This window comes from Prunus avium, chromosome 8 (genome assembly GCF_965620075.1).
Source record: "Prunus avium chromosome 8, drPruAviu1.hap1.1, whole genome shotgun sequence".
Lineage (NCBI taxonomy): Eukaryota > Viridiplantae > Streptophyta > Magnoliopsida > Rosales > Rosaceae > Prunus > Prunus avium.
The window spans coordinates 22,359,419-22,431,213 of record NC_142291.1 but is presented as its reverse complement, the minus strand read 5'-3'; the positions used below and the strand labels follow the sequence as shown (position 1 = coordinate 22,431,213).

Genomic DNA, 71,795 nt, shown 5'->3' with positions numbered 1-71,795 from the left:
GCAAATGTTACAAAAAGTCATTTTCACAAATTAGACAAACCAGTCCTGTCACCGGTTTGTCCAATTTTGGAGGAGCTGGACTATTTTAATATTTTGCCTTCCTATTTGTCCTTTTATGGTAAAACCCCTAAATACATTTCCTCATCTGGCTTTTTTTTTTTCTGGCCATGCTTCTGGAGCCAAACTCCTCTTAAAGAATCCATCATCCAAAATCACTTCTTTTTCTTTTTTCCTTTTAATGGACAGTCACAACTTCATAGAATGGCATTCAAAACTAATGGAATAACAAATTGCCGATCATAATTTGTAAATGCAGCCCACTTTATCAATTTTACAGCAAACATGAAATGGTAAAACTTTGAACTCAATATTCTGTTTCCAACACGCCATCAATAAGCCCAAATTCCATTGCCTGCAATAGAAAGCAACAGAAAGCTCACGGTTAATACACCAAGCTGAGTAGATATGTAGTGGAGTATTAGATGCTAGAAAAGTAGAGTTTAATTTGGTTAAAAGCTGTTTATGATAATTCTGTAATTGCTCTTTGTCATAATAGATTATATTATGCGCCGAGTACACTGAGCATGAAATTTTCTTACACAACCTTTTATAAACATACCGATTTAATTGACCACTGAAATTTCAGCATGGAAAACAACTTACAAAAACATTAGATAAGTTACCAGACTTTCCTTCTGTTTTCTCTCTTCTCTGATATAATTTCTTGTTCCCCCTTTTCCTTCCCTTCCAATTCGAATGAAGCTCGGAAAAGTTGGGAGAGGGGAACCAAACATTTCTCCTCATATTTAACAATTTATGTCATTACCAATTTACAAAACTCTTTAATTAAAGACATGAGATAGCAATATTACCTCAGAAACGGATAAGAAACGATCCCTCTCAGTGTACTGTTGCACTTTCTCTAGAGATTGGCCAGTAAAAGCAACGTACATATTGTCGACTTTCTGCATCAAATACATCTAAAAGGCTTAATATGAAGCAGACAACTCTGCACTCAAATTTGACTAAATAAAGCACAGAGAAATAGCTGCTATGGAAACTGAGGACATGTTGAGTACAGTATTGAAAAGCAATAATCACGGATGCATAGCCTTTCAAGCATTAAAAGGGGATGTCCAGTGCATGAGGCTCACACCAATGCACGGTCTGACTGCGTACATAATTTTTCGAAAGCCCCAAGAATGATTTTGAGCTTCCAACCTATTTCTTTCCTATGTGACTTTTTGGACCAGTAAGCATAGGAAAAATAGCTTAGCAAGAATAGAGACACCCCTTCATCGTAGGTGCTTCTGCTGACAATATATCCATGCTTCTTCAAAATGGTGATCATGGCATTATTATCGAAAATTATTTGAATAAATATCGACCACCAAATGCCCTGGATAACCAAAGGTTTGTCTGTCACTAAATGAAGACAAACTAATGGCACACTGAATTTGTTTCTAACAACCCAGCATTGAACAGGGATGAACCTAATTTTCATTTTCCCTAATAGCCCTGTGAGGCAACAGTTCTCAGCATCCACATCCAAATTGTAAAATTCTAAAAGATTCCAATTTTTTCAAATACTAACCAAAAAGAGATGCCCTGAATAACCAAGGTTTGTAACAGGGCTGAACCTAAATTTCAATTACCCTAATAGCCCTGTAAGGCAGCAGTTCTCAACACTCAAATTCAACTTGAAGAAGTCTACAACATTTCAATTTTGAATCAATTAGTAAAAGTTCATGCAGAACTGGTTCATTCTGCTTCAGCTTGATTGAAGTCAATTAGGCTGAAAAATAAATATATAAGAGTTAAGAAATTGTCTGAAGAATGAAACTAAGAAGGCAGAAAACACTGACATGGCGAGTTTGAACTGCTTCATTCACTTGGCGCCTCACATCTTCTACATGACCCTACAATCAGCAAATGCAAAATCAAATTATGGATTTTAAACAAAACAGATTGTGTAATATATAAGAAATCCTTTTTTATTTTAGGCACAAAGAATTCATGAATTTGAAACAAATCGATAACATAAGGTCTCAGACAACCATTTCAATTTGTTGACTGTACATGCCAAACTCAACTACAAATATGTGAAGCTAATGTATTACTATACCATTTCATGCAATTATGGTTACAGGATAAAAGGGGACAACAAACAAAAATTGGTATTTTAAATAATACATTTATATCTTCTTCCCACTTGTAAATAATACATTTATATTTTAATACAAAAATTGGTAATAGATTAAGAGATCTTCTCACTCATAACTCTCCTTTTTTTTTTTTGGTGTTAAAAAAAACACTCCAGGGGAGAGGGTGGTATCCACCAAGGAGCTGTGAAAGGGTGCCCCCCCACGTGAGCCAGACGAAAGGGCCAGGTCAAGCTGGATCCCCGGGCCACCCTCATGATGTCACGCACGTACACGCTTTCATCTCCAGGGAATTGGCCTGCCCACCCCAACCTGTTGGTGGGAATCGAACTCAAAACCTCTTGGTGAGCAGCTCGACCCCAATTCCACCCCAACGTTTGATGGTTGGTGCTCATAACCCTCCTTGAGTATGAAATAATAGTACTTAACCACTCTTGGTAGAACCAATAAAGAGACTAGAGAATCTGGCATTTCTGTCATCATGCAAGGCATACTGAAGCTACCAATAAAGTGATTTATATCCTCTCAAGCATATGCAAGGCTTCAAAAGAACATTTAGGAATTAGGCATTAGTACAAGAATTAATAAATATTGTGCTTTGAGCTGTTCTTTAATAGTATTAATCAGAATAAAGAACATAAGAAAAAAAATGGAAACTATCTTATAATATGAAATTTTTTCCCACTACTTCTATTGTGAAACAAAATTACAATCATTTTGTTTCTGGTAGCATAAAACAAAAAATAATTATACTGAACTTTCAGATCTTCGCACCTTGCTAAATTAGTGGAATCATATGTGAACAATATAACTAAGTTATTTCCATGTCAAGCATGCATGAAAATCGGTTAGAAAAGCCCTCTAATTGCTCGTTGAGATTTGAGATTTTATATATGCACACCAAATTTTTATTATGTATAATCCTAATTATACTACGAACTAATCTTAATATGGTACAAAAACTGATAACAGCATAAAAGAGGAAGGGATTTAGTGTTACCTACGACAACAGAACATCAAACACCAATTCACATTTACTTCTTGTAATGTAGCCAATATAAACCATTTACTTTAATTTGGAAATTTTTGCATTATACAGAAACATTTGTCACAACCACTATAAATCCATCCAAGTTCGAGAAGAAAAAGATAATGGTTAATTCGAAGCTTCCTATCCTCTTATACTAAATTGGGTAAGATATACCAAGAGGGGATTCATACCCCACATCCACTCTGTGGTTGGTGTATCATGATTCGCGCATTTGGCATCGCATAGCGCATTCCCTTTTCTCCACCAGCAAGAAGAAGTGCTCCTTGGCTTGCCGCTACTCCAAAACACACTGTTCCCACCTTAGGTTTGATCTGATAAAGTATGGAACCATTTAGTCCAAACAGAAAATAATTTTTAAAATACAAAATCATTTCTTCATTGGTGCAGTCAGGTTGTGTTTATAATCTTCTGTATGGTTTAGAAAACCTAGCAGATACCCTTTAAGCTGTGAACTATTGGACTGAACTACCTCTATATTTCACTGGTTGCTTCATTTACCAGTGAGAATATAATGGTGGTTCAATCTATTCCCAGATTAAAAGGTCTACATTAGCTAGGTTTTCTAAACACTACAGAAGAATATAACCATAGCTTGAGCTTGGAAGGTGTCGAGGATGAAAAGCTAGAAGAGAGTCATGGGGCTTGCATAAGACCGTTGGGTGAGTCTTGTATAGTGCTTATTCTCATAGTGGATTTACTTGTGCACTAGGTCTTGTGGTTTTTCCCTTTTGGGGTCTCCATGTAAAATCTTGGTTTTGAAAGATTGGTGATTTATTCACCAAACCACAATATCACAGTTCGACAATTTCATAATGTCAACAAAAAAGAATATTTAAAAATGGAATAAAGAGGAGAGCAAGGAAATGTGAGCAAAACTAGAAAAGAAAAACGGATGAGAAAGAAACTTCATGACATTACCCAAGACATGCAGTCATAAATTGCCAACACAGAGTATGTACTCCCACCAGGGCAGTTCAAATACACCTGACATGTTACAGGACAAAGTCACAATCTGTAAAAGAAACGGACTTCGACATATTAACTTAGCCAAGGCAAATCAATTGCAAGAGGGGCGAGGGTAGAGAGCAACATAAAAGTATAAGCACACCAGAATATCCGCATTCTCATCAACAGTAGCCAAAGTAACAAGTTGGGATATGACTCGTTGAGCCACCAATGAGTTGACTGGCTGCCCAATGAAGATTATGCGATTCCTGAACAATACAGATGAGAGGTCCAAAGGTCCGCCAGGGGTCATCACAGATGGAAGTATGGGTGGATTCCCTTTTCTGGCTTCTATTGCACCATAACTAAAAATACAAATCAAAAGATTCACAAATTTATAACCCAACAGAATAATGGACATCATAGAACATATTAGCCATAAATACAATTAAAGATTCTTGACCTAAGTAATAGAACATACACTAATTTTCTGATTGTATTTTTAATGAGTTTTAAAATTATCATTGCCCAGCTAAAATGCTTTACTCTCTATCCAGTTTTCATCAATCATTCATCAGTGAACCAATATGTGCATTTGTTTTCAAGAGTTTTACATAATTTCCGACCTACTCAAAAGAATTGAAAAGAAACTTGAAAAAACAATGAAAAGTAGATGAAACCCATTAAGCAAAAGGGCACGAGCTATACACCTTGTGCTAGTGTCACCAAAATCCTTCACGTCAAGCTTTAGAGGTGACCCACAAGTTCTACTAGATAATCCTGAACACAGCAATACGTTTACAATTAATTACTCTGCAAAAATTGTAGTGGGCAAAAATAATTTATTAACTCTGAATTATTAGCACAGATATATAGCCATAGATATGTAATTACATACGCACAAGCACACACACATATTTGTGAACTGAAATTAAACTGGTTCAGGAGAAATAAGCAGAGAAGGACAGCTGGGTATACATGAAATTGTAATTTGGGAAGAGAAATTTAGTAGTTCTAAGAATATCTAATTAAAGATTAATTAGTAAAATGGGAAAGAAAAAAAAAGGGTTACCAGTTGTTAACGAATCTCCGTACGGACTCTGCAAGGCAGAGACTGTGGACTTCGACGATGGGTTTCTGCATAACACCAGAAAAATTAATGAACAAATAATAAGCAATTATGTGTGTGTATATATATATATACCCGAAATTTAAAAATTGGTTGTATGAGTTTGTGTTGTGTGGTTTGTACCTGAGAGAAAACAAATGAAGAGAAGAGGTTCTGTGGCAAGAAGCGAATGAGAAGCTCAGTGGCGCTGAGAAAGCTGATGCTACCACCATTTCTCGTAGCTAGCGAGAGAGAGAGAGAGAGAGAGAGAGAGAGAGAGAGAGGGCTTAGGAGAGTGGGAGCGAGCGAGAGTTGGGAACAAAAATCCTCTCTTGCGGGCTCTTATTTGCGTGCAATAAATGCGGAAAGAAAATTAAACCGTTAGATCTATATGGATGGTTGAGATTAAAACTTGGGTTAAAAAGGTTACATGTGGAATCGGGTAAAAGAAAACACAAATGGTGATTTTATTTGAACCCACAATTTGCTCTTTTGAACCAACACTAATTTTAAATATAAATAACCTATTTTATCTTTGTACATAATTATTGTTAATGACAAAATATTTAAAACAAAAATTAAATTGCTCACTACTCCCTACATATGTTCTTACCCACTAGCGTACCCAGAAAGGTGTAATTTTCAAAGGCTAAAAGCTCAACAAACAAAAAAATATTGATAACTAAATATCCTTATAGTTTAAACAATACTAATGCTATTCATAATTAATTGAAAAAAATAACATTACAATTAATACAATTGTTGCCGATTGGGATTGATATCAAGAAAACGTTGATTACTTTCCCCTATAAGTGTTTCGGGCATGTCATTTTGGCTTTTAGGCTAACAAGGACCCCTTTGTAGATAGGCTTTTTGAATTTGTTTTCAAAAATTTGGATTATAATAAGTCATTGAAGGTCTAAGTCGATGGTCTGCAGGAAGATTAGCCAATATTTGAAGGAGGATTTGAACTAGCCAGATTATTTGAAAGAGGGTTGGAACTAGCCATATTATTTGAAGGAGGATTTGACCTACCCGAATTATTTGAAGGAAGATTTAAACTTTTTCTATACCGTTCCATAACTAAATAATTAAAACAAAATAAGGGTTTTTATTCTATAACTATGACTTATTGACTATAGTTTATCAATTAAATAAACAAATCAATATCAAATTATCAATTAAATAAATAAATAAAATTAATTATACCTCGAATTGTGTGTCGCACAATCTCTTCCTCCTTGAGTTTGCTACTCATCTTCCTAATACAAAGAGAGCTAAATAAGAAAAAAAAATATTTAAAAAAAATGATAAACAAAATTGGCATTTAAGAAGAAAAAAATATGCATCCGACTTACTTTGGACACATTAAATAAGGAATTATGGAGGCCCTATTAAAAGCCCAAGAAATGGCATCAGGTTTCCTTTTTTTTTCATTTTTTTTTCTTTACAACTTGGTCCAAAACAACGTCGTTTTGGCCAGGATTAAAAAAAAAAGCGCGTGTTTTAAAAGCCTAGTCCAAAATGGCGTCGTTTTGGCCAGGCTTTTAAAAAGAAGCGAGATGCGTGCAATGCACAAAAGCGCCCAAAAACACAAAGTTCTCTTAGGCATTTCGACAAACACCTACAATGCAACTCCAAGGTTGAGTAGAGGTGCAATATGCAGCACATCTTATGGCTTTTCCAACAAGGGGAGGTGCAGCTGCACCTCCTTGCGCCTTAATAGGTCCGCCACTGGTTCCTGCAACCCTAGTCAGAGTTATTTATCAAGTCATTATGTTCCTACAACCCTAACAAGGTTTATTCGTTTATATTAGTGAAAACATACCCAGTATTTATTCATGAAGGGTTAGACTAAAGTTAGGGAGACTTCGAATGAGGTATGAGTTAATTTGTTTTGGCTTTTTTTTGGGTGTTGAGTTGCATGGTGGTCGCTACTTACGTTCGGCAGACTAGTACCTAACGCGATAGGAAAATTCAGTGGCCTTCCATTGAAAAATTGTACCTATTTCGATTGTATGGGACTGAAAACTTAGGATACGGTGGAGTTCCACCGTAAAATGGGAATGGGTTCGGTATCATATGACTGAACTGTACCTATTATTCAGTGGTGAAACACCAAAGTATATTTGGTTTTTCAATAACTTGTTGTCGACCTTAAATTTAATGTAAGCTATTTTGACTTTACTCTTATTGTCGACCCTTACTCCTATTGAATGAACAAAAACAAGGTAACGATGCTACTAAAGGAAGCAATGTTGGAACATAATGTGTAATGGACTATAGTGATCAATTCACAACTTACGAGGTAATCATTTTGAGTATCTTCTTTTTGTTTGAAATCCTTTTTAGCATCGTTAACATGGCAGAAATGTTTCAAATTTTAACTTAAAATAACATTATTGTTATGTGTATATATTCAAAAGTAGAGATGCATTAATTAGATGAGCTTGTGCACAAGGAAAGATGAATAATATCGTAATTACAATTAGGTCTTATTTGACATTGTCAACAAACAAAGAGCAACCTAAGAGATATAACAAATATACTCTCACCAAAGACATGTTGCGATCTTTTGAATCTATGTCTGAACATCGGAGAATCGTGTCTGTAACCATGGCAAACTTACATAATCATCATTGTATTTGTGCAATTGTTTAGTAGCCTCTTTATCAGTCACTCCTATGTAATTAACTAGCAACTCATAATTTGTGTCTTTATCATCTTCAAGTAGAGAGATCGCTACACCAGACACAGGAATACCTAAAACATATGACAAATCATCCAATGTGATGGTCTTCTCACGAAAAGGCAAGTGAAAGGAGTTCATTTCAGGATGTCACCTCTCAACGAAGGCAGATACAACAATCTTATAGACATTTTGATAGAAACACATAACAAGTTGCTTTAAGCCAGATCTTTGAATGTACCATTTGAATATGACATTATTAGGTTTAGCCAACCAATTTCACTCACAAAGGGTATATGTCTTCGACATACACTTAAGGGGCTCACGTTCCTGTAGTCAAATCCAAAAAAAAAAAAAAGTTAATTAGCATGAACCATACATATATTGTGTCTTCTTATGTTACAGTAAAACGACTTACCTAGTTATTCCAAATTGTAGCTGCTATGTGAGTTTTGAAACTCGTAAGTAAATAAGGATCAATGGGACCTACTCGAGATGGCTTAGTAGGCTCGACATCTGCCTCAACATTAGTATCATGAGTAGTATCCTCGGAATGGTCTGGGGGACCATGTTGGGCTGGTCCTTTGAGGGGCTAACCTCATCTCTCTATGTCTCCTCGCTGAGATTGTGAGACCATGTATATCAAGTCGAGATGATGTAGCCTCAGTAGTACTTCTACGAGTCCTCTTCATATCTTAAAAACAATATTAAATACAAAGTCAGTAACGAATTGGGTAGACTACTACTGAAAAATTAAAACTTATTAGGTAGACTACTATTGAAAAACAGAAACGAATTCGGTAAACTACCATTTAAAAACTTAAACTAATTCAGTGGAAACCCACAGAAAGTTATGGCTATTTTCATAAGACCATGTTCGAACTTATACAACCACTAGAATCCTACCAAACTAAGGAGGGTGTATTCACTTGAGATTTTAATAAATTGTAATTACATTATTTTAATGTGATGGATTTTAACAGGATTTTAATTCACTTAAGACTTTTTTGTATTCCCCAAAAGAATTAAAAGATTTGCTATATGATTTCATATGAAGCAAAATTATGTAACATGGATTCCATAAGAATGAAACACCAGCTAGCCTGCTACGAAACACAAGCATTAGTAAAATGTACAAACCAGTATAAATACAATGCTAAAAAATGACCCAAATTAGTATGGAGTCTGCCTCCAATGTTTATATAGGATAGGTTGTTTGACTTTCTTTTGTGCAATTATATTTTGTTTTACTCTACAATTGCACATAGTTATCCTATATCCCGAATATAATACTGGTTTTGTTTGTTTAGATATAAAGGATAGAAAATAAACGAAAAAAACCTAATTATAGATATTGGAGATGGGATCAACTAACTCATCCTGCAATGCACCTCTTATGTAGATATTTCAAGATAACCCATCAACATCATCCATAATTTCTTTGCTTGCCCTTGTAAATTCATACTCTTTTTTTTAAAGGTTTTTTTCTTAGTGCAGACTTTGTTTTCTTTAGTGGTTTTATTTATGGGTTTCTATGAAGTCTAGACAACCGTCATCATCCTCAATCAATCCCCTAATGCTAAGTTCCACCTCCAGCTCATCATCATTTCAAACATGCATCCTGCTCGTCTCTCTTCTTTTTCTTCTGCCATATCTTGAACAAGAACACACATAAGCATAATAAACATCTGTCACATCCAACAATCAATCTCCTTTTGAAGAAGAAGAGGGGTGATGTCATCTTCTCCCAAAAGAGAAACTGAACAAATGTTAGAATCATGCATATGATGGTGGGATTTTTATGGGGTTCAGTATTTATATCACCCACTCAAAAGTCCCACACAATATACCATTTAATGAAATACCTCAAAATCGGTAAGCTTTTGAATACCGTTGTACTTTTTCTAATCTTTTAAAAATCCTAATGGAATACCACCGGACTTGTATTGATTACTTATAAATTCTAATTGAATACCACCCGACTTTTAGTGATTACTTAAAAATCATAATTGAATACCGATGGACTTTTAAACTTCAAAACAATCAATTAAAATTCCAATTGGATACACCCCTAAAACCACACCACAGTACAAAAGATAAAAATGGAGACATTAAGTTAATCGAATCTGGGAAGTGCAGGGGGGTGTATTCAATTGTGATTTTAAGTACATCTCCAACCGATATGTCAAATTGCCACATGGACATGAAATGACAAAAATTGAAGGTTAAAATTGCTCCAACTGAATATTCAAATCCTACATGAATTTGAAGGCTGTAAGGGATATGTCAAAAATAACATAAAAAAAATCTTGATGTCAAATATTATTTTAATATTTTTTTAGTCATGGATCCCACTATCATTTACTCTCTTTTAAAACATTGTGCATCATATGAGCCCCATTTGTGTCAAAATAATAATAAAATAATATAATATTTTGCATTTCTGGTGGAGTCAATTTTTTTTCGAAGTGTCAAATTGCCAAATAAGACATCAAATTCAAATTTAATATTTTGCATGCTCTTAGTCTCATATATGGATGTTGGGTTTTATTTTGATCTCAAGAAGAAAACAACCTTTTCTTCCCTAATAAAAGTTTTGAGAAAAAATGACATCGTTTGTCTTATGCTTTTAAATGTTTTGCACCCCCTAAATGGTGTGTTTGATTTCATACCACATATACACAACAATGTTCCATCTTGTTTACTTTTTTGGGAAATGAGTAATGCTATTTGGACACACAACATTGACACACTTAGTGACACCCGCTGATGTGTCAATGTATCATTTGATCTTCTTTTCTCCTCGTTTTCTGTTCAGGGAATGATACATTGACACATCAGCGGGTGTCAACTAAGTGTGTCAATGTTGTGTGTCCAAATAGCATTACTCTTTGGGAAATAGCTCAAAATGCTACCCATTTTATAATTTTTTTTAAAAATACCACCCCTTCCTTAAAATTTTAAAACTACCACATATAAATACATTTTTATTGTCGACTGATTGCACCCATATCTTTTTTTTTCAGAAATTGTGCTCTCTCTCAACTCTTTTGGCTCCATCTCTCTCTATCACTCAGCTCTCTTGCGTAGCTGTCTCTCTCGTGTAACTCTCTCTCTTTGTGCAACGCAATGGTCTTCCTCCCTCAGCAGTGTCTGTTCATCTAAGATTAACTTCACGGTTCACATTCACAAGGTACTGTTCATCGTCCTTTTCTTAGAAATTTGGGGTTTTTGTGAATTTGATTTAGGGTGTATGGATTTGTATGAAATTGGTTTAGGGGTTTCTTCGAAATTGGTTTAGGGTTTTAGGGTTTAGGGGTTGCTCTGAAATTGGTTTAGGGTTTGTGGGTTTTTATGAAATTGGTTTAGGGGTTTCTTCGAAATTGGTTTAGGGTTTAGGGTTTCCTTGGTACACCACATCTTTTTTACCCTTTAATTTTGCTGAGCGTTGGTTTTTAGATGCTTGTATTAACTACAAACTTGCATTCTCTTTCGTTAAGTGGAATGAATTTGAGACGTGTGCTATATTTTAACCCAATCAATGATATTCTCAGCCTATATAACTATATAATAATATCTATTATATTATAGCATGGGTTCGTCCGAGTTTTTAACGGTGTTTATCATGTTTGCATCTCATGCCTTAACTCCCTCAGTTCTCTCGAGCAGCTGTCAAATTGTTTGAAAATAATTGTCCACTTATAATTTGTTGAAGACTCACTTTGTTATATGTTCATTTTACAATACAGACTTATGTTTTATGCATACATAATAAATTATTTTGATTAATTATATTACACTAGGTTGATTCTCATTTGTTTGTTTGTGGAGACATTCTTTTGGTTTTTCTTGAACTTTATCCCCCATATACGTTAAACGAGGTTTCTTTCCACTAAATATAAACCTCAATGAACCTCTTTTCTATTTGGATCCGATATAAGTTTTTTTTTCTTTCTTAGAAATAAAAAAACTCTTGATTTTCAGGGCTACAGACATTCAAGGCATCTAATGAATAATCCTTAAATCTCAGTGTTAGTGCTGTTGTAGGAAAAACTTCTTATCTTTTCAAAATTGCATCTTGTGCTGTCTGTAACACCTCAACCTAGGAATGCATGTTAATTGCTTCACTCATACATACTGTGTGCAGCATGGGAACTATTTTTTTTCCTTTTTCAGAAAAGATTATTAAAAACTATGCACAATACGCTCATGAGAAAGCCACAACCAAATTACAATAAGAAAGAGCTGGACCAAACACTCTAATCCAATAGGACGCAGCTTATGAAGTTACCTGATTTGGAATTTTGTTATTGTAGTCTTCTCAAAATTTAAATTTTGACAGAAATATTGCTTCTTTTTACTTCATCTCATGTGTTTTGCTGCTTATTTTTTCTTTTTTCTTGTTTCCCTATCCATCAATGATTATTGCACCTTCCTAAGTTCATTCTTTCAAATTTCTTCAAGATTAAGTACAGTATAAGCATTGTTGCTGACAAGGGTTTGAAGAAAACTCTTTATACTTCTGTGCGTTTGAAGAAGGGAGAAGTTCTTTATTTACAAACACATTCAGGCAAGTATAATGCTAACTATATATTGTATTGTGTATCTGGGATTTGAACATGATCTGTTTTAAGGACTAATATTTGATTATCACATATTTTTCTTCATTTATTTTGGCTATTGAATGTTACGTAACATAGGAGATGAGTTACTTGTAAATGAGGGAACATTGACATTTTCCTTCCTATTTCTAGTTTGTTTAGCTAAACAATATAACCGAGGAGAGTTTGCTTGCTTATAAAATACGGACTTCTGTCTTTATTCTTTGTCTTTCGCTCTTTGTACGTTTCTTCTTATTTTTCCTGATCTTGTTTGGTTTCATGATCATATGTTCCTTTGGGATTTGGCAATATGTATCTGTGATATGGTTCTCTCTTTTGTTAATATTTGTGATATGGTTCCATCTTTTGTCTATATTGTACGTTTGTCACTGATATGTCTCCTGCCTATTGCCTTCATATGCCTGTGTATTGCGTGTTTATTGCTTGTTATTGTGTAGATTTCAACAGCTTTAAATTATTTGTATAATATTGGCGTGCAGGGAAATATGGTTTCTCCAATTAAGTTGATGATTGCTGAGGAAGAAAAGTTCTAGGGAAATGCGTTGTCCCTTTCCCATACAAAGACCGCAATCAGTACCATAAAGGAGAAATTCAGTCCGCAACAGCTACGAAGGTTTGAAGAGAGTTGTTTTGGTCATCTCTTACTGATTGAGGACCTTAAGTGGACTTCACCAATTGTCCACGGCTTGTTGTTGAGGAAGGCTGATTCGAAGATAGTTTCCCAAGTGAACGGGATAAAATTCATCGTTGGCAATAAGGTGATCCAATTCACGGCGCAACAATTTTGCATCGTCACAGGGCTAAGGTTTGGAAACCTTCCTTTCATTCCGATTGCAACTAATTAGAATTGCTCATTGAAAAGGAAGTACTTTTGCAACGATAAAACTGTCAGCCTTTTGGAACTAGAAAAAGCCTTCCTCGACTGCTCTAATGAGGATGATGTATTCAAGCTTGGATTTGTATACTTTGCTATTTTTGTGTTGTTGAGTACCTCCAGATGAAGTACTAAAACTTTCAAATATAGCTAAAAACTCACTTAAATTATCTCAAATACCCTCAACACCAAAAACCAAATAAACAAAGGAATTCCGACCAACAGCAGTTAGAAAACCTAGAGAGCGAGAGAAAAAAAGAGAGAGAACTCAGCCGTCACCCCCTTGGGCTTCGTGGCTTCCCTACTTCATCCCCTCATCCCCCTCCCTTCTCCTCTACCTCCTCATTCTATTTTTCTTCTTCCGCCTGTTGATGATACTTTAATGTATGTGTTTGGTTGTTTAGTTTGTTTCTTTTTGCATATTTGAGTTTCCTGTTGTAGATCTACTTTAGATCTGAGGTTCATTTCTATTTGTGATTTGAAGACATACGAGGTGACTGAACGGCTTGTGTTTGCAGTTGTTTGAGTCGCAATAATTCTATCAACTCTTTGTGAGTTGGGTGTTAATTTGTATTTTAATCTCTACTTGTATTCTACTTGTGAGAGTTAGTTGTAGTTGTATTTATAATTTTGGGCGTTGTATTTCATATATGATTTTCTTAAGAGTGTGACTGTTACGTTGAAATGTATTTGGTCTTCAAAGACTATTAGTGGAGATACAAGTTATGCGTTGTCGCCAGTGTATCCTCTGTTGAAGTTGGCTCGCCTTTGATGCAAAATTGGAATCGTGAGGTAGGTGCCGAGAAGAAGATTGCCATGAGTTATTGAAAACAACTGGTCACTTAGAAGCTGAAAGGAAGTCTGAAGGTTATGCATAAAGCGACCAGCCATTGCATGTTTTGGAGTTCAACGTGTTTCAGTTTTCCTACGGATTTTAGGCATGTTTTGGGCCTAATTTGACTATGGTTAAGTCTCCTACTCCTAATACAAGTGTACTGATCGGTTCATAATTGTATATTATTTCTTACCCTTTTAGCTTATGATTTGGTTATGTTTTTGAGTTAAACTTGTGCTTTTAATCCTTTTTGTGTTTATCTTTCAGTTAATTGAGCTTTAGGTAATAATGATGGCTTTAGAGAGCATAATTCATGCAATTCAAGCATGTTAAGGCCTAATTTGGATGAATGGATGAAGAGCTTAAAGACAAACTCATTTTGGCTACAGCCCCATGCCAGCCCAGTTTCGTAGGTCATATTGCAAGCTTTGTTTCAGCAACCTACATAGCTCGGATGAGGCCACATTCTTCATGAAAGTTGTTCCAATTGGTGTGTACTATAACATATCCAAAATTCAGCCCCATTGGATAAATCTGGAGTCCGTTACCTAGCAAACACAGAACCATGTATGGACATTCGACAACAGGGATTAGATACATACTTGGTTGTTTAAAATGTTCTTCTATGCTTAATGGGTTCCTAATGCTTAATTTTAGGTTAGACAACAAATGATCAAATTAGGGAATTAGGAACACAAGGTTATGACCACACACCATGGCTTAATCATACATTAGCTAGAATCAATCCGTTAATCAAATTGAACTTGGGAACTTATCTGCTTGAGTTAGTTATTTTCTTTCTTCCTTGTTTTATTTATTTCCTTTCTTTTTCATTTCTGTTTTGTGTAGGAAAAATGAATTGGATCATTCAATCACCAATCCTCGTGGGATCGACCTCGCACTTACATATGCTATACTACCAAACGGCTCGTGCACTTGCGAGTATCACAAGTTGAGGATGCAGCTTAATCCATTTTGGTGCAGCTGAATCTACACAACAAGTTTTTGGCGCCGTTGCCGGGGATCGGTAACATTGTTTGATTCTATTTGGCTTTCCTACTTTATTTTTTTTTTCTTAACTGGACAATTTCAAGTTTTAAAGTTAATGGACAAGTTGTGTTTGTAGTCCAACAGAAAAGGACAATTGCCCAACAAGCAAGAGAACTGGGTTTAAGTCCCAGCTTACACAACCCATTGGTGCTTGTTGCTTTGAAGCATGGAATTGGACGTGTGTTGATTTTTCCTTTTCATTTTTAGTTTTTTTTTTTTATATATTTCGTAATCCTTTAATTCTGTTTCAAGTTTTTCGTGTTCGTTTTAGCAATTTATGATAGCTTAATAAAAATGGAGAGAGATGGCAACCTCAATCATAAGAATGGGGAGTGTGGAGCAGTGGGAGAAGTCGCGACCTCCAAATGCATCCATGCTCGACCTAATCGCTTCAAGGGGGAGTATTCCAATCTTTTCTCTTTAGTTGTTTTGTTATTATTTTAGTAATTTTAATTTTCTATTTCTTTTATTAAAAAAAAAAAAAAAAAGATTTTTTATATTAGCTGACTCGTGGTAACTCCAGTGAGCGTCTCCGTCAATACAGTGTCTAGGAGTTCTTTAGGCGACACCTTCGGTGTCTAAGAAGTTTGGGTTTTAAGTGGGACCTTTGTGACCCCTCCAACCTTCCCGGATCCCCTGGCTGTGTTTTCTGAGGCCCTTAACTGGTCATCCATGAGTTGCTTGTATATTTGTGTTTTTTTTTTTTTTTTTTAAAAAAAAAAAAAAAAAAAAATTTAAAAAAATTGAAATTTGAGTTTTTATTTTTTTAATCCTTGTAAATTGCAATTTGGAACTTCTTTTTATTTATTTATTTATTTTTCTTTGTGTGGTCAGTTAGTTGTAAATAATAATAAATTTTTTAAAAAAAAATCAATTTGGAACTTCTTTGTTTTCTTTTTTTTTGTTTTGTTAAGTTAGTTTATGTATTTATTTACGTGGTGTGGTTAGTTAGTTTATTTCTGAGTGTTAAAAACATATTATTTTTATTTCACTCAAACACTGCATTACAAACAAAGAAAAAAAAATTAAAAAATTAAAAAAAAAATTAAAAAAAAAAAGAAAAAAAAAAGAAGAACATTCAAATAAATTAAAAATAAAAACAACTTCTTCTTCTTCTTCTTCGTCTTCATCTTCATCTTCATGGCATGCCTCTATTATCTCTTACTTGCAGAATCTGCAGCAGCTCCACATGGTCCTCATTTTTTCTTTGCAGGCTCATCGCGGCACACTCCCGTGTTCTCGCCAGTAAACGCATGCCCAAATTGGTAGCCGAGACCGCGTGGAGCACAGTTAAATTGTGGGACTCCTCCACTGCTGCCTTGTCAGACCTCTTTGCCACATGCAGATGATCTGTCGGTGTGAGCTTGCTGCCAATCATGCCTCCAAGCAGCGCTGCTCTGTTCGGCATTGCCTCAGAAAAGTTCGGTATTACCTCAGCAAAGTTTGAGGCCGTACCGTGATGATATGTGGAGTTTGGGAAGAAATGATTTTGAGGAGCCCTTATCTGCGCATTCGGTGGTGCAAGGGACAGTTCAAGGCTAAGATCATCAAGGTGAGTGCATGAGGATGCCATTGTTTTGTTTTTGGATTTTTTGATGTTTTTCTCTGAATTTGCAGGAAGAAATGCGGGGTACTCTTCTACTTCACCGAGATGAGTTTAAATAGACTTATACAGACGAGGGAGCCGAAAGCACTTCGGATCTCGAGGGTGCTATCCTGTGCTCTTTTCTCTCGGATCCCTTCATTTCTGGCGCAAATTGCGAGCACGTTTTTTTTTAAAAGGGAGCATGTCTACACTTTCACTTACTTTTGCCTCCCTGTTTTCTGATGTTTGTGTTTTTGCTTTTTCAGTTTTTATTTTATTTTATTTTATTTTATTTTATTTTCAATTATTTTCTTCTTGTTTGACTGGTTTCTTAATAATGTAGTTGGAAGAATAGACAAAATTAAAGATGCGTCTTGGACACCTGGTGCAAGAATCCCAACTCTTCTTTTAAATTCTTGTTTGAATTGCGTGTTTATTTTAGTTTATTTATTTATTTATTTATTTTGTTTTTTTATTTAATTAGGTAGTATAATTTAAAACTCATAGGATATTCTTTGAAGGAGCTAAATTTTTGGTAACTCCAGTGAGCAACCGCAGTCTATACAGTGTCTAGGAGTTCTTTAAGGCGACACCTTCGGTGTCTAAGAAGTTAGGGTTTTAAGCGGGACCATTGTGACCCCTCCAACCTTCCCGGAACCCCTGGCTGTGTTTTCTGAGGCCCTTAACTGGTCATCCTTAAGTTTTTCTCTTAAAAGAAGAAGCAGTTATTTGTGTATTTACTTAACTAAAAATAAAAAAAAAAAAAAAAAAAAAATCTTGTTTGGGTCTTCGTGTTTTTGTTTGATTGTCGTTCTTTACATTTAGGGTCAATCGTTTCTTTGAGATAGCTAACGTTTTTATTTCCCAATTAAAGAAAAAAAAAACACACATACACTTTAAAATTAAATAATAAATAAAAACTGAAATCATTTCTTCTTGGCGCTCGGTGTCTCGACCATAGGAGCTTTGAGTTTGGCCCTCTGGCTGTCCTCTTCCAGGGCTTCACGCACAGCCTCTTGGGGCTCATCACTTGAGCTCCCAAAGATCGCAATCTTAGCTTGAGCGTAACTACTCTCGCGATCCGCTTGCTTGCGTTTACCCGGTCGGTCTAGGTCCTCCAGTTGCTTTCTCATGTCGCGAGAGTACAACTCTACCATCTTTGATAGATTTTTATTCTCGTCTCGCAATACTTCTAGCTGGTGTCGATTCACCTCCACAATCCTTGACCTCTCCCTTTTCAAGCTTTTTATAGCACTCTGACAGTCTTCAACCAAACTTCGCTCCGCCGCCAACTGAGCTTTAAGCACCTCTACCTCATGGGACTTCGCAAGTAGGCGATGACCCAAACTTGCGACACATGCTGTACTCTGCACGCTCAGTGCCAGGGCATCACTCGTGACCCGGTTGTCATCCCTTGTCCAGAACACACGTATATCTTTGGGAGTCACTAAATTTCTGCAAACTCCAATGGCAACATCGTTGTCCAGGAGTATTGAGTCATTGACAGTCACAGGCCCCCGTGCGGAGGCAAAGTAGGGCATCCATACTGGTGCTACTGCTTGGCCTCGTGTCTGAGTCGGTGGAGCTAGGTTGAGATCTAACGAAAAGGGGTAGGAAGAAGCCATTTGATTTCTCACTTTTTTTTTCTTTTTCTTGCTTCTTTTCTCTTTTGTGTTTCTGAGTTTGTGTGTTTTTTGTTTTTTGTTTTTTTCCCTTCTTTTTCCTTCTTATAGATGTAGTCTTTGACAAACAAACCCTAGCCGTTGCAGCGTCTAAGCGTTTTCTGAATATCCAGCGTTCCTCGAGTCCCACAACCTTCTCACTTTCCAACCGTTTCCAACACATTTGTCACGACTTGCTTTGTCTGAACGGACGCGTTCAGCAAAGTTGTCGCGCCTTTCCATGAGCCCGTAATTTTCGCTTGTGGATCTGCGGCGCCTCTATGCGTCGACACGTGGCTCCTGCTTTCTGCCCGTGACTATCCATGAAACGACATCAGGGACCACATTCCCTCTTTTTAGAAATCCCGCTTTGCGCTCATAATTCACGTTTTATCTTTTTAAGAAAAAAATTAAATTTAAACGTGTGGGCTTCAGATTTCATGTTGGGTCGGGTTTTACCGTTGTTGGGTTAATTTCATTTTGGGTTGGGCTTTCAATTGTTTGGGTTTCAGTTTGTGTAAGACTATCTGTTAGGGCTTACTGTTTTGAGTGTTTTACTGTTTCGTGTTTTTTTATTTATTTATTTTATTTTATTTTATTTGATTGTTTGTTTTGTAATTTTTATTTTGTAATTGTTTTATTTTATTTTTGTATGTTTTGTGATTTTTATTTGCTTTAATACCCTTCATTTGTTGTTATGACATTGGTTGTGGCTAATTTTTAAACATTGAGGACAATGTTCATTTCTAGGTTTGGGGGTATTGGAGTTTAGCAAGTAAATTTGGTTTTTCTTAAAATTAAAAATAATAATAATTGAAAAAAAAAAAATTATTTATTTTTTTGCTTGTTTTTATTTTAAGTATTGTTTTGTTTTGTTTTTGTTTTGAGTCACTTTCCGAACACTTATGATGAGATAGTGATAAATGTTTGCATGACTTAAATAAAAATTGGATTTCATTTTATTTTAGTGTTTTTTTTTCTTTATTAAAAAAAAAAAAAAAAATTGGCATTGTTCTAGCATGATATGTTTGAAACCTTCTTTACACTTGCCATTTGTTTCATAATTTTCCAATTAAAGGATTTGCATGACCCAAAGAATTGTATCAAGCACAAATTAGACTTATATAACCATATAAAGTGAGCTTTTGAGCCTTGTACTTCAATTCATGAGTGTTATATACATACTCTTATTTTCTTGTCATCAAAGTTGTTGTTTGATCTCATTATTTATTGATTTGGTTGAACACTTAAAAGTCATTCATTCTTATGCAATTTGACTTCACGACATTTAAGAAGTGATATTAAGGCCCTCTTTGGATCGTTTGTGCCTTTCAAGCTAACCTTATGCATGCTTAAGCATGATTTTCCATTGTTAACCATTTTGAGCCTACATGTAAACCTTTTCTTTCATTTAACCAATTATATTTCCTCGCCTTAGCCTGAAAAACAAATATTTACCTTTCTAAAGAACTCATGAGCTTTAATTGGGATGTGTTTTTCATACTAAGTTTGGGAATTTCGAAGAAAAAAAAAATTCACACAATTGGTGAAAGAAAAGAGAAAAGTTGTGATTAAGTGGTGGTTGAATGAAATTTCATTTTTGGGCCTTCAAAATAAATTGGTGGTTGTTCAGGAAAGGAGTGAATCAATGTAAATGAAGGGTATAAGGAGTTTTGATCATGTAAAAGAAAAAAATCTAATCGTGATGATTCGAAGTCTTGTAAACAATTATTTTATGCTCTTGCATTGCGAGTTCCTTGGACTTTGTATTATCCATATCCTTCATTTCTTACTCACCTTACACCCTTGGCCCCATTACAACCCATGTTAGAGACCTAAATTGATCTTAAATGTCATGTGGTTGAATTGCATTCATTTTTCTACTTTTAAGTGTTTGACATCCTTCTTGAGATCATATTAATGCAAGTTCTTCATATTTCTATTGCGAGTTAAGTCCCTTATGGTTTAACTCTATTCTCATGTTTATAACTGAGTGTGCATTATAGCCCTCTTCTGAGTGATTCATTTGTGAGAGGACAACTTTGGTGAGATTTGAAGTTGAACTTATGCTTTGTACGATTTTTGAAATTGTGTGAAAACTAAGATTGGGGAATTTGTTGCATTTGGCTATCACACTACTACACTTTGAGCATATTGTGTTTAGAACTTTGCCGCTTTGTAAATAATGTCTAAAAATTGAGCTTTTATTGTTAAAACGTTTAAGTCATGTGCATGAGTCATTTCTCTTCAGAAAATGTTCGGAAAAATTGTTTTAAGTTCTTTGTGTTTTTGTGTTTGTTTTTGTTTTTGGTTTTGCTTAAGGACTAACAATCTTTAAGTTTTCTAATTACTTTGTTTTACAGAGTCAGTAAAACGTTTGTGGGTATCGTATCTGTTAAACCCTCAGGAGACACAACTCCTCCTACTAGGGATGCCTAGAGGTTTAAAGGCTTGTTGCATATGCTAAATGCAATCGAGTTACCTACGAAAGTGGTTTAGTTAACTTCTAGTTTTGTTTTTAACTTTGTTTTGTGTTGTTTTGCTCGAGGACTAGCAAAATCTAGGTTTGGGGGTATTTGATCGGTTCATAATTGTATATTATTTCTTACCCTTCTAGCTTATGATTTGGTTATGTTTTTGAGTTAAACTTGTGCTTTTAATCCTTTTTGTGTTTATCTTTCAGTTAATTGAGCTTTAGGTAATAATGATGGCTTTAGAGAGCATAATTCATGCAATTCAAGCATGTTAAGGCCTAATTTGGATGAATGGATGAAGAGCTTAAAGACAAACTCATTTTGGCTACAGCCCCCTGCCAGCCCAGTTTCGTAGGTCATATTGCAAGCTTTGTTTCAGCAACCTACATAGCTCGGATGAGGCCACATTCTTCATGAAAGTTGTTCAAATTGGTGTGTACTATAACATATCCAAAATTCAGCCCCATTGGATAAATCTGGAGTCCGTTACCTAGCAAACACAGAACCATGCTCAGGATGGATCTTATCAGCGCGGAAAATGAGTTAGCAATTTGTTTCGGCCTTAACTTCTTCCTCCGACCTTGGATTGGCCCAAATAACATATGGCTGGAAAGAAGACATTCTGAACTTCAATTTGGAATGCTTAAAGTCCTAATTTGATTAAGAGAAGCCCAAGTTGTAAGCCCTTGAAGTTGCTGGTCATGCTGACCTCAGCATGTGCTGGTTGGATGCTTGGTCATGGTGAGCTAGGTATGAGCTATCATTTCTGGTTGGAAGCTTGGTCATGGTGACATGAAGATGAGCTAGGGCTGCTGGTGGGATCTATTGGTGAAGTGCATCACCCAATTTAGATTTTCTAATACAAGTGCATCAACCATTTCAGATTTTATAAAACAAGTGTTGTATGCATTAGCCATATTGAATTCAGATTTTCACTTCCTCTAGGCCTATAAATAGGGAAGTTCTCTAAGCTTGTAAAAACACCCCAAGGGGGGAGCTCTCAAGCACTTCTCTAGAGCTCCCTTCCCTTCTCTCCCTCAAATTCTCTTAGTTTCCCTTTGTAGTTCTCAATTGTTGTAATAAGATCATTCTATTAAATTTTCTTTGTACTAAATATCAAACACTTTTCCTTTCTCTTCTTCTAATTCTCTAAAGCTTTCAAACACATGTTCTTCCAAAATCCTCAAAGTTCTCAAACATCTCTCTACTTCCCTTCTCTTCCAAAAGTCTCCATGTCTCAAACACTTCACAAACACATTTCTCTTCCTTCCCTAAGTTCTCAAATTCTCCAAGTTCACAAACATCCTCCAAGTTCTCAACCACTCTCTTCCAAATTCTCAAAGTTCCTAAACACTCTCTTCCAAAATCGACAAAGCTCTCAAAACACCTCTCTACTTTCTTCTCCAAATCCTCCAAGTTCTCAAACACTCTCTTCCAAATTCCCCATGTCTTAAACACATTCCCTTCCAAAATCCTCAAAGCTCTCAAACACATGTTCTTCCAAAATTCTCTAAAGTTCCCAAACACTTTCTTCTCCCTCCTCAAAGTTCTCAAACACTTCCCTTCTCTCCCTCAAATTCTCTTAGTTTTGCTTTCTAGTTCTCAATTCTAGCTTTCTTTAATGTTTTCTTAGTTGTAATTTATTTTTCTTGTAATGTACATTCTTTCTTAAGTATTCAAGTTTAATTAGTTTCCAAGTTTCAATTATGGTTTTTGTTCTTATTCATTATGCTTATAAGTTAATATGCTAGTTTGAATGATTGATCACCATTTAGGCTTGCATGTTAGCTATCTTGGTTTGAATTAAGAGTATACACCATGCTTTAATTCGAATTGAACTATGAATAGGAAGAGTATGTATGGACATTCGACAACAGGGATTAGATACATGCTTGGTTGTTTAAATTGTTCTTCTATGCTTAATGGGTTCCTAATGCTTAATTTTAGGTTAGACAACAAATGATCAAATTAGGGAATTAGGAACACAAGGTTATGACCACACACCATGGCTTAATCATACATTAGCTAGAATCAATCCGTTAATCTAATTGAACTTGGGAACTTATCTGCTTGAGTTAGTTATTTTCTTTCTTCCTTGTTTTATTTATTTCCTTTCTTTTTCATTTCTGTTTTGTGTAGGAAAAATGAATTGGATCATTCAATCACCAATCCTCGTGGGATCGACCTCGCACTTACATATGCTATACTACCAAACGGCTCGTGCACTTGCGAGTATCACAAGTTGAGGATGCAGCTTAATCCATTTTGGTGCAGCTGAATCTACACAACATGTACTAAAGTCCTATGGGCTATAAATAGGACTTTTAGGGGCTAGATTAATGGTAAGAGAGGAGAATTCAAGAGTGAATTTTCAAGGGAGAAACACATGACATAATTCAAGGGTGAATTCTTGAGTGTTTACAAGGGCATCAAAGGGTTTGAGCGAAGGGTGAGAGGAAAGAGAGTTAAGGTTCTTGTGAGAGCTAAGGGGGTTTAAGTTATAACCAATTTTTTTTTTCATACTTGTGAATTTTCAAGGGAGAAACACAATACATAATTCAAAGGTGAATTATTGAGTGTTTACAAGGGCATCAAAGAGTTTGAGCAAAGGGTGAGGGGAAAGAGAGTTAGGTTTCTTGTGAGAGCTAAGGGGGTTTAAGTTGTAACCGAAGTTGTTCTTTCATACTAGTGAATTTCTCGGGTGGATCACCATGAGGACGTTGGCACAAGGCGAAACCTTTATAAATCTTTGTGTTCTTTGTGTGTTTACTTTCTTTCTTCGATGTGCGTGTGTTTTATTCTCCAAGGGGTTTGTGTGTGTGCCATCGCATAGTCCATCAACAACAAGATCTTGAAGTGTTTTCGTATAACAAGTGGTATCAGAGCCAGGTTCGTGGTGGGCTCTTATAGCTTTAAGAGTGTTTACGATGGCGGGCGACAAAGAAGGAGGTGAGAGAAAACTCCCAAACGAAAACACCACAGACGACTAGCATGAAGGTCGAGGTGAAAACATTCACAAGGAATGAGAACTTCACGCTTTGACAAAGGAGAATGAAACATGACCTAGCCTGGCAAGGTCTAATCGTTATCTTGGCAGGCTAGAAGACAAGGCCGAAAACCATGACAACGGAAGAGAGGGACGTACTCTGGTAGTTGGCTAGGGGGTCCATCAAGGCAATGGAAGACACCACAAAGAAAACACGGGAAAAGCTCAAACGGATGTTTGTAGGGATGTCCTTATCAAACAAACACTTCATGAAGGAAAAGCTCATAAATCTTCGGATGAATGAGGGTGGAAATTTTTCACAAAGTATCTTAACACCTTTAATAGGTGTATTGCGGGCTTGCATAAGGTATACATGATTTATAGCACGGAGGATGAGGCGTTGATGCTGTTGGCATCGTTGCCTCCGTCCTAAGAACACTTCCGGAAGACGCTCATGATTGACAAGAGTACTCTCAATTTTGAGGAGGTGGTGCAAGACTTGGTACATCACGAGTTGACTCAAAATTCTGGAGATAGCTTTCAAGGTCACGTCTATTAACAAGGACTAGAGAGCTGGGTTGTTCAAGCAAGCGCAATGGCAAGAAAGGCAATTGGAGGAATCCTAAATTTAAGGACAATGAAAGGTCCTTCAAGTGTGGGTCTACGGACCATTGGAAGCGGGATTGTCCGGTATGGAAGGAGAAACGGAACAAGATGAAGAATGCTGAAAGTTCAAGCGCGGCTATGATGAACTTTTGACAGTTACAAATGAGGAGTGTAACGGGGACATCGTGACAAGTTCTTCGGGTAAGGGGTTCTACTTCAATTTGGATTTGAGATTCCAAATGCTCTTATCATGTGTATTCAAATATGAGTGTATTTGATACATATGAGGAAAGGAAGGGTAGCAAGATTCTGTTGGGAGATAAAACAAGTTGTGATGTTTTAGGCGTGGGAATAGTAAAGATCAAGATGCAAGATTGCGTTGTTAGGAGACTTAGTGAGGTCGGGCATGTATCGGCACTAAGAAGAAATATTATTTCCCTTGGTGCTCTAGATAAAGAAGGGTATTCATACAAGGTCGAAAAAGGGAAGCTCTTAGTTACACAAGGTTTGATGGTGATTATGAGGAGGAGGGCCCGAGGGGACGTTTATGACCTTTAGGGGGTACAATAGCATGTGGAGCATAAAATTCTACCATGGAGGTGTTTTGTACCAAGGAAAAGCGGGCAAGGGATCTTACTGTCAAGGAGTCGATGTAACGAAATGAAGCTTTGTTTTCATGGTTTACTTCTTCCTAGTGAACTGACTAAACCTACTTAATGGCTAGCGGGATTCTGCATTCAAAACACTCCCCCTAGTCCTCCGACTCCACCACTTCTACACCTTTGAAATAAAGCACTTATTATAAAACATGAAATGTTTAGACTCTTATATGTATTTTGTGACTTTCATTCTTATAATTATATATGTATTTGTTTAGACTTTTATTTTTGTGACTAATGCCCTAATCGTATGTTTTGCATTATGTGATTTTCTTTGATATTTTTACACTCTTATATATATTCTGTGATTTTCACTCTATTTTAAGACTTAATTCTCCCCAATTTTATTTAGACTTTTATAATTAATAGAGTGAAAATCACAAAATATATATAAGAGTCTAAACATATGAAAGAAAACTAGAAAATTTAAAAAATACGATTAGTGCATTGGTCACAGAAATAAGAGTCTAAACAAAATTGGGGAGACTTAAGTCCAAACGTAGAGTGAAAATCAAAGAATCTATATAAGAGTCAAAACTTATGAATGAAAACCATCTTAATAATGTTCTTTTTTGGTAGGAAAAATTAAATCATTGATCCCCAAAAAGACACCTTCTGAATTTTGCTTTCATTACATTTACCTAGGGCAAGTAAATGCGGATTTTTTTTTTCAGAGGGAAAGTTGCCTATGGTAAGATATAGGGCATTTTGGTTGGCTGTGGCACTTTATTATCTCACGGGTGAGGCCTTGGCTTGAATATTTCTTTGCCTATTGCGGTGTATTGTCAGTTCAGGTCTGTGAATATTTTTTTGCCCATTTTATGAAATGAACTGTTGAAGCATATATTGCTATGGATACTAGTAATCATCAGCTGGGAGGTGATATAGTATGTAATTCTAGTTGAGGTTTCTTGCGCGACAAGCTTCGAAGAGCTCTGAATAAAATAAAAATGGACCCTTTTCAAATAGAATAAAATAAAAATGTAAACTTCACCTAGATTCACCTTTACATTTTCACTTCATATACTCAAAAGTGGGGCAGGGCAGAGCAGACCAAATCCATAACATAAGAGACAGAGAGATGTGCAGCTGCAATATGTTTGATTATTTTAATGAATATTTAACCCAAGCAAGCAGCCCTTAGAAATTTGGAATGTATCTATCTAGTGTAAGATTTTCAAGTTGCACCACCTACTTGCTTTTAATAATAACAATAGGGAATTATGTGAACCAGGGCTGATTTTCGAACGGATAGAATCGAAATAAGGATGTTGGTTGAGCACCTCCTCACTTAAGGTGCGTTAAGGCAAGGGGTTTCTTGCCATGGTGGAGCTCTTGAGAATTACTAGAATGATTTCTAAGAGGTTTGAAGAGGTTCTAGGGGTCAATGATTTTCACAAGGTGTTTAAGGCTCGCCAAGCTAACGTTATCTTGTCCAAAAGGCCTCTTGCTGGGAAGAGAAGTGCCCACACATATAAGGCACTTCACCTTTCCCTCCCCGAGGGATGTGGGATTGCTCACCTTTCTTGTTTCCCCAAGACAAGAGTCTTACAATCCACCCCTCTTGGGGCCCAGTGTCCTCGCTAGCACACTTCCCGTCGGGGTCCAACTCTGATACCATTTATTACGACCCGACTCGCCTAGCAAGATATTGTCCGCTTTGGGCCTCCCCCCTCACGGTTTTGTTTTTGGGCTCAAGCTAATGCTATCTTGCCCAAAAGGCCTCTTGCTAGGAAGAGAAGTGCCCACACATATAAGGCACTTCACCTTTCCCTCCCCGAGCGATGTGGGATTACTCACCGTTCTTGTTTCCCCAAGACACGGGTCTTACATCTTGTGTGTTTGCGTTCTTTCTTTGGTGTGCGTGTGTTTTATTCTCAAATGGGTTTGTGTGTGCCATCGTATAGTCCATCAACAACAAGGTCTTGGAGTGTTTCCACACAACATCCTCCTATATCTGGATTTAACTCTTTGGCGTTACTGTGGATCCATCTTTGTATTAACCCTTTATGAGTATTTGGTCTTTGTGCCCAATTATTGAATACAATTATTGCTAATTTTCAGGAAAAAGAAAAGAAAAAGAAAAAAGAATTCTGATCAGCACTAAGGAAAAATCGCCCATGGGTGAAAATTCTAGACTTGTTATGATGCTACAATAATGAGAAAGGAGTGGTGTTGCCTTTTTATTTACCAAAGCTTGTTTTCTTAGTTGTTTTTAGGGCGGGTTGCGGTATGGTAACTGCAAATTTTTGTGGAAACTGCAAACCGCCCGATAACTTGCGGTATTGTATAATTTGATGCCGTAACCGGCCGAATAATTGCAGGTTACCGCGACTCAGTGAACTACAAATGCGGTTGGTGTTCGCAAAAAAAGTGGTACCTACTGATTGGGTCGTGTCAACCAAAATAATCCAAGCAACCCCAAACAATCCAAGCACCCCAAGCCTCCTAACCAAGAACTCCCTGTTAGCCATCAACCCATCAACCATAAACCACCACCCACCATCCATAAACCACCATAAAGAAAAAATAGAACCGCACAGAGAGAGAGAGAGAGAGAGAGAGAGAAGAAGAAGAAGAAGAAGGAAGAATCCATAGAGAGAGAAGCTTGAAATTGAGGAAGAGATAGGTTGAGACGGAGAGAGCAAGATAAGATGAGTTGTTGAGAAGAAAGTGAGGCACTTTGTTTTGATAAGGAGAGAGTGAAACACTGAGTTGAAGAGGAAGGAGTTTTCGAAAATATTAATGTCAAAATATAATTTTTTATAAAATATTTTAATATTTTTTGGACTTGTATTGTAGGCAAGTCCACGTGAATGAATGCCTTTGTCTAACAAAGCCATTTGAAAGAATGGTTGGCTACGATTGGCACAAAGAGAAAGAAGAGGAGAGAGACGCATAATATATAAATGCGGTCGGTATTCAAAACCGCATGTTTTAAATAATTCAAACCATAACCTCAACCGGCATATTGCGGTCGGTACAAAATCGAAAATTGCGGTCGGTATTTCGCAATTAGTGGTCCCCTTTCGGTATATTTGCGGTTAGTTTTCGCGGTTTTGCGGCATTTCGGTGCAAAATGCCACCCCTAGTTGTTTTTGTGGTCTTGCTGTTTTGGAGGTTGCATTCTTGGCTTTGTAGTGTAGCGGGTTGTGCCACTCTCCCTCCTATTCTCTTTCATAATAAAAGTGATTTCAACAAAAAAAACTTGATGCCATTGAACCCATCCCACAACACATCTAGCCACAATACAATCCACCCCCAAAACCCTGCTAGACAAAGTCGGAGAATTAGCAAAACATATTAAATCAACCCCAATACAATCGTCATGTTTCTTTAATTTTGTCGCACATGATTTAGGAATTTAATAATATTACTTCTCAATTATTTCCCAATTTTTTTAATTTAATTTAATTTTTTTAGGAATATTTTTTTATTGATAGAGTTGATATACTAAATTAACACATACTACACGAATGCTAGGACTCAAACCCATAATCTTGTTTGAGGGAATAATTACTCCAAACTACTACATAGATTTTGAATAAGTGTTTATATTGTTTTTTGTTTTGAGGGTGATTGAGTCTATTCAAGTGAGCTTTTTACTATAGTTGACATTTATGAAAATGAGGGGTAAATTAGAATTAAAATCTCGGTTCAAACCCAAAGTCAGAAAACTTGTACCTAGTGATTCAAAGTGAATACTCATAAAATCGTTAACAAGAAACCAAAAGCTTCCATTTCGTCGATTGAATTTCAATGGAATCCAATCCTTCACGCTCCAATCTGAAACGCCCTTTATTTGAAGACGACGGCTCCGACAAACCCCCAGCGTAACAATTCTCAAAACCCTAATTGACAACCTATTATTTATTTCTTTATTTAGTTGTGGCTTCTGTTTGTTTCTCAGGAAACCATTTTACTGGAAATTTTTTGGGTTCATGTGCAGGCAAAAAAAGGTTAGGTTCCCCAAGGGGAAGAAGGCGAGGCCTGGAGATGAAGCCGTAAACAGAGGAAGACCTGAGGAGGCGGTTGGGGTTGGGATTGGCCCGACTCCATTGACGGACCCTCGTTCTGCCGCCAAAGAACGGGCCCAGCGCCGCAGCCAAATCACAACTGAGCTCTTCAGTGAAGAGACTGCGGGCATTCTCAACGATGTCTCTGCTGCTGAAGTTTCTTACAAGGTGTGTGTGATATTCTGTATTCGATTGATTTCTTTGCAATTCTCGACATTGCAAGTAAAGTAATGCTTTCGTTGTTCGGTGGTTTTTCTTCTATCACTATCATTTTTGCGTTGTTTGACTTCTGCTCTCGTATTGATGCCATGCTATGTTGCTTCAGCTGTGTGTGCATATGTAACATGTGCACATTTAACTATTCATTCCTCACGTTTTGTTTTGGGGAATAAGCCTTTCGAACCTTTGAAGTTTGTAGCTGATATGAACTGCATTTGGTTGGTTTCCTCAGAAGTTTAGAATTTTACTTCTTTTTGGTGTTATATTTGTCATTTTGTAACAATGCGCTTCTTAGTTACAACTTACATGGTGTTGTTGAGGCTGTGTGCCTGTCGCTGATGCTTTCAATGAAAACTTCCCTGATACGGCATCTAGTCTGTGTTGTTGCTTAAGATGCAAATCATGTGATTTGACCCTTATTATTATCTTCTTGTGGTGGAAACATTTGTTTTTATATGTCAGTAGTTCCACAATCATTAATAGTGCTTTGCATGCTTTTTGTTAAAGGAGTACATCTGTAATTTGGAATGGTTCTTTCCTGAATTGGCAGCATTTTTGTGAGTCGAGATGATTGCCAGATTCTTCTGTTAATTGGATTTGGATCAATGGAAAGGATAGCCAATGATTGGGGTATCTTTTGGCAGGATTACGAGGACTTTGTTGAGGATGGGATTCAAATAGAACCTTTCAACTTGAACAAGGAGAGGGAAGAAGGTTATTTTGATGCAGATGGAAATTTTGTTGAATATGCCAATAAAAATGAAGTCGAGGTAAACATGTGTAGCATTTTTTAAGGATAAATAGTTCTTCATTTTGCTTCTAAAAGCCAATTTTTAGTTTTCTTTTGGGTGATTAAATGTATCTAGTACAATTAGGTCCTGGAATTTACTGCTTTACTATGCTCGTAAAGCATTAATATATGTATACTGAGTTTGTTTGTCTCTTTTTAATTAATACAATGACTTGATTCAGTTAAAAGTAAAAAAAGGTCAAAGTAAAAATTCTCAAAATTAGAATTTATCTTGGTTGTCGTAGAATAGTTTGAGAACACGTGAAAATGCATAATGTTCTTGAAGTACACTGAGAATACTAACTAATTGGATTTGTTACACAAATATTTTCGAGACTGAGGCATTTTATGTCAAGCACAAGAACAGTGAGGTGCAAACCTTTCAAGAATGCAATTCTATGTTTAAAAATGGAGATTAATATAATTGAAATAAAGTACTTATTGTCATCCAAGATAATAATCAACCCCCAAACTGCTTATTATCTATATTTCATTCCTTTCTTCCGCCACTTTTTGCTACATAATTTCATCACGGATATCCCATCATCTTTGTAATTCTAGTGCTTTTGCATGCAGTTCACATAGATTAAAAAAAAAAAAATTAAGCTGGGAGGTACAGAGCTACTTACATATTGTTAAAGCTAAATAACACAGCATAGCCAAGAGCTTATTACAAGCTGGAAAGTGCTCCTGAAGGCACACTTACAACTCGCCTTTTAAAACAATGGTTACAATTATGTGTTCAGTTTCTCAATTTAATGTGGAATTTTGTAGGATGCATGGCTTGATAGCGTTGAAGTTGATACAAAATATGCTGGAAAAGGGTTTGCAGTAACAAAAGATGATGATGATGTCCAAGATTTGTCTTCTGATGATGTTGGGAAGATTAAAAGACGTATTGCTGATGTGCTTGAGCCAGGGGAAACGGTATACTAGCATTCATCTTACTCAGTCTTCTTCTTTGAATTAATTGTTTTCATTTGAAATTTCAACTATGTGAAGTGCTAAATCTAACATTGTCTGTGTTGTATGAGAAGAAACCATTAAACTCTATAAAATACTGCAAAAATGATAAAACCTATGACATAGGCTGGAGTGTACATTGATGACCTAGGATTGCAAAGGTATAAGAAAAGTGAAGCAGTGCCTACGAGTTTGTCCTCTATGTCTCAAATAGTAATCCTCTTCTTACTCTCGTGATGGCAATTCAACTAGAGTGGGAAAATGGTGGTGAAGCTCCTTGGTTGTTTGGGTTTGTTTGAAAATTGAACGCTCCTCTGGTACATTTGAGAAGGTTTGGCTTCTCCAATGGATCTTTCTTCCTCCTTGATGGCGTCAATTTTGATCTAGCCAAACCAAATGAGGGCCTAGTTTTTATAATGGACGGTTTTCACTAGCTTTAGCGAAATAATTGGGCTAAGATAAAATGAACTAATCGACCTCTCTTATCCTGAAGCAAAACCGTCCTAACAATTGAGTCTTTATGGAGAAAATGCAAGTGGTCCATCAGAAGTACACTTAGGTAGTGAATCCTACAGTTGGGTCTACTTACTGTGGATAAGGCTGGACCTGACAGATGTAAGTCTGGACCTCTCTAAGGGTAGGCCACAGGACTAGACAGCCTCCTTGGACTTGGATCTTCAACTTTTGTTGCGCTTGGGCCTGTCACATAACACTTGGCAAATTTTAGATTTTCCTAGCATAATATTTAGCAAAGCAAGAACAGTAGAATATGGTCATATCGTGAAGATAAGAACAATAGAAAATAATCGTATGCGAGATTGGCATACAACACAAGGAGCATTATACAATGTGAAATTTGGTCCTGAAAATTAAGGGCCTTACACTCCCATCATATGTGGTTGTAGGAATTTTGGCACTTTGACTGCATGAATGCAGAAGGGTGCTTGTTTGGAACGCAAAGGATTGTTGTAAATAATTCAAATGCAATATTGTTTTTGGTGACTTAAATTGCACTAAAGTAGCAGTTATGTTTTGGTTGATTGCCTACCACTTCCAACATCAATTGTATGAAGTAAAAATTTCTACTGTGGCAGGTTTTACAAGCTTTGAGGAGATTGAAGGGAACTTCAAATAACAAGAAGGAGAAGATGTCGGCTGAAACAAAGCGTGTATTTGACCAATTAACTGAAGATGCCACGAACCTGATGGATAATGGTGAATCCAGTTAAGTGTGTTATTGTTCTAGGAAAACTGCATTAGTTTTGTATAATCTGGCATAGTTGTTTTAGTCAGATCTAGTACAGGCACTTAGAAAATATGTTTTATTTCCGTAAACCTTTGGTAAGGAATCAGTTTCTGTTTTGGCAGAGTGCTTATTGGTTGAAGTTTTGTTTTGCAGATGTCTATCATGAAAAGAAAGAGATGTTTGAGCGTGAGGCAGGTCAGTGATATGGTTTATCTTTCACTTTTCTGAATTTTGGTATTTAATCTTCTTCTTCTATCAATCTTTTAATCCCCCTAGCTTAAGAGGAGAAGCTATAATCATGGTCTGTCTCTGTAAACTATTTTTTGTGTATGCATGCATAAACATGGTTATGTGCCTTGTCAGCTTCTTTGTGTTGTTTAGTTTTAGTAAGATTTACACTTTTAACTTAAAGAAAATTATGCCTTCCATTGGAGATCTGACTCTGGCAGGGCCCAGGCTATAGCATCCGTAGCCTGGTTTTTCCAGTTTATGGTGCGCACAGCCATGTCGGCTTTTTTCAATTAATTATTTTTTTTGTAAGGGCACTGCACCCATGGTGGTGGTCATGGCTTACAGCGTCTGTACTTGGTAAAGAAAAGAAATTATGGTAAGGGCAGTGGAAAAGAAAGGGTAGGGGTAGTTTGAGGATTTTTGGTCGGTGGCATAGTAAAGTTTGAGTTATTATTTATTTTTAAAATTTTTTGAAAACTTCTGTGGAGATTGGAATAGTAGCTGGATGGGCTGAACATATTGGAGGTGTCAATAGCACCACTCTTTGCCATGTCTGTTTATTTTTATGTGAGGTGTTTGGTGCCAAATGGTGTAGGAAAGCTCTTCAGAAATCATAAATCAAGGATGCTGTGATCAATATAGGTTGCAAGGGCTTGAATTGCAAGGCCTGTTTTTGGGAGAAGTTAAAGGTTATGGATGCCAAAAGTGTGAATGCTCAACTTCCCAAAGAATTTGTTGGTAAAATTTAAAAAGAGAAGTTGATATCTGGAACAGAAGCAACAATGCGGTTTTTGAGGACACTAGGGTTATGATTTAATGAAACAAGAAGCATTGGAAAAGTAAGTTGAGATGGACTGAGTTTGGCTTTGGAATTGAAATAGACAAGGGAGTTTGGAAATCTGAGTTATTTTTGCTGTTTTCAATAACCTGCGAATAATATTTTGGATCAATTATGATTTTGAGATAGTAATTGATGGTGGGTTGTGTTAGGACTTAGAAAACCATTGATTTTAGAATGTCTTTTAGGAAGAAGACTATTAAAAGAAAGCAATCTTTGCTAGTACAGTTTATTAATTGAGGTTGTATGTATTTCTCTTATGAATGTTTAGCTTATATAGAAGATAAATCCCAATGGAATGGGGAGCTACCATTTGAAAGATATCTCAAATAACATGAAAATAAACTATAATCACACATAATCATCCCAAAACCAGGTGCTCTCAAGTTTGAAATTTATGGTAAAACTGGTTACAAGAATATTACAAAAATAGCCATCTAATGCGTTTTAGTCAATCCAAGATTTAAGTAGTTTATTTTCCTCTATGTTCGTGCTAATACACTTATAGGGGATAATCTCCATTTCTCCAGGTATAGAGGTTTTCTTCTTTAATTTGCTTTTCAATAAGTAATAGCTGTCATTTAGAAAAGGCAAGAGCAAACAATCCAATTACATAAGAACGAGAGTTTTAAAAAAGCAAATAAACAAAATCATCAATGTGAAACCTGTCAAGAGACAATTAACACTTTCAGCAAGTTCACCTTAGTCTCAAAAGAAGATGCTCGTCTGTTTGAAAAGGAAAAAAAAAAGAAAAAAAAGATCCTCGACATCAGACTTGAAGGAATTGTTATCTGAATTGCACAAAAAGGGCTCTGGAATAATAATCATTTTGGGGAAATCATTCTTTTCATAATGAAGATTCACATCTTTAAAAGAAAAGATAAATAGAGAGAAGAAAGGAAAAGGATCGGTGGTTGTTAATCATAAGTTTGCTCCTTATTTTATTTTATCATTATAAGAAACAAGCTTTCATTAATAAGAAGAAACATTTCAAAACATAGGCAAGTTGTCCACTGGACAAACTGGACTACACAACGACAACAGCAACACAGATCAAACAACCTAACATTACATGGGTGAAATCTAAAATACAGCATGACACCAATTAGAGCGAGCTATGCTCCTTATATATAATTGTTTTTATCTTTTCTTTTTCAGAAGGATATGAGAGCTTAGCTCGGGCAAGAAGGGAAGGCACATCCACTAGTGCATACCAGGGGAAATCTGTTCTCAGCATGGAGTGGGGCACTTCCTCTGATGTAACCGGTCCTGGAGTACCCTCTTCAATACTGCCCGAAACTGCTGTTGGTACTTCCAATTCTAATGCACCCACTGCAGAAACCACAAGTAATGGTGCTGATGCATTTGATATATTTGCGGAAGATGATGAACATGTAATTGCTAAACCATCTTCTGAAGGAAGTACTGTGGTCTGTGGCCCTAATTCTGATGGTGTCAGCTCACTGCCTTCAAACAACTTAAACGCTTATTCTGAGAGTAAGCTTTTTTCTGTTGATTTTGATTAGAAAATTTAACATTCTGGGTGGGTTATTAGCAGTTGCTTGCTAACTTTTTTTTTTCTTTTCTTTCAGATGGAGTTTTGCAAAATGATTATGTGTTTGATGAGTCTTCTGGGTACTCTCTCTATCTACATCTCTCTATCTCTCTCTCCACCCAAATAAATAAATAAAATCCTTGATTGCTTGTACTTGTATAGTCTACTCATTGATTTTGTTTTCTTTTATTTATTTGGTACGCTTGATATTGACTTGATACATAATAGTATTTAGTTGCTTCTTGTCTAGTCCGTAAATGCTAATCATCTATTCTTTAGACCTGGTGGAGAAATGCTCTTTGTGGGGAATGGAATGAGACTAATTGAATTCATTTGCTTGCTGGCATTTGTTCTTTAGCCACTTTTAGATGGTTTGTTGTTATTGCTATTAAATGTGTATGTGTGTGTGTATACAGCTTTTCTATTATATGGTTAACCAATTTTTGCACTGCCAGTCAACCAGATTTAAATCTGATGTCCGAACCAGATTTTTGCACTGCCGGTCAACTGGCATGCACTGGCCAGGCGATCGGCAAGGCATCGTATTATAGAATATATATATATTTTCCGGATTTAAATTTCCAGATTTTGTAGGCTGCAAGGAGCAAGTTGCTTCGATGGGAAGCCAGTCAATATATTTCATCTCTTTTTTTTTTTATCCCATTCTCGACAGGGTTGACTGCCTTAGGTGTTGAATCACCTTATGAGCTTAGAGTTTAGCTTTTAACTCTTGGGACCAAAACTCGACAGTTAAAAACTAAAATATAAGCAAGGAACCTGTGCCGGTCGACTGTTAGGAGGAAAAATTACAGTGCTGGTCATTCGGCGTCCGTATTGGATGAAACCCGAGTCCCAATATGGCTCTGACGTAACTGTTAGCTTTCATCTGTATGTGTACGTCTGTCAATTGGCACCATAGGTCGTTTGACTTGGAGAGCAATTATTTTCATTTTTTTACTAGTACCAGTTGAGCCGCACAGGTTCTTCCCTTAGATTTTAAGCTTTATTTCTCAAAAACTCAAGATGTAATACTAAAATCTAAACTCATACGGTGATTAAAAAAAGATTTTACACCCTAGAGTAATCAACTCAATCAGAAATGAGATTAAAAAAAAAATGGAAACATGATAAAAGATTGATGCCAATCTAAGCAACTTGGTCCGGCCTAAACCTTAAACTACATAGGGAAATGTTATCCTGTCTGAGAGTTTGGCAACATAACTATTTTACTTTTCCAGATTGTAGGGAGAGAAACAATGCCCTATGTATGTGTGTGTGTGTGTGTGTGAGGGGAGGGCTGCAACTGTGGAAGTTTGGTACTATTTTATAAAGGTTGACATCTCATCCACATGTACTAGTTGAGTTTTATAGAAATCCATTCAAGAGCAGACAGTTCCCCATTCGAGTGATGCCTCGTCATTTGAACACTGTATCTTCCTTTTTTTAAGTGTTGTTTCCATCCCAGTAGGGTTTATTAATTTACAAGAATCTCATTTGTATATTTGAGTATTTTTATTCTAATAATTAATTTCGATATCTACTTTTAACACTGGCATTCGAATTGCTAGGGGTACCGTTCGTTGATGCGGGGCATCCCCATTGTCTATGTACGCTATGGAAATGTTCTAATATATACATATACATGAATTAAATTTGTCAAAATACTACAAACATTGTATGCATAAATCAGTGCTTTAGAAAATCCTCTGGTTACGGAAATCGTATTCGTTATTCTTCATTTGTATATTTTGAGTAATTTTATTCCAATAATTAATTTCGAATTTTACTTTTAATATTTAATTACTTTCGAAATCCATTGGTCTGACTGGTGATCCTTGGTCCAGTTGCTTTTCCTTGATGCTAAATAGTGATCTGAACTGAGCAAATTTTTATGTGGCTATTTTGGACTAATATAACCTATGTTTGGTTAATCCTTCTAGGTACTATTATAGCAGCAGTTTGGGATGTTATTATGATCCGTCTACAGGATTCTATTGCTCTGCTGCGTCAGGGCTGTGGTAAAGAAAGCTTGTCCTTGATTTTAGATTCCATTGCTTTTTGTTCTTTATGCAATGCTCTGTTTTGGGTGGATAAGTCTTTGTTTGCATGTTTTGAATTTTCATACTGGTTGGTTACTTGTTAGTTGGATAGGTCCTGGTTTATTCTCAGTTCTTTATATAGTCTAAGGGTTAGAAGTTTCTAGGCTTACGTCCTTTAAGTTCTTTAAACATTAGTAGATCTAGCTGCACTTCACACTAAATTTCAAATACATTTTTGTTATTAGCCCATTCGCTATCTGGGATTCTGGGCCTTTCATACCTTGCTTTCTTCATTGTAACTATGTGGTTAGTTTACTGCATAACCATGCATTGTTGAGCAATACTAGCACATAAATCACAACTAATTTCAATTACTTATTCTCCCATCCAGAAAAAAGGAAAGCAAGAGTGGTTTAGATGGCAAATAAAGTCTGTTAGGGGTACTTGCAGTACTTACAGCTGTTGTGTTCGACTTCGAGTGTATTAGATTTGAAGTAGTTTCCATCTGAAATTGTCATTATGTGTGGTGGGTTTTATTGGTCAGGAACATGGTTTACCAATTACAAGTCATGACAACTCAAGGCATAGCAACTGAAAACTTTCTGGATTTACTAATAATGTTGGGGGCAATAATAGAAAGATGACACAGATTTAAATGAAAGTTTGGCTTGACCACCGTAATCTACTGAGTTATTGGAATAGATGTGAAAGGAAGTTTTACACTACTTTGGTTAATGGGTTGGTCAGTTGGTTCATGTAATTGCCAAAGATGTGTCTTGCGACCTTATACATGTTTTTTCTTTCTTTCCAAATATAGGTACTCATTCAATGCAGAGACGGGCGCATATGATGAAATTCACCAGGCTGCTACCAGTGTGAATTGAGTAGGAAAGAGTTTTGCTGCTTCACTGAGTTTGTACAGACCATAAAGCCAAAAGTTTAGGGTGAATTGTTGATGGGTTAGATTAGATATTTGATGCCCCCATAGTTTAATAGTACAACTTAGTATGGATTGTTGTTTCTCTCTCGCTCCCTCCCCCATAGTTTAATAGTACAACTTAGTATGGATTGTTACTCTCTCTCTCTCTCTCTCTCTCTCTCTCACACACACACACACACACCAATTTAAGCATAGTACGAAGGGAAAATCTCAGCGTTTAACTGATCAGAATTATCTTCTTGTATGGTAACACATATTTGCAATCAACAAGACGGGTATTTTTTTAATTAAAGAAATTTCTTTTTTGTTGTCTTTTGGGTTTTGTGAGTTCAGAGCTGCTTTTTCCTTTTACTATCATGCAATGATTACCGAGAAATTCTTACCTATTTTATACAAATGGGTAATCTCAAATGGGTCGCTCCCGCATGAGATTTGCAGCATCTCTCTCTACCTCTCTTATTTGGGCCAAATTACCAACTTGGGGACAACCTGCTCTATTAGGTTTAATTTGAAGGAAATACTTGCTTGGGTTTAATTTTTAAGCAAATCTACTTAGAACAAATTTTAGGTATTTTTCTTTTTCTTGAGATGAAAACAAAGTCACTTACAACAAAAAGCCCCTAATACAAGGGGGGGCCCAAAGAGATCAAAATAGAAAGCATTAACAACAATAAGGGGGGTAGGCCGTTCTTCCATATACCTGCCAAAAAATTGGTTTCTCTATGAGCATGGCGAAAGTGCACTTCTCAGAAGGAGCTCAAATGGTGAATATCCTGCATGAGCAGCCATAAAGTCCATGGAGCTTGGGCTTGGCCGAGAATGCAATCAATGACTAATTTAGAATCTCCTTCCACAGTCCACTTGGATTTTCTCATATCCTCTGTTAATAGCAAAGGCAAGACCTTCCCGTACGTAAAGCTTGACACTCAGTCACAACAATGTTAGCCAAACCAAATCTTATTAGCACCAGCAAGAAGAACATTACCACTCTTTTAGAAGGACAAAACCAATAGTTGTGTAGAAACTGATTTTCTCTTATATTATTCATTTGATCATTATACAATATATATATATATATATATATATATATATATATATAATAATCTACAGTTACAGCAAGTCATTATCATAAACATAAATATGGAGTTATGACCTAATAACAACGTAACTGACAACTGACCATTTCCTATCATTAGTAGGATTAACTATTGTAACTAAAATACTATCGTAACTCCCTAATACTCCCCCGCAAATCAAGCGCACACAGCATAACAAGATTTGCATGAAGAAACTACATAGTAATGTAGATGGCGGCAGCAGTCGGTTGTAGTAGTCCAGTAAGGGGAACCAAAAAGAACTCCAATCTCCATAGTTGCAACAGCGGCATGAGAGAAACAAAGTAAACATAACGCCTATTGAAAGGCAGGAAGTGAAGGAGCGCATGGGCTCATGGAAGGAAGGAATTAAATGACAAGTTGACATATAAGTTAAATGGACCTAGGAAACAATTTTAGGCACCTGAGAAACATAACTCTACCTAGGAATCACCGTCTAGGTAGGATAAAGAGCATGCGGTAAGCGAGAAAAGAAGTAGCCACGTAGAAAAATAAAAGTTGTCCAAAATAAAAAAAAGTTACACCCATAGGAGGAGAGGAAGTGGAAACAAAAGAAAATTTATCACATGGTAAGTAGAAAAGGGACACGTGCAGAGAGAGCAAAAGGAATATTTGAAGGGAATAATGGGGTTAAGAGAGGGTGCATCACAACAGTAAAGGATAGGAGGTGAAACCAACTTGGGACACAAAGAAAAGAAAAAGAGAGCATGGGCAAGTTTGAATTTCAAAGCACCATAGAAACAATAAAATAAGGTATGGGGAAGAAAACCACGTGGGAACAGAGAAGTAATAAAGAAAAGATCATCACAAGAGCATAGAGGCCCATAAAGATTAAAATAAAGAGGAATTATTGACCCAAAAAACAATAATAAGAAATAAAGAAGGAAACCAAGTGAGATAGAGAAATGAAAAGAGAGTGTGGGCAAAACACACATAGAGAGAAAATCCTTTCAAAATAAAGATGGAAAAAGGAGAGAAAAAGAGGAGAAAAGTGAACACCCATTAAAAGGAGAAAGTAGTCAAGAGAGGGAGAAAGAACACAAGATGCGAAAGAGCGCATGGGCTCATGGAAGGAAGGAAACTCAAGAGGCCAGAGCCAACCCATGACTGGGAGAGAGAAAACACAATTGAAAAGAAGAGAAGAGAATACCTTAGTAATATAAAAGAATTATAAAAAAAGGAAGACAATACTAGTAACAAAGAAGAAGAAAGGCAACGCAAAAGAACAGCGAAGAAGACAGAGACCAGCAATAAAATCAAAGAAAGAGATTGGGCTTAAGAGGGGAGGAGAACACCGGTTGAGCAGAGATAGAGCGTGAGAGGCCGATACCAAAATAGCAACACAGAGATACCAAGTCGGCAACACAGTGATAGGTCTTGAGTGGTCGATACCAAGTCGGCAACACAAAGGAAGAAACAAGGGCTGTGCAATGGGAATAACGGCAGTGTAGCACGACAGAGAAGGCTCGGCGAACGTTGATGAGGCTCGCGGAGGAAAGAGAGACTGCTAGGTGAACGATGACTGGCAACATCAACAAACAAGAGGAAAAATATGGAAACCACGATAGACAATGTCTTTTAGGAAGAAGACTATTAAATGAAAGCAATCTTTGCTAGTACAGTTCATTAATTGAGGTTGTATGTATTTCTCTTATGAATGTTTAGCTTATATAGAAGATAAATCCCAATGGAATGGGGAACAACCATTTGAAAGATATCTCAAACAACATGAAAATAAACTATAATCACACATAATCATCCCAAAACCAGGTGCTCTCAAGTTTGAAATTTATGGTAAAACTGGTTACAAGAATATTACAAAAATAGCCATCTAATGTGTTTTAGTCAATATAAGATTTAAGTAGTTTATTTTCCTCTATGTTCGTGCTAATACACTTATAGGGAATAATCTCCATTTCTCCAGGTATAGAGGTTTTCTTCTATAATTCGCTTTTCAGCAAGTAATAGCTGTCATTTAGAAAAGGCAAGAGCAAACAATCCAATTACATAAGAACGAGAGTTTTAAAAAAGCAAATAAACAAAATCATCAATGTGAAACCTGTCAAGAGACAATTAACACTTTCAGCAAGTTCACCTTATAGTCTCAAAAGAAGATGCTTGTCTGTTTGAAAAGAAAAGAAAAGAAAAAAAGGTTCCTTGACATCAGACTGAAAGGAATTGTTATCTGAATTGCACAAAAAGGGCCCTGGAATAATAATCATTTTGGGGAAATCATTCTTTTCGTGGTGATTTCTCCACTCCAATTTTATCCACTTACACTCCTTTTTTAGATCATTATAAGAAACAAGCTTTCACTAATAAAAAGAAACATTTCAAAACATGGGCAAGTTGTCCACTGGACAACCTGGACTACACAACGAAAACAGCAACACAGATAAAACAACCTAACATTACATGGGTGAATTCTAAAATACAGCATGACACCAATTATAGCGAGCTATGCTCCTTATATATAATTGTTTTTATCTTTTCTTTTTCAGAAGGATATGAGAGCTTAGCTCGGGCAAGAAGGGAAGGCACATCCACTAGTGCATACCAGGGGAAATCTGTTCTCAGCATGGAGTGGGGCACTTCCTCTGATGTAACCGGTCCTGGAGTTCCCTCTTCAATACTGCCCGAAACTGCTGTTGGTACTTCCAATTCTAATGCACCAGCTGCAGAAACCACAAGTAATGGTGTTGATGCATTTGATATATTTGCGGAAGATGATGAACATGTAATTGCTAAACCATCTTCTGAAGGAAGTACTGTGATCTGTGGCCCTAATTCTGATGGAGTCAGCTCACTGCCTTCAAACAACTTAAACGCTTATTCTGAGGGTAAGCTTTTTTCTGTTGATTTTGATTAGAAAATTTAACATTTTGGGTGGGTTATTATCAGTTGCTTGCTACAGTGGGTTTTTAACATTTTGGGTGGGTTAGGCGTGCCACTATTGGGTATGAGACCAGCCCAATAGACCTGGTGTATGTGGTACAATGAGTTGATTTGTTGTGTTTGCGCTTTGTTCTAGACCTCTATTCAAGCCATTGTGCTCCAATGGGGGTACTGGCCTAGATTAGTTCTTTTCTATGCCTCAACTAAGAGGACTTCAATATTCTTTCATTTGTGTATGTCAGCTTGACAAGTATGAGCAATACCTGATCAAACAAGGGGAAAAACTGAGATTGTGTCTGTTAGGGTTTAGAAACCTGGTTCAAATTCAAGCAGCCCTCCGACTAGGCCAATAGGCAATTCAGTCCCAATGATGTAATTCGGGCCCAATCAACCTTCTATTTTTCAGACTAATATAGCCCTATTCGGGCCTAGACCCTTCCTTTAGGTCTGAATGATAAATTTAAAAAGTGTGAAAACGGGAAATTAAATTAATCTACCGAAGCATTTATAATATATATATATATGAAAGCGATTAAATGACAAGTGCTTAATGAAACAGTTAAAATAAATTCTGAGATCTCTTTATTTGATTTTAACTTGATAGCAAAAGGAAGATAAGAGTTCTTAATTTATCCATTCAACTAATTCAAAAATATAAATTACAAAGCAAGGAAGGGCTAGAGATTTCTCTAGTCAGACAAGTACATGAATTCAAACTGATCGTTTTAAAAGAAAATCATACCATGAAGATGGCAGAGCAAAAAAAGATGTCAACTAGTTATCTGGAAATTAAGCAGGTTGGTTTGAAAAGATCTTGAGTTCTTCAAGTATTTTCGAGACGTTGCGTCTAGTTTGGAGAGAGAGTCCTCTTCTTATGTGGCGGAGGCTCTTTATTTATAGGCAAGGAGAGAGCTTCAAATGATGAAGGCTGAAAAAGGATATTTGGCTGCTATCCAAAGTCTGTTGATCCACTTATTTGAACTAGTTCATAGATGGGACGATGGATGTTTCTGACAAAAATTGTTGGTCTTTTGCGATAGTCCCCTGACTTGAGTCCTTTGTACTCGGAAGTCTGGTTGGCAATTCGGCTCTTTCTGGTTCTGGTGGCTTTTGTACAGCTTGTTTCCTTGCTGGGCGAGAAGGACCATCTCCTTCAGACCCTCAAGTGGGTCAATGTGTAACGGTTATCGATCTTTTTAACTTTAGTGTGACTCAAAGGTCTGGGCTCCCTATCTTTATGGGCTTTTTATTAATTTCTTTTATCTATTGATGGCCCACTAAGCGAAAGGGGTCCTTAGGCTGGGCCTGGACCTGAAGGTATATTATTTTGAGAAATAGACCATTTGTGGTCCATTTTCAAAATATGGTACAAACAGCAACATAACTATTTTACTTTTCCAGATTGTATGGAGAAAAACAGTGCCCTATGTGTGTGTGTAAGGGGAGGGTTGCAACTGTGGAAGTTTGGTACTATTTTATACAGGTTAGCATCTCATCCACATTTATTAGTTGAGTTTTATAGAAATCCATTGAAGAGCAGGCGATTCCCCATTCGAGTGATGCCTTGTCTTTTGAATAGACTGTGTATCTTCCCTTTTTTTTTATAGTGTTGTTTCCATCCCAATAGGGTTTATTAATTTACAAGGATCTCATTTGTATATTTGAGTATTTTTATTCTAATAATTAATTTCGATATCTACTTTTAACACTGGCATTCGAATTGCTAGGGGTACCGTTCGTTGGTGCAGGGCATCCCCATTGTCTATGTACGCTATCCTTCTAGGTACTATTATAGCATGGATATTATTATGATCCGTCTACAAGATTCTATTGCTCTACTGCGTCTGGGCTGTGGTAAAGAAAGCTTGTCCTTGTTTTTAGATTCCATTGTGACACCCCGACCCAATTTTAATTGTCCATTAAAAATTTATTTATTTATTTAATTATGAAATTATAATTTTGCTCTCGGGGATAGGGTCATTTTGGTCACTTTTTAATCTGGAAGGATTTTGGGGAAATGAATGACACTATTGTGTAGATCGCATCGATACGAGTTCGTAGACACGTAGTGGGCTCAAATCAGAGTTGAAACGAAGAAGTTATGATCTACGGAAGCCTAGTGGCATAACCATAAATATTTTGAAAATGGTTTTTAAAAATATGATTTTTTTTCTTCTTCTTTCTCTCTCGCTCTCTCTCCCCGACACCCCCCTCCCTTGCGAACTATAGCTACAGCTGGCCACCAAATCTCATGAGACCAGTACCAAAACGTCAAGCTCACTTCCCTCATCCAGCCCCACCCCATTGCCGCCACCATCAGCAGCCCAGGTCGCCGGAAAAATGAGAAAAACGACTGGTTTTTAGGTAAAACTTCTGGCGTTCGTTCTAGCGATTCCGGCCACCAATTTCTCCGATCTAGGTATGCTTTTTCATCCTCTTAATGTGTTCTAGCTGATGGTTGGGTTAATTATGATTGATTTTTATGTTTTGGAACTTGATTTATCGATTAAAGTTTGGCCGATTTTCGACTTGTGTTTTCGACAAGTTTCGGTCACTTTTTGGGCATGGTCCAAGAACAAAAGTTGCTCCACTCATTGTCCTGGTCACGTAGGTATAGGTCTTGACCGACGATTGTGAGATTTTCTGATCATCGGGATTTCTCTGGACACCCATGTGCTGCCAGCGCGTGGGCACTGTTTGGGTAACCCATTTGGTCCTAAAATGATCCACATGTCTTGCCGAGCACAACAGTATGCTCGGATTTGAATTTGGTTACCGTTTGACTGTCGATCGGATTACGCATATTAGGCGTTATTAAGGTTCGATATGTTTGGGCCGTTGGATCAACTCCATTTTCATATATGTTAATCTAGGCACCTCTAGTATTGTGTAGGAATTCGCGGATCGTGAATTGGAGCCCCGGATGCTTCAGTTCAATAATTCAAAGATCAGGTTAAACGGTAACCGTTCGATCGTGCGATCGCCAGCGATCCGACCATTCAATTCAGACTAAACTTGCAGGATATGTATAATAAAGCCTGTTGAACCCCAAGGAATTTTCGAATCGGAAATCAGAGGTTGTGGGTCTCGCGGGCTTGGTTGACAAAGTTAGGGCAGTTTGACCCATTGGTTGACCGTGACTCTTCCGAGGTTGTTTCATCCTTTGAGGAGTATTAGACCGACCTTATTAATGAGTCTTGACTGTTATTTGAGTTATGTTGATTATGTTGAGATTATGAGATTGTTTTATACACTATAAGAAAAAACCTCTTTCACGATGAAAGATTTTGTGACCAACCCAAATTTGGTCCCCAAACAAGGTTATGGGCGATGAAGACCACAAAATATGTCCGAATGGCGACAAAAAAATTTGGTTGCTATGAATTGGCGACCAATCTCAAAATTGGTCGCCTTTAAGCTTGAATATAAAGTATTAAAATGGTGCCATTTTCCTTATTTGATATGTTGGCAACGAAATAGTTTGGTTATGGCTGATTCTGGGAGAGTATAAATTAAAAAATTTCCCTAACCCGTTACTTTCCCCAATTTACTTCTCTCGTATCCACTATCTCCATCTTCCACACCACCGATTAAGGGTGGGCATAAGAATTGGAGAACTGCAAAACCGAGCCGATCCGAATTGAAAAAAATCGAAAAAATTGAGTTGACTAAAAAGTCAACCAAAAAAATTCAAAAACCGAACTGGATCGGTTTAGATCGGTTCTGGATCTGGTTTTATCTCCTCCAAGCCCAACTTCAGCTAACTCCATGCCCAACTTTTGTTGTTTACTTTACACCATAAAAAACACAAAACAAATATTGTTCTTTTAGGGCCCATCTGGTAATGTTTTCTGAGAATATTTTCAGAGAATGAAAACAAGAAAACGAATTTGCATTTTCAGGAAATGAAAATGTGTCTAGTAGATTAATTAGAAAACATCTTCAGAAAACAAAAACAATGAAAATGTGTCTGGTAGTACAATTTGAAATAATAATATGTGAGTTATTTTTATGAAAACGTTTTCCACGAGAATGAAAACAACTTTTTTCTGTTTTCTACAAGTACACATGAACTTGTTTTCATTTTATGAAAACATTCTCAGTGTTTTCTGTTTTTGGGCCACTGAACGTGTTTTTGCCTTATTTTTGTTCTCTGAAAATGAAAACAACCTCTTAAACCGTTACCGAACAGGCCCTTATTGTCCCAAAATTGACTCAAGACATGCTTTCATCTTTTCAATGTTACTTTATTTTTCCTGTCAGATTCATCTTTTCAATGTTACTTTATTTTTACTGTCAGATTCATCTTTTCATCTCCCCCACTTTTCTTTCTTCTTTCTTCATGTTTCTTTTTCTCCCTCACTCTAAGTCTCTTCTTCGTCTTCTTCCTATCATTTTTTTTTCTATCCATCTCATCTTCTTCCTTTTCTCTTTTTCTCCCTCTCTCTCCGTCTCTTCTTCCTCTTCTTTTTCTCTCCCTCTCTCTCCTTCTCTTCTTCCTTTTTTTTTTTCTCTCTTTTTCCTCTCTCTTTCTCTGGTGCAGTTTTCTTCTCTTGCACAGGTTTTTCTCCTTCTCTCTCTGCGATTTTCTTCTCTTTCTCTGGTGTTTGGTTTATTTCTGTTTCTCTCTCTCTCTCTCTTTCTTCTTGTAGATCTAAAATTAGATATATGGGCATTTGTTTGTTGAATATGTTTAGCAGTTTAGATATGTTATTTTTTAATATGTTTTTAGCTTGGTTTATTTGTATTCCTTTGTTTATATTTGAGATTTTTCTTATAGGGTTTTTCGGTTGCAGAGGAAGCGATTAGATATGTGCATGTAAGGAAAAAAAAAACCAGTATTGAAACCGTGAACCGGAAGAACCAAAACGGTCTTTATAGGTCCGAATTAGTTCAGTTTTGCCACTCATTTTAGTTAAAAACCGGATCAAACCGGACCGGATGAACAGTGCAGTTTCGGTTACAATTTTAAGCGAAAACCGGTCCAAACTGGACCGCGCCCAGGCCTACCACCGATGCCTTCAACTTAGTCCTCCATGGACGCTCGCAATGAAATTCCATCGATGCCGGCCAATCACTTATATACCCACTATCTCTTCATCCCCCTTCAGATTTCTCATGGCCCTTATTTCTCACTTTCTTTCCCAAAATCATCCTTCTTCGATACCGACCACTTGCTGCTACAGCAACATATACTAGAGATTCTCTGCAATGTGCTCAGCCACATACCAACTCTGATTCAAAGGTGCTTTTATTATTATTTTGTTTATTTAACTATTTTTCTATAATTATTTGATTTTGATTCTGTAAAAATAAATTTTGGTTGGTTTTTGTCTTATTAACGAGGTGGTCGACGATCCATCAACCACTTCTCATCTGCTGCCTCTATATTAGGTATGAAAACTTCTCTAAATATTTTGAGTTACGAGTTTGGAATCATGGAAATGGTAAGATTTACTTTTTTTATATATAAAGATTTCTTGTACTTGCGTTGCCTGGTAGTGTCTTGTAATTGATGCTTTGTTTCTTTGTGGGATCTTGCAATGATTCAGCATTTTTCAGATTTCTTTGTTAAGCCTTCATTCCAGAACTTAAATCTTAAGGTCTTTTTATATTTCATTTATGTAAACTGTGAAAAGAAATAAAAGAGAAGCAACCTTCATTGAGCACTGCCATTTGAAAATTGTAGCTATTAAGGACTTGAAGGCCCCTTCAGACAACCAAGGGACCAACGCCAGGCTGTGAATTTGTTGTTGCAGATGGCAGGTTTGAGCATCCTTTGTTTTCCCTCCCTTTATTAGAAATAAAAAATTGTGCCACAATTTTATTTCGTTGTTGTGCCTTTTAAAAATTCTTGTTTGGCTCATATTCTTTTGAAACTTAATTTTTAAAGAACCCTGAATTATAAATTTTTTTCCTTCTCTTTTCATATGTCGGAGGACTTCAATGAATTCACTTAAATTGATAAGGTCTCTAGTCTGCAAAAGATATTTGGTTATGTACTGTGATTAAGTATCAGTTATTGATGTAATTTTGTATTCCCCTGTTTCCATTTTAAAAGATCTCTTTGCCGGTGTTTAAAGGTCAACTGAGAAGAAGCGAGTATTCTAAAGGTTGCTGTTACACATTATACATATGTCCTTTGGTTGAGTTTTTCTAACATGACTAGGATTTTGAAGTTGGACATTTATGTTTTTGCTTTCTTGCTAGTAGGAAAATGCCTAAGAAAAGAGTGGGTCTAACATGACTAGGATTAGGAAGTTGGACTTGCGTATCTGATTTTCAAACATCTAAGATGAAATTTATTCTCATTATTGGTTAGTGGAGATTGTGAATTGGTAATCAGGTTGAGGAGCTCTTTCTCTGGTTTGATGTAGCAGTAGCCATTTTGATTTGGCTAGAAGATTTAGCTATAAGGAATTGCTTTTTGCTTTTTGAAACCGAACCAAATTCTCATTTGAAGCAATAAGTTTCTAAGAATCTGTTATACACATGAACTTATTTGATGACTGCAAATACCTATATTAATTTCTTAGATATTGACTTTTTTTTTTTAGTATGAAATGCATATCTAAGCCGAGTGTAGCGCAATGAGCTGCGACGTAACCCACAGAGCTTACTATTGAATGAAAAACAAGATACCCTCTTTATTTTCCTCCTATTGTTCTACTATATGGAGTTTCTCCTGTTATGTATACTAAGGTAGGTAGCAGATTGTACTCATATATTTAGAGATGGTTGGGTTTATTTCAGAATAATTCATTAGTTGTGGTGTTCTTTATTGCAGTCGTGTATTCAAACAGCTCCAGAGTTGGAGTCCCTATTCCTGCCACATACCTACCAAATTGGTGAGTTCCTATGCATTGGCTTCAAGCTCATTTGTTCTTGTTCTGTTTTTTTAATATTTGAATTACATGTCTTGTTCAACTTTTTATATGAAGCATAAGATTTAAGATCTCCTCTTATACGTCTTTATTGCTCCTTATATCAGAAAGCCCAGCTTTTCAATTTGAGATTTCATCAGTTCTATTGGGACTCATACTATGAATTAAACACCTGATTTTCAGTTCACCCATGTTGAAGATTTGTAAACAATTAGTCTTTGCCTATAGTGACATACTTTGAGTATAATTTGGTCTCAACCTCTCCCAAACTTAAGTTATTTGCCATGTTTTGCTTTCGTAAAATCAGATCTAGGTCCATGTTTTTTTATTTTTCCATGTATGTTTCTAGCTGTTCCATTTTTGTGTACTTTTTAAATGATTATACTAGACACATGTACATAGCTTCTTCTTTAGTGGGCTAGCTCCTTTTAGTTTTCGCATTTCACTGAAATGAGATGATTTCTTTGCTAGTTTCTGCAATTGTAGAAGTGTATGTTTGTTAAGTCATGTTCTCGGAGAAGTTATTGGTTAATCTTGAGTCTCCAGGATCTTGTTAAGCATACCCACTCTCTGCCCCAGACTATCTACCCTTCAATTCTCATTTTCCTTATCAATTTTCTCTGTTTCTGTCCATTGATTATGGTTTCAAGACTCAAATAAAAAGAGAAAAAAAACAAAATTAATAATAATAATAAAAAAATAAGAAAAACCAAAATTACTTGCTAAAGCAAATAAATATCACAAAATACACAAGCATTAAAATACTAGACGGTTTCAAAAATAAAATTTAAAAAATTACAAAAATTACAAAAACCAAACAAAATCATGGAGCACTTCCTAAGAGCAACTCCACCCATTTGCCCTTTGCCATGGCAAGGAGGGAGTTAGGGAGCCACTATTCACGTGAATAGTAGTTGCCCTTGCAAATAGTATTGTGTGTTTCCACCCGTTGCCATGGCAAAGGGCAATTACTATTCAATTTTTTGTTTTTTTCACAATTTTTTTTACCTCAATAATTAATTTGGATAATATTTTCGGATAAGATTTTTGGGTTCCTACATGTCAAGACTATTCATAATCGGATAAAATTTCCGGATAAGATTTTTGGGTTCAAATTTCAAATTTCGGATGAATTTCAAATTTCATATAAGATTTTCATCCAATCAAATCAAGCCACGTGGCATCTCTATCTGGCCAAAATTTTCTATAAAACTAGAGGGTCATCTCATACCTCTCACACCACATTTTTTTTTTTAAAAAGAGACAATATTATTCAATAAAGCAACACACACCAACAAAATAGGAGATGGCCAAGGAGGCCACCACACAATTAGATAGGTAAAACTCTACACTACATAGCTATCGCTTTCCAATCTAGATGGATGAGCTGGAAACTAAACTCCCTAAACTATGCTGAAACAGAAGCCCAAAGAGAGGCCCAGACTCGGATACGATCCCACACCTGCTCAACCTCATCCCCAACCACATCCTCAAAGATTCTCCTATTTCTTTCCCCCCAAATAACCCAGAAGATTGCCATCATGGCGCAATTTCCCAACACTGAACCCTTCCTCTTACCACCAAAGAAATTTAGCCTAGATTCAAGCATCGCACTACATGTTGCGAAGTGACCCCACGTTAATCCTGCCCCCTTAAATAGCTTAGCCCACAGGGATACCTCTCACACCACATCTTTCTATATTTTCATTTATGAGAGTTTAGAATTTATACTCCATTCTCAAATGGAAGATTTTAGGAGATGCTTGGAGAGGCAAGAGCGAGAAACAAATGAGAGAAGCTGTAGAGCATAAGAAAGAAATATGTTGCAGAGAGAAGAAGATGAACAAGTTGTCATAGCAGTGGCTTTGCTTGATGAAGAGAACCAAGGTCGCCGCCGTGGTTCACAAGTCGGCCGTTGCCGGAATGTGGACAGACATAGGCAGTCTCGGGGTAAGAATCTTTTGGAAGATTATTTTATCCCAACTTGTTTGTACTCTGATGTTGATTTTCGAAGGCGATATAGAATGCAACCCCATTTGTTCAATAAAGTTATGCATGATATTTGCAATTATGATGCATACTTTGTTCAAAAGTGTGATGCTGCTAGGGTTTTCGGACTTCTTCCGGAGCAAAAGCTTACAACTGTTATACAAATGTTGGCGTATGGAGCATCTGCTGATCAGGTGGATGAGATTGCCCGGATGGGGAAGTCCACTACGTTGGAGGCCTTAGTAAGATTTTGTGATGCAGTTGAAACTCTGTACACTAGGGACTACCTGCGCAGACCTACTCCCAGGGACCTCCAACGGCTTCTACAAAAAGCCGAATCTCGAGGATTTCCAGGAATGATTGGTAGCATCGACTGCATGCACTGGCAACGGAAGAATTGCCCAACTGTCTGGCAAGGTGATTACGGAAATAGAAAAGGCCAAAAAATTATCATCCTTGAAGCCGTTGCTGACTTCGACACATGGGTTTGACATGCCTTCTTTGGAGTTGCTGGATCCCAAAATGACCTCAACGTGCTGGGTCAATTCCCGGTCTTTGTTAAGCTCACAATTTCATACATATACATGCCCAAATTTACTTACTTCTTTTGCTTAGTTTCTTATAATTTTGAGTTATTTGCCTCCCTTTGTGTGTTTTGTAGGCCAAAAGAGCAAGAGAGCATAATTCATGCAATTCAAGCATGTTAAGGCCTAATTTGGATGAAGGGAAGAAGAGCTTAAAGACACTCATTTTGGCTACAGCCCCCTGCCAGTCCAGTTCCGTAGGTCATATTGCAAGCTTTGTTTCAGCAACCTACATAGCTCGGATGAGGCAACATTCTTCATGAAAGTTGTTCCAATGGGTGTATACTATAACATATCCAAAATTCAGCCCCATTGGATAAATATGGAGTCTGTTACCTAGCAAACACTGAACCATGCTTAGGATGGATTTTTGTCAGCGAGCAAAACGAGTTAGCAATTTGTTTCGGCCTTAACTTCCTCCTCCGAGCTTGGATTAGGCCAATACTTGTGTGGTTGGATCATACACATTCTGAACTTCACAATGGACATCTTAAAGTCTTCATTTGATTCAGCCTAGCCTAATTCGTAAGCCCTTGAAGTTGCTGGTCATGCTGACCTCAGGATGAGCTGGTTGGAAGCTTGGTCATGGTGAGATAGGCATGAGCTATTGAGCTGGTTGGAAGCTTGGTCATGGTGACATGAAGATGAGCTAGGGCTGCTGGTGGGATTTATTGGTGAAGTGCATCAACCAATTCAGATTTTCTAATTCAAGTGCATCAACCAATTCAGATTTTATAATACAAGTGTTGTATGCATTAGCCATATTGAATTCCGATTTTCACTTCCCCTAGGCAAATAAATTCCCAAGTTCAATTAGATTAACGGATTGATTCTAGCTAAAGTATGATTAAGCCATGGTGTTTGGTCATAACCTTGTGTTCCTAATTCCCTAATTTGATCATTTGTTGTCTAACCTAAAATTAAGCATTAGGAACCCATTAAGTATAGAAGAACATTTTAAACAACCAAGTATGTATCTAATCCCTGTTGTCGAATGTCCATACATACTCTTCCTATTCATAGTTCAATTCGAATTAAAGCATGGTGTATACTCTTAATTCAAACCAAGATAGCTAACATGCAAGCCTAAATGGTGACCAATCATTCAAACTAGCATATTAACTTATATGCATAATGAATAAGAACAAAAACCATAATTGAAACTTGAAAACTTAAGAAAAGAATTTACATAACAAAGAAAAATAAATTACAACTAAGAGGCAAAAGGAAAGCTAGAATTGAGAACTAGAAAGCAAAATTAAGAGTATTTGAGGGAGAGAAGGGAAGGGAGCTCTAGAGAAGTGTTTGAGAGCTCCCCCCCTTGGGGTGTGTTTACAAACTTAGAGAACATCCCTATTTATAGGCCTAGGGGAAGTGAAAATCTGAATTCAATATGGCTAATGCATACAACACTTGTATTATAAAATCTGAATTGGTTGATGCACTTGAATTAGAAAATCTGAATTGGTTGATGCACTTCACCAATAAATCCTACCAGCAGCCCTAGCTCATCTTCATGTCACCATGACCAAGCTTCCAACCAGCTCAATAGCTCATGCCTAGCTCACCATGACCAAGCTTCCAACCAGCTCATCCTGAGGTCAGCATGACCAGCAACTTCAAGGGCTTACGAATTGGGCTAGGCTGAATCAAATGAAGACTTTAAGATGTCCATTGTGAAGTTCAGAATGTGTATGATCCAACCACACAAGTATTGGCCCAATCCAAGCTCGGAGGAGGAAGTTAAGGCCGAAACAAATTGCTAACTCGTTTTGCTCGCTGACAAAAATCCATCCTGAGCATGGTTCAGTGTTTGCTAGGTAACAGACTCCATATTTATCCAATGGGGCTGAATTTTGGATATGTTATAGTATACACCCATTGGAACAACTTTCATGAAGAATGTTGCCTCATCCGAGCTATGTAGGTTGCTGAAACAAAGCTTGCAATATGACCTACGGAACTGGACTGGAAGGGGGCTGTAGCCAAAATGAGTTTGTCTTTAAGCTCTTCTTCCCTTCATCCAAATTAGGCCTTAACATGCTTGAATTGCATGAATTATGCTCTCTTGCTCTTTTGGCCTACAAAACACACAAAGGGAGGCAAATAACTCAAAATTATAAGAAACTAAGCAAAAGAAGTAAGTAAATTTGGGCATGTATATGTATGAAATTATGAGCTTAACACACCCCCAAACTTAGATTTTGCTAGTCCTCGAGCAAAATAAAAGAAAAACAAAGATAAAAACAAAACAAGAAGTTAACTAAACCACTTTCGTAGGTAACTCGATTGCATTGAGCGTATGCAACAAGCCTTTAAACCTCTAGGCATCCCTAGTAGGAGGAGTTGTGTCTCCTGAGGGTTTAACAGATACGATACCCACAAACGTTTTTCTAACTCTACAAAACAAAATGGTTAGAAAACTTAATAGATTTGTTAGTCCTTAAGAAAAACCAAAAAAAACAAAAAACAAAAAACAAAAAAAAAACGTTAACCTTCCAACCAGACAGAAATTTTAAACTTCGTAGACATGGCTCAATAAGGAACAAAACAAACACTAAGGAAGTTCTAAACATTATTCAAGTGCTACCACAATCTCACTCAAATCATGCTCAAGGTGTGTGTGTGAAATAGCCATGAAGATACAACTCATGCTTCTCAAACAACGATATGAATTCCTGCAAGAATGAACACAAGTTTGCCAAGCATTATGATAACTTGCATCATCCTCCATAATATGATTGTGGAGGATGAGTATGATTATGAAGCTGCAGAGGTCTACGAACCGGATCCCATGAGCACGGCCTTGACACGAATTTATGAAAGGCCCATGGGGTCAAGTGGAGAACCGTTTGAGCCGGATCCGTTGGTTAGGGATGGTCGTTTCATGACCCGTATGATAGATCGATATACAAAGATGCAATCTTCGTATATTCATGAAAGGCGTCAACTTGACTTGATGGAGCATCTATGGGCAGTGAAAGGCAATGAAGATGAATGATGGAGAATAGATGCTTTGGCTAGGTTTTATTTAGTTATGGTTTGGTTGTGTTGTTTTTTATTTATTATGGTTTGGTTGTGTTGTTTTTTATATATTATGGTTTGATTGTGGTTTGTTATTATTATTGTGCCTTGTTTGTAGTTTTATTTTATTTTTTATTATGCTTTGGTTGTGGTTTTTCCTTTTAATTATGTTTTGTTTGATGTATGGAATATGTTGAATAAAAAGGTATTTTATTGAATGCTTTGTTTATTAAATAAAGAAAGCCAATACAAGTCATTAAGAATTACTACTACTAAAATAAAATACATGAATTACAAGAACTTTAATAGAAAACATGAAAAATACAAATACATAAAAGGTATGCCAACTAATTTAATGGTTTTCATTTAACCAATCCGTGTTGCTAGGCCCATCATCCTGGAAAAGTCTTCTTTTCATAACATCCCTTTGTTCTAGCTTCCAAAATTGTTTTGTTTTAGGGGACATATGGCTTGTATCCATCGCCATGGTTTCCCGATCTGTCTTGTCCATCTCTTTTTTGCGCAAATACTCCCTTTCTTGTGCATATTGTGCTTGCATTGCCATCTCGTTCTCTTGGCGTTTCTGCTCCATTTCAACTCTTATGGCGCTCTGCCTTGCAATTTCCTCCAAATTTTTTGATGTATTACTACTCGAATTACCCTGTTTCTTTGCCTTCGCAGCCTTTTGGCCAATGGGCCTCTATTCCTTTTCGATGGGTGAGTCTTGACTCATAGGTTAATCGACAGGTGGATCCGATGTCATTGAATCACGGAGTGGCGTCTCGTTTAACATAACGGCGGGACCCGTGGGAATTATTCTGAAGCATTTGCAATTTTTCACCACGTCCTAACATTCATGATGGTTGAAACTTTTTTTGCCTTGTCCAATTGAACTAGACCACATTTGTGCTTGAATCATCTACTACAAAAAAATAATGGACATGCAAGAAATATTTAAAATATATTGGATATGCAAGTAACAAAAAAAATAAAATAATGGAAATGCAATTAACCTTACAAATATATTGGAAGTGCAAGAAATATTAAGAAACAATTGGAAATGCAAGAAATATTAACAAAATATTGAAAATGCAATAAACATAAAAATAAATAATTAAAAAAAATAAAAAATAAAAATATATATATATATATATATATATATATATATATATATATATATATATATATATATATATATATATATATATATATATATATATATTAGGACATTAAACTTAAAAAAACGAAAATTACAAAATACTTACCTCGTTACTAAGATTTTCCTCGCTTCTATAGTTGTCCATCGCTTTTGCCAAGGCATCCCTCCATTTTCCCAACTCTTTATTGAGAATTTTACATCTACTAGACAATGCCATTTTCGTACGAGTCGACCCCAGAATTTTTTCACAAAATTCGGCATGAATTTTTTTTCCACATATGAAAAAATTTCATCTCATTGCCTGACACGGGGCAATGACAAATTTGGAGCCAAGCCTCACATAAGGAAACATCTTCCATGGTGCTCCATGCCCCTCCGGTTTCGATAGAAGAAGCCATAAATATAAGAAATAAAAATACAATTTGAAAGAGAGGAAAATGTTGAGTAAAGAGTGAATAATAGTAGAAGTAGAAGAAAATGTATGAGGATTGGTGTTGAAAGTGAAGGGTATTGAAAGGTATTTATAGAAAAAAAAAAATTTAGAATATTTTGGTATTTTTTTAAAAAAAATTCGAATTTTTTTCATAATTTTATTGCCAAAAAAATGACAGCCGTTGGATTGGAGGAGAGAAGCAGATCGGAGCGCCTAGGCCTTGACACCTGTCTTCTACCCGTTGGAGCTTGCGCAGGGCTGACGTTAGAGCACGCGAGTTTAAATTTTTTTTAGCGTTGGCGCGTGCATTGCACGCGACAACGTTAAAAAAATTTAAACCGCGCGATGACGTCGCGCCTGACGTCATCACCCCTCGGGCTCGAGCTCGGGCAAAACTGGCGTTCGGGCCAGCCGACTTCGTGGGTCCCACTCCCAGCCCGGGCTTGGGCTCCTTGCTGGAACTGGGTTTTTGTTTTTTGGGCCCCCCCCCCCAGGGCTATCCGGTGGAATCGCTCTAAGAGCAACTCCAGCGGTAAGCCCAGCCTCTGTCAGGGGGGGGGAATCCAGTTCCAGCGAGGAGCCCAAGCCCGGGCTGGGAGTGGGACCCACGAAGACGGGCTGGCCCGAAGGCAAGTTTCGCCCGACCTGCAGCCCGAGGGGGAGGTGACGTCATGCGGCATGTGGCGTGTTCTGGTGCTCCAATGGGTTTTTTTTTTTCCAAATCCAATGGCTGAGCTTTTTTTGGGAAAAAAAAATGTGAAAAAAATTCAAATTTTTTTAAAATATTCACCAAAATGTTCTGAACTGTTCTTCTATAAATACCTACCATTCTTTTTCATTTTCAACACAAAATCCTCTTATAATTTCTTCTCCTTCTATTATTTTTCATTTTCTACACAAAATTTTCAACACATTCAATACATCAAACAAAATATAATTAAAAGAAATCTTATCCGAAATATTCTCAAAGTTAATTCTTTAGGTTTTTTTTTAAAAAAAAAACTTATCCGAAATATTATCCAAATTAATTATTAAGGTAAAAAAAATTTGTGAAAAAAACAAAAAAATGAATAGTAATTGCCTTTTGCCATGTCAACGGATGGAAACACACATTGCTTTTTGCAAGGGCAACCACTATTCACTTGAATAGTGGCTGCCCTAGCCCCGCCTTTGCCATGGCAAATGGCAAATGGGTGGAGTTGCTCTAATTTCATAATAGGAGCCTTTAGTTTTGCCCTCTAAATCTCCTCTCAGGTTTTCACGCATCGCTTCTTGGGGCTCATCACTTGAGCCTCCAAAGATCACACCTTTCTATTTTGAACTCCTCTCGTGATCTCGCTTGCGCTTCCCTGGGCTCTCCAAGGCCTCCAGCTGTTTTTGCATGTCTTTAGAATAAAAATCTACCATTTTTAGGAGATTTTCATTTTCTGCATACAATATTTGAAGCTGGCGTCGGTTCTCCTCTGCCGTCTTTGCCCTATCCTTTTTCAATCTTTTGATGTTATGCTGATAATCATCAACCAAACTCCGCTCTGCCACCAACTGAGCTCTCAACACTTGCACCTCATGGGATTTCGCAATGAGGCGATGCCTATGCCCCACACTTGCAATAGATGCCGCACTTTGTACGCTCAGTGCCATGACATCGCTTACTAACCGATTGTCATCCCTCGTTCTCATCACGTGCAAATCCCTAGGAGTCACCAAACTCCTCGCAACTCTAATAGCAACATCGTTGTCAAGGAGTAAAGAGTCGTTTACTGTCACTGGTCCTCATGAGGAAGCAAAGTAGGCGGAGCGAGGTTAAGATCAAGTTGGGAAGGAATACGACATTTTCTTTCTGCTTTTTTTTTTTTTTCTCTCCTCTCTTTTCTTCTTTCTTTTATCTCTTCTACGTCATTGTGATTTTTTCCTTCGTTTCCTTATATAGACGTCAATTATGACAAACCTTAGAATTTTCTGGTTTTCCCACGTTCCTCGAGCTCCACAGCTTTCTGGCTTTCCAGCCGTCCCCAACTAATTTGTCGCGACATGTCCTTTCTGAATGAATGCGTTCGCAAAGTCGTCATGGCTTTCCATGACATCAGTAAGTTTTGCTTGGGCACACTCTGTCTTGTCACGTCTCACCATAGCTCGACAAACCCCCGGTCTCCTTCCACAACCCCAATAATATCTCTCCCTCTGCTTCTCTGCCTTCTCTGCAATCTCTCCCTCACTGATTCTCCAGATGTTTCCTCGAATGCTTAATATTTGTGGAGCTTACATGTTCTTCAAAAGAAAATGTATGAAATATTGCATTTTTGCATCGTATGTCATGCATGACGAGGCTATTACAAATTTCTCCTCAATCCACAATGTCTTTGGCGCAAGCAAAATGTCAAAGATTCTATCTGTGCTTCTAATGAGTGAGCGCTCCATTGCAACATGGACGATGACAATTGAAGCTCAAGCCAGGGTTCCCGATCCCATATATTGCTGTATTTCCTATATTTTATATCTCCAACAACAGGTTAATTAATACCCTTTGGCCTTAAACTTGTGGAAAACTATATATATTCAATTAATCGGTGAGTATATATATGATTTTTCTTTGAACTTTGCAGGTGCTGAAAATACAAGCACAGTTGGATGAAGAACATGTACAGTTAGCTTGCGCAATTGCTCCTGTTGCTAGAGTTGGCATTCGTGTCATTTTTTTAGTGTTTGTGTCAACCTAATTTTCTGAACAGGTTGATACGACACGACACGATAAGAAAACGGGTTGAAAATGTCGAACCTAGAGTTGGCATTCGTGTCATTTTTTTAGTGTTTGTGTCAACCTAATTTTCTTAACAGGTTGATACGACACAACACGATAAGAAAATGGGTTGAAAATGTCGGACACGAAACCGTTACAATTCGCGAATCACACGACACGACACGATAATCTGTTAAAAATTTAAAAATATAAAAATAAAAACAAAAATAGAAATTTTAATCAATTAAAAAATCAACACAATCCATAGATGAGTTCGAAGGTGAGATTGGAGATGCCCTGCGAGTGGCCCTCATAGGTTTGGGCAGCGGAGATGGTGGGAGTGGAGGAAGAAGAGTCGTCGAAGAGGATGAGGGAGGGAGATAGAAGGGGGAGGTGGCTGGGGTGGGTCATGATGGGTGGTGTGGTGGCTGCTTAAGACTCTCAAGTTGAGAGAGAGAGAGAGAGAGAGAGAGAGAGAGAGAGAGAGAGAGAGAGAGAGATTTACAAAAATTGCCCTTGTATTTAACGGGTATTCGCGAATTAGCACGACACAACACGATAGCTTACCGGGAAAAACGCCCTTGTATTTAACGGGTTAACGGGTATTCGTGAATTAGCACGACACAACACGATAGCTTAACGGTTGGCTAACGGGTCAACTCAATATCAACACGACACGTTAACTCAGACCTGAATATTGATTTTTTCGTGCGAATTCGTGTCATGTTAACGGGTCGTGTACAATATTACCACCTCTACCTGTTGCAAACCCTAATGAACAAGCTTCAATAACAAACCTTAATCAAGCTCTGAAAAATAGTAACGAGCAAGCTGCAGTGGCAAACCCTACTGAGTTTGAAAGTTTACCACAATTCAGTTCAACCCATATTGAGTGGGAGTGAAAATGATAGTTTCCATAAAATGTAAATGATAGTTTCCTTCTATAATGTTGGATATATATGTTGAAAACCACGGATCTACAAGTAATTCATCAACATCCTCAAAACTCCATTCCATGTCCAAAAAAGACATGGACTAAGTACCCTCATTATTGACCCAACCATTTGAGACATTTTCTGTTGGAATATTCACTGAATTTTCATAACTCCCATTTAGTATGGGTTAAATTGAATTGTGGTAAACTTTCAAACTAAGTAGGGTTTGCCACTGCAGCTTGCTTGTTACTATTTTTCAGAGCTTGATTAAGGTTTGTCATTGAAACTTGCTCATTACGGTTTGCAACAGGAGCAACTGCGCAAGCTAACTGTACATGTGCTTCATCCAACTGTGCTTGTATGTTCAACACCTGCAAAGTTTAAAAATAAAAAAAAAATCATATATATACTCATCGATTAATTGAATATATCTAGTTTTCCATAAGTTCATGGTCAAAAGGTATTAATTAACTTGTTGTCGGAGATATAAAATATAGGAAATACAGCCATATATGGGATCGGTAACCTTGGCTTGAGCTTCAACTGTCATCGTCCATGTCGTAACAGTGCGCTCACTCATTGGAAGCTCAGATAGAATCTTTGACATTTTGCTTGCGTCAAAGACATTGTGGATGGAGGAGAAATTCGTAACAGCCTCGTCATGCATGAAATACGGTGCAAAAATGCATCCTTTCTCACATTTTCTTTCGAAGAACTTGCAAGCTTCGCAAGTATTAAGCGTTTGAGGAAATATCTGGAGAATCGGTGAGAGAGATTGGTGAGAAGGCAGAGAAGCAGAGGGAGAGATATTAATGGGGTTGTAGAAGGAGACTCGGGCTTTGTCGGACTATGGTGAGACGTGACAAGACAGAGTGGGCCCAAGCGGAAATTACGGATGTCATGGGAAGTCGTGATGACTTTGTTGAACGCACTAGTTCAGAAAGGACATGTCGCAACAAATTAGTTGGGGATGGTTGTATAGCCAGAAGGCTGTGGAGCTCGAGGAACGTGGGAAAGCCAGAAAATGCTAAGGTTTGTCATAATTGACGTCTATAAAAGGAAACGAAGGAAAAAATACCACCACGCAAAAGTGAGAAAAGAAAGAAGAAAAGAGGAAAAAAAAGCAGAAAGAAAATGTCGTATTCCTTCCCAACTTGATCTTAACCTCGCTCCGCCAACACAGACATGGGAACAAGGAGCTGCACTTGTTTGGATGCCCTACTTTGTTTCCTCACGAGGGCCAGTGACAGTAAACGACTCTTTACTCATTGACAATAATGTTGCCATTAGAGTTGCGAGGAGTTTGGTGACTCTTAGGGATTTGCACGTGATGATGAGAACGAGGGATGACAACCGGTTAGTGAGCGATGTCATGGCACTAAGCGTACAAAGTGTGGCATCTATTGCAAGTGTGGGGCATGGGCCTCGCCTCATTGCGAAATCTCATGAGGTGCAAGTGCTGAGAGCTCAGTTGGTGGCATAGCGGAATTTGGTTGATGATTATCAGCATGACATCAAACGATTGAAAAAGGATAGGGCAAAGACGGCAAAGGAGAACCAACGCCAGCTTCAAATATTGTATGTAGAAAATGAAAATCTACTAAAAATGGTACCATTTTTATTCTAAAGACATGCAAAAACAGCTGGAGGCCTTGGGGAGTCCAGGGAAGCGCAAACGAGATCACGAGAGAAGTTCAAGAGAGAAGGGTGTGATCTTTAGAGGCTCAAGTGATGAGCCCCAAGAAGCGATGCGTGAAAACCCGAGAGAAGAGATCTAGAGGACAAAACTATAGGATCCTATTATGGAATTAGGAAGTGCTCCATGATTTTATTTGGTTTATGTATTTTTTTTTTTTTTGAAACAGTCTTGTATTTTAATTCTTGTGTATTTTGTGATATTTATTTGCTTTAGCAAGTAATTTTGGTTTTTCATAATCTTTTTTTTAATTATTAATTGTGTGTTTTTTCTTTTTATTTGAGTCTAGAACCATTATCAGTGGACAAAAACAGAGAAAATTGATATGAAAATGAGAACTGAAGGGTAGATAGTCTGGGGGCAGAGAGTGGATATGCTTATTTGAGTACAACAATAGTGCTTAAGTCCTTGGCAGAGCTGAGACAACAGTACATTAATTCCAAGTGCTAGCAGCACCAAAATGTCTGAATATTAATAAAGGAAATCACAACCAATTCCAACACTTAACTGAAAAACCACCCAAAAATATAAGCACCCCCACCAATTCAATTGCACAAAAAATAAAAAAAATGAAACTGAGAGATAGACCTCAATTGAATGAAGTGGAAGGAGATGGGGAAATGGGTGCTTGTTTGTTAGATCTGATTCATTCAATTTTAAAAGGCTAGCATGTACAGAAGGAATGGTTCTAAGGTGCAAGGCAGACAAAGAATCTACCAACAAACAAAAAGACGATGATCCATTTCATACTTTTATGATGTCGGCTTGCACAGCCAAAAAATTAAAAACAGAGAAACTAGTTGTCATACCTATACCTAACATAGAAGCAGCAGATGAAGAAGTCGTGAAGGAGGACTTTGTCAGCTCAGTGGTTGAGGGGCTGTCTACGACCTCGTTTATTATCACAAAAACAGACCAGATTTATTTTTATCGAATCAAAATCAAATAATTACAGAAAATTGGTTAAATAAACAAGTTGGTCTGTGGGTGAAGAGATTGTAGAGAATCTCTGGTATTTGCCTGAGTTAGAGAGTGTTGATGTAGCAGCAAGTGGAGGAGAGAAATCTGGAGGGGAAGAGAGAATGGGAAATAACTCATGGCATGAGAAATTTGGAAGGGGTAGGAAGAGAGGATGGGTACATGAGTGATTGGTCATCGACGAAGGATTGTGCTGTGAGCGTCAATGGAGGATTGACTTGAAGGTGTCGGTTGTGTTGTGTGGGAGATGAAGAGTGGGTACCAGAGTGTTGAAGTGAGTCTCCTAATTAATCAAGGAGATTTATTTCCTTGATTAATTAGGGGATTTACTTTCCTATTTTATAGATTTATTTCCTTGATTAATTAAGGGATTTACTTTCCTATTTTATATAGTTGTCAAATCATTGTATAATTAGGAGATACTTTCCTAATCCTTTACTGGATCTAATTCCTTGTAAATCACTCATGTGAACTCTTATATATACCTCCTTATGGAGAAGAATAAAAGAAGAACCTAACATATTCAAACCCAATATCATATTTTAGCACAGAGAATGGAATTGGGGGAATCGATGGGTTTGGGAAATTTTTTATTTAGTCTAAAAATCAGCCAGAAAACCCAAAAGACCAAACAAGTAAAACAATGTAGTTTTAGTACTTTAGATGCCTACCTCTCAATGATCAGTGTTGAAATAGTGTCCTTTGAAAATATTTTGTCGCCAATCAGTTGGTTGAAGTCTTAACTCATGCCTAAATCTCACGAAATTTTTGGCGACGAAATTACAAAATGTCCTCGCTAATCACTTTATTGGGCGACCAAAGTTGCGTTGGTCGCCAAAACTCCGATCTCAGAAAAGGTTTTTTCTTGTAGTGATTTATGAAATGACATAGTGTTGGGTGGTGTATCGTTTTGTACATTGAAAAGCATGATTTATGAGAGGAATGATTGTGAGTCTTTTGACTGCATGAGATTATAGATTTATGAAGTTTTAAAAGAAATGCTTGAGGTGTATATGAGAACTATCTTGGTATTAATCGTTATGGATTTTCTATTGTGCATGCTGAAGTTTGGGAATTTTAAACTTTGTTTTTAACATGTTGAAAATTTTGGGAAATGTCCATTTTTTAGAGGAGATTGTGCCGAAATTTCGGCAGAAAGTCTCGTTTCGCTTTTCCTTAATTTGGAAGAGAGATTACGACGTTAGTAAGTGGGCCCGGCATCAATTTGATGTCGGAAATACCACAGGATTTGTTCCGGGTTCCGATGAATTCGGGGTGGGTCCTGTCATCCATCCATTGCCTTTTGTTCTTTATGCAATGCTCTTTTTTGGGTGGATAAGTCTTTGTTTGCATGTTTTGAATTTTCATACTGGTTGGTAACTTGTTAGTTGGATAGGTCCTGGTTTATTCTCAGTTCTTTATATAGTCTAAGGGTTAGAAGTTTCTAGGCTTACGTCCTTTAAGTTCTTAAATTGCACATTAGTGGATCTAGCTGCACTTTCACACTAAATTTTAAATACAGTTCTGTTATTATCTGGGCTGGGCCTTTCATACCTTGCTTTCTTCATTGTAACTATGTGGTTAGTTTCAATTACTTATTCTCAGTTCTTTCACACTAATTTCAATTACTTATTCTCCCATCCAGAAAAAAGGAAAGCAAGAGTGGTTTAGATGGCAAATAAAGTCTGTTTGGGGTACTTGCAGTACTTACAGCTGTTGTGTTCGACTTCAAGTGCATTATATTTGAAGTAGTTTCCATCTGAAATTGTCATTATGTGTGGTGGGTTTTATTGGTCAGGAACATGGCTTACCAATTACAAGTCATGACAACTCAAAGCATAGCAACTGAAAACTTTCTGGATTTACTGATAATGTTGGGGACAATAATAGAAAGATGACACAGATTTAAATGAGAGTTTGGCTTGACCACCATAATCTACTGAGTTATTGGAATAGATGTGAAAGGAAGTTTTACACTACTTTGGTTAATGGGTTGGTAAGTTGGTTCATGTAATTGCCAAAGATGTGTCTTGCAACCTGATACATGTTTTTTCTTTCTTTCCAAATATAGGTACTCGTTCAATGCGGAGACGGGCGCATATGATGAAATTCACCAGGCTGCAACCAGTGTGAATTGAGTAGGAAAGAGTTTTGCTGCTTCACTGAGTTTGTACAGACCATCAAGCCAAAAGTTTAGGGTGAATTGTTGATGGGTTAGATTAGATATTTGATGCCCCCATAGTTTAATAGTACAACTTAGTATGGATTGTTCTCTCTCTCTCTCTCTCTCTCTCATAGTTTAATAGTACAACTTAGTATGGATTCTTACACTCTCTCTCTCTCACACACACACACTAATTTAGGCATGGTATGAAGTGAAAATCTCAGCGTTTAGCTGATCAGAATTATCTTGTTGTATGGTTTTGTGAGTTCAGAGCTACTTTTTCCTTTTAGTATTATGCAATGATTACCGAGAAATTCTTACCTATTTTATACAAATGGGTAATCTCAAATGGGTCGCTCCAGTCTGAGATTTTTGCAGCATCTCTCTCTATCTCTCTTAGGGCTAGTTTGGCATTACTGTGCTTTTGAAAAAAACTGTTTCTGCTGTGCTGCGAGAATAATCAACTGTGAAAAAAATCAGTTAGGTGTTTAGTAAACTACATTGGAAAAAGTATTGTGAGTAATCAAAGCGTTTGGTAAACTTTCATACATAAGCACTTTGAGTATGTATAATTACCAAAAAAGCCACGAGATATAAAATATTTGTTGAAAATGAGCCATTAAATGTTAATAAAAAAAACTTAATAATAAATTGAAAATTGTTATAAAACTAAAGAGATTATAGAGAGAATTGAGAGAGAAAGCATAGAAGTCTGACGTTTTTCATTGATTCTTTCATTTTCTCTATGTATTACAAATGAGGAGGAAGCCTTATTTTGTAGGCAAATGTTATTGACTCCCGTGAATGTGTGTAATCATGTCTTCCACTTTCACAATACTTTCATCATTATGTCTTTCATTATTTCCAAATGTGTGGGCTCCACTCAAGACTTTACAACACTTCCCCTTGAAGACCACTATGGAATATGTCTCGTTAAAAACCTTGCCAGTAAAACTCAGTGGGACAAAAACTGGTCGAAGAGAAAAAGAGTACATAACCATGTGTAACATAAAAATCTGTGTATATTGATGCGCGTGCGACACTGCCTCGTTAAAATCTTGCCAGGAAAAACCCAGTGGGACAAAAACCTGGACGAAGGAAAAAGAGTACAGTGTGTGAAGGTCTTTATCGACAGCACGCTCCCCCTGATACTTGGCAAAATATCTTTAAGCCATACTGTTGATCATCTTTCTGGATATCATAGTTGACACTGCTTCTGTGAGTCAATCTTGTAATATTGTTGGATGCTCCCCCTGAAGAATATCTCCCCCTGATATCTTCATGACTATCTTTCTAGAGAAAAGATATTTCAAATTGAGTGAATGATGTAGCCACCAACAATTCATGTAGTTGAGTAAGTAAATATATTTCCAGTGAGCTATCTCTATGTAAATCATAGAAATTTCCAAAGTCCGTGTATCTAACAAAACCTGGGCTATTTGTAAGTTCACTTGAAAAGAATACGCCCGTATATGGTGTTATGTGGAGATAGTATCACATATGCCTCACATCATCCCAAAGTGATGGTGACGGAGCTGAGCTCTATCTGGAAAATACAATGTCCGGTCCAGTATATTTCCGGAAAATCATTTAAGTGCCCAACAGACAATCCACATAAAATACTTCAATACTTTCTTAGTATAAGCAAGAATCTCGTTGGCATAATGCTCGATCTTCAGGCCGAGGCAAATGTTTCTTGAACTTTTCAGGAGTTTTAACCAAGTATTAACTCTTCAGGAGTTTTGATTAATTATCAACTCTTCAAGAGCTGTAATGTGTTGCAATCATATCGTAATTAGTGTACTCATTGAGGCAATTTATACATATTAGTATTGAGTACAAAATTTGTGCTTCAGGCACACGTCCTTCAGGGACTTGCTTCATACAATTTCAATCCTTCATGGATTTAAGGGATTATACTTCATGACACATTATATAGTTTTATATCCTGCTATTTATTTGCTTATACATCTTTAGGGAATCGCTTCTGGCGATATGCTCTGTTCGTTTAATAACCCTTAAAGATAATATGTTGGTCTCCATAAATGTGCAATAAGGAAGCACAGTTGCATCTGTAAATATGAAGAAACCCAACATTCCTTGTTTCTGCCAGAAACATTGTGTCATACAAAATGGGTATATTCCCTTTTATTCTGAACACCCAAGTATAACTTTCAATATTAACATCTTTTGGGGTTCGTACTATGGGTTTGTTCTTTCACGTTCATTCTCATCTGTAATGGAATTGCCTCTTTCCATTTTGGCCAATGATATTGTCGACATTTAATAATAGAACGTAGTTCCAATCAACACAGCCCATTGATGATTTGAGTAGCTACTCCAAAACCAAAATTTTCATTCATCAATTCATGATCCCACCATTCTCATGTGCATGCGCATGCATCAATTATAAGCATTTCTTTGCTTTTGGGTGCCCAAGCCACTTCAGGGGACTTTTATTGTCTTTTTCTAGACAGACATATCTTATAGAATGAATTATGTGAGAATGTGGATCATAACCTCCAGTGGAGCGTTATTTTATAGTAGGGCGTGGATAATCTTCATTTAAGGAATTGGAACATTTAGAACCCATATATCTGTCATGCTACAGGCATGCCACAGATTAATACATACATGTCAATTAATTGTCCTTCTGGAACTTGAAACCATATAATTTGCTACGCATTAAGCGTGCACTGTATTAATATTGACATGTTAAAGGATTGTCCTTCCGGGACTTCAATCCATATCATTTGCTACGCAACAGGCGTGCATCATATTGATTACTGCTATACCCATGTTCTATTCTTATGGGACTTTAATCTGTGCAATGTATTATCAATGTATCCAACTTGCAATCTGTGAAATTTGCATTAATAATTCATGAATACATATCAGAATGATACAAGCCATTCTTCTGGAATGGTCATAATACAAGTCGTTCTTCTGGAACGATCTATAATGCAAGGCCTTCTTCTGGAATGGTCCTTTGCACGGCGTTCTTCCGGAACGGCCTTATCTCCTCATTTGGTTACCTTTAAGGATGTAGTACAAAATATCAAAATAATAGTACAAGCATGAAATAGCACAAGTATTTCTTACATCCTTAGGTGGGAGAAACTTTTCTCAAGTATCATTCAAGCTCGTATCGGCTCTGCAAATATAATGTGACGCTTGATGATCTAGTTATATCTTGCAAGAGCAAAAATCACAATCCTTCTATCTCTGTCAAAAATATAACCCTCAGTGTTAGGATCACTACATGAATTCTTTTTTCAGATGTTCATTCTAAGGAAATAGAATCCCAGAGAGTTATAAAAGAAAAAAAGATACAAAAATTGTGATATTGATTGCAAGGTAAGGTAAGCAATCAAGGAAGGAAGCTGGTGGGAGCAGACAACAAACTCTCATCTCTCTTAGTCTAGGAGAACTTCAGGAGATTAAAGCATGTGGTCGTCTTTACAGTTCCCTGATCTTGCAGAAATGTGATCAGGGATAGTCTCGCTTCCTGAATGGATGATCAGAGGTAGTCTCGCTTCTCAAGCATATCGAGTGCTCACTGATAGGAAAAACAAGTGGATATTGCATCATTGGATATAGAGAGTATTGAAAACTGGGGGTATTCTGCAAAGAAAATTTCGTTAGTAACATATTTATACACAAATAAAGGGAATAAGTAAATCTGGTGAATTTCAAATTAACCGCAAAGATTTGCGAGGTTCTCGGGGAGCTTTTGAAAAAGTAGCTCTGTGAAATCCGCAAACCAAGATCGGCTTTGAAAATAATCCTGAAAACGCCGAAAGTGCCAACATACATTAATGGAGGCCGCGTGAAGTTTTGGAACCTGGGAAAGAAAAAAAGAATATAGGGATCCGGGGAAATATTGGGATCCTGGAAACAGTGCCACATTTCCACCTATAGATATTGCCTTTGCAAGATCTGATTGGAGTAACTGAGTTTCAATTCAATTCCCTTTCATTCTCTGAAAGTTCAGTTTTTCTAAGGCTTTCCTCAAAACCTTCTAATAATGGCCTCCTCTTCTTCCCGCCCAAATCATTTCGATTTAAATGTTGATCCCAAATCAACCCGTGACGCCAAAGTCTGGTGGCCATCCTTTGTATCCCAAAACCGTCATCTCACGGTTAATGATTCTGTGATGATGAATGATTCAACTGCTATCACAGTAGCTAAGAATTTCCTTAATCCTATGGATGGCATGCTGTTAACACAGAGGTCTGAAGAAGAGGCCATTGATGACTCACTGGCTTTTAGCATTCAGAGTGCTGCTTCTGTTTCTAACATGGCTAGTCGTTTGCATGCTAGAGCAAATGAGATTCAGGAGCTGAACACTGAAAATTCGTCTCTTCAGAGAAAGCTTCATGAGTCTCAACAGGAGGTTGAGAAACTTAAAGAAGAGAATAATGCCTTGTTGAAACTAGTGAGTTCATACTCTGCTGATATGCAGACAAGGCTTGACATGCTCCAGATTTCCAATGAAAAGATTCTGGAAGACCATGAGAGGCTCATGGCTAAGCTTAAGAGGCGTCGTCCTCTTCCTGCAGAGGCTTCCAGAACATAATGGAATTTTATAGATTTTACAGAGCCTGCTCCTTTCTTGCAGGTGAAGAAAATCTATCTGTTGTATGCTCCTTTTCTGTTATAATAATTGGGCAAATTCTAAAACTTGCACCTGTGGTTTTTATGTCTTTTCAAAATGACGGTTTGGAACCTTGTGCCTTATAGGTTCAAATAACCACAACAAATCTCTCAAATTACATATTTCAATGCATGTGAGTTCGGAACTTGTGGCCCGGGCTAAAATACGACCTCATAATTTATTTGCCCTTTTTCAAATGGGCATGAAATATGAATTGAGTAGAAGCCATGATAATATTGCAATATAGTAGTGAAGAGCATTAACTACTATATACCCAAAACTTTAGGTTTGGGATCTCTCATATATTTGGATCCGTGGGCTTCCGGCCCAGATCATATAATATAACAAAATATGTGGAGAGCCTTAATTCATCTTTTGAGGTTTATCCTGATATTATCCATCTCACGGTGTATTCTTAACAACCGGAATTCACAAAATATATTTCTTTCTTGAGGTGTCGATTGTAACAGAATCGAACTTTATCAAATTCATCATTTTCTTATGCCAAAGGAAGATGTGGTGTACCACAATTTGCAATAATACCTCAAGGGTTGTCCATTTAACTGTTGGAACTTCAGGTTCTCAATATTGCCAAATTTTGAACTTCAGGCCAAAATAGCATATTTTCATGGTATGGACATTTAATACTCTTAGATTTTGAATTTCGGGCCAAAATCACATATTTTCATGGTATGGACATTTTTATAAATTCCTGTACATATTTCAGGACTTTAGGCCCTTATATAATCGTCCATGTTTTGAGTAACTTTTGGAATCTCATTTAATTGCTCATCCATGAGTTTAAGGGCTGCAGGTTCCCTTTTGTATATAGTGACGGTTTACCCAACATGGTTAATATTTATCCATACATCACTATTCATGTATGCGGTATTATTCATCAAGTCATGAATACGTGTCTATTCATGCGTACCGTACATTTGCCAGTACAGTTACTATTTATGTGTACGGCATTATTAATCAATACGGTACTGTTACATTATCAAGGAACTCTAGGTCCTTATTTACATGTCAAGGATCAAGGATCTTCATGTCCGATCTCTTATTTACAAATATAGTACCGAAGAGACTGCCAGCTCTCATATCATTATCATCAAGGATCTTCGAGTCCGGATGCAGTTGTATGATGAGGATCAAGGAACTTCTGGTCTTGATCTGTAAACTGTAAAAACTCATCATACTGCACAATTAATTCATAAAATAAATTGCTTGTAAGTAAATTGCTGGTATGGACGATAAACCCGCACCATACTTTAAATATATGTAAATGTGCGATAAAGTAAATTCATAAATTAAATTGCCTCATGTATGGACGTTAATCCCGCACCATACTTTAAATAAAAGTAAATGTGCGGTAAAGTAAACGTGTTAGTATGGGCACTAATTCTGCTCCATACTTTTAAATAAAAGTAAAGGCAGTTGTGTGGACGATAAATCCGCACCACACTTTGTATGGGTAATAAACCTACACCATACATTGAATAAAATAAATGTGGGGATAAAACCACCACTAAAAATATAGGAGGTGAAAACCATCCATAGTATTATATATATTATTATATTATATGTTCTCATACTAATATATAATCAGAAAGTGGTTAGTGGCAGAGGATATCACGCATGCTCCAAGTTTCCAATTCAATTGCTTTTGTCCTGTCCCCAGTCAATTGCTTTCTTATTATTATAATATATTAAACCAAAACTGCTTCCCAACATATATCATGCTTTTCCACTGCCACAACACATCTGCACTAATGATGATGTTAAATAGTATGTAATAATAATAAAATAATATAAGAGATAAGGAGGCAAAGAGCTTATCCTTTTCGGTGGGTTCTCAACACCAAGGGGCAAAGGTTGAATCATTTGTTCTGATATGTTGCTCTGGGTCTGTTGGGAGATTTTCTCACTTTTCTCTTCTGGTTGGTTTTGCTTCTCGGATATGAGGAACATGAGATGCACAGGAGTTTTGGATCATCACCAGCCTTTATTTGTTGGAGTCTTGTGACAATTTTTCAAATCGCAGGTAGAGTCCAAGCAAAGCCACCATCAATGGCGCACCCTTTTTCCATCAGTACTTGCACACCCATTTTTCTTTTCTGAAGTTTCCCTAGTGTAGGGGTCTTTTTCTTCCAGCAGCCAGACAAATGGGCTTGGGCTGCTGTAAAGGATGAGCGGAGGAGGTTGCCCCTGTTTCTGAGTTCAAAGACCAGGCTCCAAGAGAGTTTTGAAAGGAGTAGTGACAACCTTAGAAAACACATTGGATTCTTTCACCAATCAACCAAATAAACGTGACAAATTAGCAATGGAATGGCTTGGCATAAGGAGCTTGTGGCATGGGAGCTAAGCTTTCACAAGTTTAGCAATTTGAGAGAGAGAACAG

The 71,795-nt window shown here is 37.0% G+C and overlaps 3 protein-coding genes and 1 pseudogene across 38 annotated transcripts in view; 2 read left to right on the top strand and 2 right to left on the bottom strand.

Annotated features, from left to right (window-relative positions):
• Window positions 1-5,584, bottom strand: part of CLPP6 (CLP protease proteolytic subunit 6) — a 5,614-nt gene extending 30 nt beyond the window's left edge. The window contains exons 1-9 of the mRNA XM_021953682.2: window positions 5,411-5,584; window positions 5,231-5,295; window positions 4,869-4,938; window positions 4,322-4,523; window positions 4,132-4,197; window positions 3,384-3,524; window positions 1,866-1,919; window positions 873-965; window positions 1-412 (exon numbers count right to left, since the gene is read on the bottom strand). The exon at window positions 1-412 is cut by the window's left edge and continues 30 nt beyond it. Of these exons, the coding sequence (XP_021809374.1) occupies window positions 365-412; window positions 873-965; window positions 1,866-1,919; window positions 3,384-3,524; window positions 4,132-4,197; window positions 4,322-4,523; window positions 4,869-4,938; window positions 5,231-5,295; window positions 5,411-5,499 (828 nt within the window). The 5' untranslated portion in view covers window positions 5,500-5,584 and the 3' untranslated portion in view covers window positions 1-364. The remainder of the gene's footprint in view (window positions 413-872; window positions 966-1,865; window positions 1,920-3,383; window positions 3,525-4,131; window positions 4,198-4,321; window positions 4,524-4,868; window positions 4,939-5,230; window positions 5,296-5,410) is intronic.
• A 23,378-nt stretch (window positions 5,585-28,962) lies between these two features.
• On the top strand, window positions 28,963-38,283 carry LOC110752915 (uncharacterized). 2 transcript variants are annotated; one of them, XM_021953679.2, is made up of 10 exons: window positions 28,963-29,140; window positions 29,257-29,491; window positions 30,187-30,312; window positions 31,107-31,259; window positions 32,390-32,519; window positions 32,695-32,736; window positions 34,769-35,107; window positions 35,203-35,245; window positions 37,106-37,183; window positions 38,022-38,283. In XM_021953679.2, exons 1-10 carry the CDS (start codon window positions 29,067-29,069, stop codon window positions 38,086-38,088), a joined length of 1,287 nt encoding a protein of 428 aa, XP_021809371.1. In that variant the 5' UTR covers window positions 28,963-29,066; the 3' UTR covers window positions 38,089-38,283. The 2 variants fall into 2 exon arrangements, with proteins under 2 accessions (XP_021809371.1, XP_021809372.1); XM_021953680.2 differs by lacking the exon at window positions 28,963-29,140 and having other exon boundaries at window positions 29,323-29,491; window positions 30,093-30,312.
• Window positions 38,284-46,515: 8,232 nt separating this feature from the next.
• On the top strand, window positions 46,516-65,026 carry LOC110752911 (uncharacterized). 35 transcript variants are annotated; one of them, XR_015826148.1, is made up of 8 exons: window positions 46,518-46,715; window positions 46,935-47,399; window positions 47,501-47,548; window positions 47,844-47,920; window positions 48,712-48,856; window positions 48,942-49,002; window positions 64,219-64,569; window positions 64,645-65,026. XR_015826148.1 is itself a non-coding variant. In XM_088245149.1 (7 exons), exons 6-7 carry the CDS (start codon window positions 50,859-50,861, stop codon window positions 51,709-51,711), a joined length of 609 nt encoding a protein of 202 aa, XP_088101275.1. In that variant the 5' UTR covers window positions 46,516-46,715; window positions 46,935-47,399; window positions 47,501-47,548; window positions 47,844-48,267; window positions 48,942-49,002; window positions 50,795-50,858; the 3' UTR covers window positions 51,712-54,974. The 35 variants fall into 35 exon arrangements, 2 of the variants coding, with proteins under 2 accessions (XP_088101275.1, XP_088101276.1); XM_088245149.1 differs by lacking the exons at window positions 48,712-48,856; window positions 64,219-64,569; window positions 64,645-65,026 and adding exons at window positions 50,795-51,444; window positions 51,689-54,974 and having other exon boundaries at window positions 46,516-46,715; window positions 47,844-48,267; XR_015826144.1 differs by lacking the exons at window positions 48,712-48,856; window positions 64,219-64,569; window positions 64,645-65,026 and adding exons at window positions 50,795-51,567; window positions 51,689-54,974 and having other exon boundaries at window positions 46,517-46,715; window positions 47,844-48,267.
• On the bottom strand, window positions 55,403-57,913 carry LOC148292323 (uncharacterized; annotated as a pseudogene).
• Window positions 65,027-71,795: the final 6,769 nt, after the last annotated feature.

Excerpts from the sequence above, each read along its gene's own strand:
- LOC110752915 (XM_021953679.2), top strand. The coding sequence starts at position 29,067 with ATGGAATCCAATCCTTCACGCTCCAATCTGAAACGCCCTTTATTTGAA. Across the intron at positions 32,737-34,768 it reads GATGTTTGAGCGTGAGGCAG|AAGGATATGAGAGCTTAGCT; the intron begins GTCAGTGATATG and ends TTTCTTTTTCAG. Across the intron at positions 37,184-38,021 it reads TCTGCTGCGTCAGGGCTGTG|GTACTCATTCAATGCAGAGA; the intron begins GTAAAGAAAGCT and ends TTCCAAATATAG.
- LOC110752911 (XM_088245149.1), top strand. The coding sequence starts at position 50,859 with ATGTTGCAGAGAGAAGAAGATGAACAAGTTGTCATAGCAGTGGCTTTG. Across the intron at positions 51,445-51,688 it reads TTGCCCAACTGTCTGGCAAG|GCCAAAAGAGCAAGAGAGCA; the intron begins GTGATTACGGAA and ends TGTGTTTTGTAG.